Source organism: Mya arenaria, chromosome 10 (genome assembly GCF_026914265.1).
Source record: "Mya arenaria isolate MELC-2E11 chromosome 10, ASM2691426v1".
NCBI lineage: Eukaryota > Metazoa > Mollusca > Bivalvia > Myida > Myidae > Mya > Mya arenaria.
The window spans coordinates 50,267,126-50,339,214 of NC_069131.1; the positions used below are offsets into that span (position 1 = coordinate 50,267,126).

Consider the following 72,089-nt stretch of genomic DNA (forward strand, 5'->3'; position numbering starts at 1 on the left):
GGGTCAAACCGCCGGTAATGAAGTTGACTGAAAATAGTGTTAGATGACGCTACGATACGGATTTAATTCGTCCCCGTTCAATAAGTAAGTTGTTAAATTATAAACAATTTTGGCTTTTTGCTTTATCACAAGGTAGGTGTTCTACAACTAAAGATTGTAAAAAGTTAATGAAACCATTCTAGTCTTTGACCTAACTCTAAATGCAAGACTGTGTAACAATAATTTACAGTTGAACACCGTTTACTCGAACTCGCTTGGCTCGAATTCCTCATTGGCTCGAACTGGATTTATAGGACCAAATTCTTTAATCTGAAGGTAAGCATTCACGCTTGGCTCCATTTTTTTGAGGCTCGATATATTTCACCGGTCCCTTGGAGTTCGAGAACACGAGGTTTCACTGTAGTGAACGTGAATTTCGCAAAACATGGCTTGTTTGAGATCACACTATAATATAAAAGTAGTCTAGATATATAGGTGAATCCTACACGGTATCCGACATATAAATATTCATAATAAGTCAAATGACAAATGTTTATAGCCATCTGTCATTCATTTTGAAATAATTTATCTCCATCTTTGTTAATAATTATAAGGTTATTTCATATATTGTTTATGACCATTACCCGTGCCTGACCTGGACAGAAGTTTTAATTTTTCATAAACATTCATTCACAACTATTGATAAATTGCATAAGCTGATCTGAAATTTAAAATATGTCTATATGACTTTGTTGATGTGAATATTTTTTTTATTTCGAACTTTTATTTCATACTATTCGAAAAGGTTTTATAGTTGATTACTTCAATGACTTAGTTTATGAGCTACAATTTCGTATAGACACTACAGGGGCACACGTCTACGTCTACATATGATGAAAGACTAACATACACTGGGGGTCATCTCATCAAACAATCGTACGAGACAAGGGGGCGTTTCAATAAAGATCTTAGTCGGCTTTAATCGAAAATTGAATTTATCTTAGTGTCGCATTTTTGTGTTAATTGATCTTGAGCCAGTATTAAAAATGAACACACAGTTGAGGAAATATCGTAAGGTTACGAATGCTATTGGGTAAGTATCAAAAGTTTAATTGCACGTTTTACTCGAAAGAGGTCATGGGTTAAGTTCCAAAATATATTTGTATCACTTGACCTCTACATTCGGACATCAGCCATGCTGTAAAAAAACATGTTTGCAGTGAACGTTTGCTGTTTGGTCCCCGATTGCAGAGTATGCGCTGCGTTGTTACAGGGATTCAAAACAAAACATTTTGATAACGTGAGGTAAACGCTCGCCCTACTAAGCGCATTGCAGTTCTCAGAAATGTTGACTCGCGCGTGTGTCTCAGCTATAAAATGCATTAGCTTAAGCATAATACTGGTATTTTACACATACAAGTAGTAATTAGTTAACTATATTGAACCGTTATAGTTTGAACGCCCAGTGAGTTACACTCATTTGTAAACATCAGACTGGTCGAAGGTTTTCCTTCAATAACTGTTTTATTCCGTATCCTAACAGCTTGAAATAAAAAAGAAAAGAGAAAGAAACATGGCGATTGTAGAGCCGAATGTTCGTCATGATATTTTAGAAATAGAAATAGAGTAAAAAAATTCTAATTTTTAATGTTTTGCCGCCATCTTGCAGCTCAGATTTAAAATTTTCACTTTAACCGTTGCATATTCAGAATACGTGTACTCCCTAAAAAGGTTAAAAACTTAAAAGTTGCATTAACATGCAGACTTTTCCCGTTCACTTCTGGCCTGACTCAAGTTTCCGGAAATAATACTTCAAGCCCCTAGAAGCAGTGCCCTAGTTAAATCGAGTTTGCTAATTAGTAAGAGAGGCCCTTTCAAGTAATGACAAAATATGCTTTTGTGCGAGAGTTTCGCCTTAAAGTAACGATTGAGTCTGCTTATTGCAGAGGGTGTCCCTTGTGTGAGAGGGTCCCTTATGAATGACGAAAAAGTATGCTAATGTTTGACAGGGTCCCTTTGGAATTACGAAAAAGTATGCTTATGTGTGAGAGGGTCCCTTTAGAATTACGAAAATGTATGCTAATTTGTGAGGGGGTCCCTTTAAATTTACGAAAATGTATGCTTATGTGTTAGAGGGTCCCTTTATAATTACAAAAATGTATGCTTATGTGTGATAGGATCCCTTTAGAATTACGAAATTGTATGCTTATGTGTGAGAGGGTCCCTTTAGAATTACGAAAATGTATGCTGATGTGTGAGAGGGTCCCTTTAGAATTACGAAATGTATGCTTATGTGTGAGAGGGTCCCTTTAGAATTACGAAAATGCATGCTTATGTGTGAGAGGGTCCCTTTAGAATTACGAAAATGTATGCTTATATATGAGAGGGTCCCTTAAGAGTAAAAAACGATAATGCCTATGTATAAGGGGTCCATTTATAGTTATTAAAGAGTATGCTTTTGTGTAGGAAGGTCCCTTTAAAGTAAAGATAAAGTATGCTAATGTGTTATAGAGTTTTCAGTGGTTTGCGAGACGGAATGATTACCATCAATTGATTAATAAATTAATATGAATAATATTTATAAGTATATCATCATGATTGTTAATTGATGATGAATGCCTCTATGTCTGACAGTGCACACAATATCATGTTCGTGTTTAACGATTTAGTCATCATTAATGCTAACTTTTTTGACGTATGCTCGACGTGGCACAAAATTTCTTACTTTGTAGAACCAATTAATGACTAAATGTTTATTTTGCAGTTGTTTCCGTTACTAAATGGTAATCTGGCGCGTGTAGACTGCTAAATGTTTTTTTTTTCTTTTTCATTTAAATGATCAAATTAAAATCTGTTCGGCAATCTTACTGGCGGAGAGCTGAGACTGAACGCTAATTTGTTGTGGACCTATCGGCCTCGGGCAACAAATGAGATGTCATCCCCTTCACGATGGGACAACAGGTTTGACTGTAGCACAAGCAACCATGAAATAACATTATAATATATCTCGCTTTTACATATTCTTTTGCGTTTTAATTTATACCTGTTTATGCTGCTTGCGTTTCTGTCATACTAAGTAGGTTCGTTGTGAGGGCTGTTTTGATGCTGAACTAATCGGGAAAAAGTTAGAACCTTTATGTTCAGAACGAACATATTATTATTATTATTATTATTTTTATTATTATTATTATTATTATTATTATTATTATTATTATTATTATTATTATTATTATTATTATTATGTATTGTAAATTAATAATTATATCACTGGGACGTACCTATAAAAGACGACGTGTCCGTGCCAGATCATAGCCAAATTTCCCTCAGTTACCTCGTCCGTCAATGCCATCCAAAACAGACTGGCTGTTGATTTAAAACGTTTTTCAATTTGTTTTCAAGCTTTATATCTGTAACCTTGTAATGAATACATAAGCCAACATTGCATGCATATGTGTAGTTTGGCAACATTTAAACGAATACACTATTTAGAAGCATAAGGTTACTGGAAACATACACTAAATAAGTAAACCACAGCGTTAAAAAACAACGACATACTATACTTACATCAACACATATTTGGAAATAAATTTGCAATTCATAATCAAGCGACAACAATATGTTATTGGACAAAGATATTTGCATTTTTGTTCTGTGCGTACGTACGTCTTTATTGTCTCATTCGATGCTTCAGAAAGTCATTTTCGACGTTCACGTGCACAAGATGGCTGTTGTTATGACGACAATATTATTGGCGGATGTGGTATTACATCTGAATCTTTTGTAATAAAGATCAACAAACAATAATGAGTTACCACGATCCAACGTGTATTAGTTATGCATACAAAATTGAAATCGAAACTACAGAAACAGGAACTGCAGAAAAGATAGTAACTGTTAATTTTTTCGAGGCATACGAGACATGCCATCGACAATCTCAGACATACAAGAAATGAAACACACAGATCACATACATGTGTTGAACGACCGTTACTAAAATGATATCAGACATATGTTGTGTAAAGCCTTTTCCAGTTTCAAATTAGTACGAGTTTAAGAAAACAATTTTAGAAGTATTTTTAAAAAGCAAAATGATTTTGGGCAAATTAATTGAGTTTGAGTTATAATTTTGTCCATATGTGCATCAAAGCATATCAACAATCAGAACGACTGATTTAAATAAAAGAATGCACGGGAATGGTGAGGAAGGAGTGTCCAAGGAAACGCGAACAGGACATGTGACCATATAACCAAGAATACTTAAGTTATAATTCTAACAGGAATTTTGTGTCCAAGATCACCGCGACCGTGACCTTAAACATACTGACCTCACAACCAATATGTAACTTGCTGATCATGACCAACATCCCTGTCCGGTTTGCGTACCGTTGGACCAGGCATTATATTAAAAAAAAACGGACAAGCTTTAGTTTATCGAAAGAACAACGAGCAAATGGACCGACGGACAGATATGTGCAAAGCAATAAACCCCCATTTCTTTGAGGACGAGTTGAGGGTGGCATAATGGATCAGATCTGCAGCAGGATTGAAACCCGGTTCAACGGATTATTAGACCAGGCGGCTTGATATATGAACCACTAAACAACGGCAGCACGTAAGTGGTGTTGCGTATGTTTTATAACTTACTACGTTTTTTTTACAAAAATGAGGAGTGAATCGAAAATTGTTAATCTAGCAGCTAAAGTTCGCAACATTCAAAATGATGCAAATTGATATTGTTGTCGGATTATTAACTAAAACATACCAAATAACACAGCTAACATATGGGTTGTGTTAAACATTTAGTGATATGTAAGTGGTGTTTGCAGGTCTATGTCTGTCGTTCAGTGTCGCTTGGTCCCTACATTATGCATCTATTCACAATTTATATTTGTTTTGACTAGTAGGCGCTTGTCCCTGTAGTTTTCGTTTTGGTATTGACACTTCGTTATGGAATAGTATGTTACAGAGAAGCGTTTACAAGAAATATTGCAACAAAATATTTATTTTTTTCCTTTGTGAATTGACAAACATAAGTACACACTTACTTATTGAAGATTTCAGTTTTGAATAATGTTTCGTACAAAAATAATAGAAGCAGGCGAAATCGAGCTATGAAGTCATCATTCTATATAAGCATATAGTAAACAAAAATACTTTCGACTGACTAAGACATTTCAGTCTCATATTGATTAAGCAGCAATGGTAGGTGCCATGTTAGTTAATCTTTATTAATTCTACAACGATTGTGAAAGAAGTTATATTAACTTCAAATGCTAGGTCAATCTCGTCTGAACGATAATGCGCGAGATTGTAGTCTTGTTGTATTCAGCTTTGTATTTGTTTTTAGGGTATTAATCTGTTTATAATATAAGTCTGTATCAGCAATGGATGTCTATCAATAACCTGCAATTAAACAACATCGTGTCGCTATAAGACACACGAACAATGTTTGTCCCTATGAATAGGTAAGAATAACCTTAATGTCAATAATAGTTCGCGTTCGTAATTGAATGATGTCTTACCAAATTTATTTTGATCGAAATATGTATTACCTTTGATTTTTTAATGCCTAATAAATTTAAGTATATGTTGTAATGCCATAGAAATATAAGTGTATGTTTTTTTTATTGGCAATTATTGGAATTCTACAGAACTACTTAAATTGTTATATTTTATATTTTATAAAATACAATAGTTGGGTCATTAGGTCATATAACTAACTCGGTCATTTTCCGGAGAGAATATGTAACAATGACGTAGAAAGGAGGTGAATTTATTTAATAAACACGCTAATAAGTATGATACATTCATTGTTAAGACATGATTATATTCAACAACAAGGCATATTTGTTTGTGTCATCAAAAACGAACACGGGCATAACTTGTGCACTCCAATAATGCTTGGTGTCTTGTTGGTAGGTTGTTTTAGTAAGTACGTGCTGGAAGCTATGTGGAACTTTACAAAACCAAATATGTTGATTAAATTCTGATTATATTGTTCACAGTATTAAACAACTGAAAACAGTGTTAAACCTTGACTTGGGGTATACGGTCAAACAAAATGACAACACTCTTGTTTTTATTTCCGAGGGGGGACTAAAATATTTAAGCGTCATCATAAGTTATTAAAATCTTAATATAAAGATTACTAATTTCATTCAATTTAATTAACAATTTCACCGGAGTCTAGACTCGCAGCCATGTCTTACGCAGATATTCTCTTTTAAAATCAACCTTGATTACCACAGAGTATTCGCAAAAAAATACTGGTGACCAAACCATCTTTATGTCATGCGTTAATTGCGTTCTGATATTATTGCAATTCGAATTGGCGGATTTGGTGAATATCAAGTAGCTGGTAACATCAGTAAAGTGTGTTGACTACTATACAGTAAATCAGAAGTATCATGCAGCAACGATGTTTATTTCAACAAAACAAACTTTTTCAAACATCGACATTCTATTCATCCAACAACAGCAACCTCCCGTTCACTCAAACCCCTGAAAAACGTAAAATGATACATGTATGGAAGGCACCTTTTTATGTTTTTGTTTCCAATTTTCATGTAAAAATGTTGAAAGGGAAATAAAAGGTAATAAATAGAAGATTACAGTTTTTGTCAGCGTTAGATCGTTATATATTTCATCGAGTGAACACCATGAAAAAGTTATAGTTTACGAGTCGAATAGAGTTCATTAAAGTATGCACGTGTCGCACTAAATACACTATTGCATGCCTAAAAAGGATATAGAATGACAGCTTATTGAAGTTTTCTTCAGAACAGCGTGCCAAATTTGTAGGCGCATGTAACTTCATTTCGAAGATGACGTCGTTAAAACTGTGTCCCAGCCCCTGCGCGCGCTAATGTTTGATTTTGAGTAAGAGTGGGCTAAAACGTCTGAACAGTGAAAAATATCATACAGTGATTTAACTGTTTGGAACAGTGAATATCGTTTTTATTTAACTAATAAATTACCGGTTTTAATATAAAAATAGAGGATAAATGTTCGATTCGGTGTGAGATCGTTATCTCTTCCACCAAGTTCGCAGTAACATTTTAATCTTTCTCGCATTTTTGCCAAAAACAGATTACTGATTAGGAGCAACTAGAACCGATACAACCCTGGAGATATACCGACGGACTTCTATCTTATATCTGCAGTAATTGTCTTTAATAGAAAAAATCAAAATTTAAGCATAACCCAATGTTGTATTATTGTTACAAAATCAAATGCATATATAGTTATACAACATCAGTCAAATTTTAAAATATCTCATTATGAAGTACAGTAAAAATGCGATCGCTCGAGGTCGCCGGGGACCGAGCCTAACCCTCGAGGGAACCGATGTTTCGAACAACCCGATTTTTAATTCTCCAGTCTGTTATGAAATATCTTTCAGTGTATTTTAAATTTGAAGTCGTCTGTTTACTAAGACACCGATTATTTGTTGCGTTGTGGAAATCGCTCATATGTTCAAAGGCTGTCGTATACTTTATGTATACTAAATATAAAATGTAAAAGAAAAATCAATAAAAGAATAAAGAGAAATTTTATTTTTTACAAAATTGCCATATTGCAAAGCAAAGTGACAAGAAGGAAATCTTTTCAGAGAAACGATGTTGGATCGATATGGTTGTGTTTATTCATATTTTTATTTCTCATTTACATTTCTCACAATTAACTTCTCGTCATTATCTTATGAAATGCCCATATCAACTAATATCGGTCATGCGTTAACAGTGTTAAACAGTTTTTCACACCTTATCAAATTGCCTTTCAACTGTCATTGCAATTTTTACAACTTGCGAAAATTTTAATACCTAGCAATTGTTTGTTTATTTTGGAACCAGCGTTCGGGAAAAAGGGTGAAATTATGACCTCGGGGGAGCCATAAGGTTTTGTGCATGCTTTGTGTATTTGGGACCGAGTATATTGCTCGACTCCTCGACAAAATTAGGTTTCGATGCAGCGTAGGTATATTTTATATGGAAATAGAAGGAAAAAAGTTCGGGACCAAGCTCCGACCTCGAGGGAACACCGGTTCTCGAACGACCGCTTGTTCGAACGACCGCAGTTTTACTGTAATTCAAATGCAAAGTTCCCTACTCTTAAAATACTCACGGCATTTCACACACGGGTATAGTTTTAAAACTGCATTCAACATCGGCCCATGTATAGTCATAACCATAATGAAAAAGGGCACAATCTTGGTTGTTGTGTGCATGGTCTGAGGGTTGAAAATCTGAAATACATTTATATAAAATTGACAAATGCGTTGTCATATTGATTTTATTTTTTAATAAGTTTTATTTTGCTGGCTATTAAATATCATTTGGACGATAGATAAAATTGAAAGGTTTTAACAGTATATTTGATAAAAATATTGCTACTATCAAGTTAAAATTCGATCACGTGTGTCCATTTTTATGGAAAGTCTACATAACGTCATGCATGTGTGTGTTCAAAGTGCCTAGCAGATATCCAGGTAACATTTTAACGTGTATGATCTACGTCATAACGATTTAATAACGTTCATACAAATTGTGTTATTATTTATCACATTTAAACGGTAAATAAGTGTACAAAATCATTAGCAAAGCAGTTCTCTACAGAATGTAGAATACATAGTAGACGGTGTTTCGATGGCTAATAACGTGCGTCCCGCTCTTCAACACCACAAATATTTTGCTATGCGGCACAAAGTAGAGCGAAGTAGAGCGTTTTATAGCAGAACGTATACTGGCAATAATCATGCGTGCTTGCGACCAAGCAGAATTATTCATTTTTCATATTTAAAATATAGACTGTTTTACTAACACAATATCGCCATATAACATATATAGATGGTCACTTTTACTGAAATAGAAAAAGTGCGCAATTATTTACGACTGATCAATTATGCCCTATTTGCTCTGTCTATACGAGTATATTATTGTCAGTGAAAGAAGAACTGTAACATTTTGTTTGTATATCTTTTTTCAACTTGAAATGAAATAAAATTTTATCTTTAAAATATGAATATCAAGTGCTTTTTTAACAAATAATGTTATGCAAAATAAAACATTATTCTGCAGTCAATGCTCTTTAACAATGAATTATTACTTCGTTGATCATTATTAGCAGTGGTTAATGAAATCATCACTCAATTCATTTATTGGTTATTATGTTAAGGGGAATGTTATAGTTTTTAAAGGTTTTCATTGTAATTAACAAAGTTCCTGCACTCGATATAACTGACCTTTAGCGGACATATCCATTTCATTTGGCTGAAAAAAATTTGAATTGGTCGCCCTACATTTATCCGATAAAAATTATAAATGTTTATTCTTCAAAACAAATAATAGGTATATATAAGTAATGTATGTGCAACATATTCCTGAAGTTTCATGTTGATATCGTTTAAAGAATTTGTTACTTTAATATGATAACCCCTCAAAAGCAAACTACGCTTGGAACATAAAAACAATTCCAATAAAAGCCTTATACGCAATTTTAACATTTTGGAAGCAGGGTGCAGATAAAACCTAAGACGAACATCTCTTCATTAATTTGATTGGTGGTTATCATTCTAGCGTATTGAAATAATAAATAATATTGTCAAAATTGCTGAAAGTACTCACGTTGCCAGCAACGCAGTTATAATAGGAAGTTTCCTTCGAGTTAAAACGTTATTAAGGACTAATTAACGATCAGTACCAATATTGGTCTAAGATAATTTGTGGAAAGTTTAATTGAGTTGTCGTCCACTGATAATAACATAGTTTCTTTTTTCTTCTGTTTTCAATAAAAGGAATGTAATTTAACAATATAGTAATTGGTTGAAATAATACGCCATTTTTGTTAATTATTCTGAATTGTTTTAGCAAAACTGAATGTTTTTTTGATAGGAAGATAATTATAAGGGCTCTAAACCGAGCGAAGCTCGGCAGAACCCTATTACGGTCACACATAGCACTACTTTCGTTCAAAAGTTGCACATACTATCAGCCTGAAAAAAAGACGTAAGAATACTTTTGGTAAACTCAAAAACACAAATAAAACATATTTCTATAGATTGTCTGAGATATATACTTTGTTTTCACTTTTTTATTAAAGATATTCATACGCATTGTTTACCATTCTATACGAAGGTCACACTTGACAGTTTGTAGTTGTCATTTTAGGCTTTACAATTTCAATACTATTTAGATGTTTGACAGTTGTTGATCGGATAGAAATTGCGAATAATTAATTCCTGTTGGATTACCGATTTAATTACGATCAGCCAGGTACAGTATGATTATTTTGTAAAAATATAAAACCACTTTTCAGTAAATCATACAATGAAGATATCAATTTCATAAACTTATGACATGCGGTTGACCAGTTCAGAAATCGCTATGGCTGAGCGAGATATTGTCACTGAAAAGATGGATGGGGTGTACCGTCTGTGAACCTCAACAATGGATGAGTGAGATGTTTTGACTGAGATCAAAGGATGGGAACACCTTTCAATTACCAACACGCTGGTTGAGAGATTGAAACTAAAAAGATATACAGGAATTGTGTGACAGGTAAACTCTTATGCCATGCAACACCACTTTTATGTAAATTAAGAAGTTGGGCGGGGAGGGTGCGGGAGGGGTATCCCCTCCTGCCAAGTGAAACCATGGCGGAGCGCAAGATTATGACTGAAAAGATCAATGGACGGTTGCGGTCCGACACCATGTGAATGATAAAGATTGTATGTAACATTAAAATATTTAATATGTAAAAATATACGACCAAAAGTGGATTATTTGTCTATAATATGTATCATAGAATACACAGTGACAAACACATTTTTTATAGTTCTCAGACCAAGAGATCACCCAAGGGACCGAATCGCCCCAATCAGATAGCTCGACTGGCCACAACTGCAGTCCAAATACCAGGTAACTGAAATGCAGCACCACTTTTTTGTGACAGATGTTATTAAATTAAGAAGTTGGAAGGGGTGGGTGCGGGAGGGGTTTCCCCTCCTGCCAAAAAACCCATGGCGGAGCGCAAGATTATGACTGAAAAGATAAATGGACGGTTGCGGTCCAACACCATGGCTTTGTGAGCTATTGTGACTGTAAAGATGAATGGTTTTGCTTTGATCCACAGATTGTGTGAAAGATTGCAAATAAATAGTGCCGAGTGAGCCCTCGTGCCAAGCAAAACTATGGGAGATTAGAGATTGTGACTGAATATGTTGAGAGGAAGGCTGACACCATAAGAGTGCAAGATTGTGATTGAAAGACAAATCGGCAAATGCGGGTTGATGGTGTTGCTGTGGGCCACAGATCGTGTGAAATATTGTAACTAAATAGTCAGTCCAGGGTGTGGAGAAGGCGAACCATCCTGCCAACCAACCTCCATGACTGAGTGAGAGTTGCCATACCCTTACAATGAAACAACATGACTTTGTGAGAGAGTCATCAATGTTACAAAAATACACTTACTTTACAGGTGCACCTGTATGTTATCAAGCTGTGCAATTCTTTATTCATACATTCTGTTCTATATATATTTTAAAACTTTAAAATGGAGGTGCACCTCTTACATAAATACAACTGCACCTCTATATTTAAGATGGAGGTGCACATCTTTAATATACAACTGCACCTCTATTTTTAGACCGTCATGCCTTTTCTTAGACCTGCACCTTAACAAATTAGGTGCAACTCCATTTTTTCATTTTACATCGCCGTTTTGTAATTTTTCACCCAAATGGTAAGTCAAACTGTACTGGCTTGTTCACACTCAATTTTATGGTCAAGTTTGTTATAAAATTGCCATTGTGTCAAAATTTCTGCTTGTTAATAAGTAAAAAAGTCTAAATGAGATGCCTAAAGAAGTTTGTGTTGTTGACAGTAAATACTGTAAACACTCTCTGCGATTCACTCAAATCTGCATGCGATAATGCACCAGTCTGGGGAATAGTGGGGACTTTGACATTTGGTCCAGCCAACCGTGGCTAAAATCCACGCCCTGTGGGGACGAACAGATGGTAAGATCCCTGCCAAATGCCCCTGCACCCCAGGGACCCTAGGAAAGGCCCATTACCCGTTATATTTAAAGCGAAGACAACACCACCGCCTTCACCCGGCACTGAGGGCCATTTTCCCGTCTATCCTCTGTATACCCCCGGACCTGTGGGGGGGCGTGGTTACAATTGACCCCAGCTTTTCGATAAATCTTAAGCGTAACGGACTTAAAAAGCTTGAACATGTTATAAAGTATTTCCATAAATTGGGGCAAAGAAACATGACATACAAAATAAAAAAGTCATGTACATACAGTGTACTAATGCTCAATAGCAATATGTTTGGTCATAAAGAAGTTGTGTTACTATAGTTTAGATTTCAGTGTAAATCACTTGTAAATGGGATATGTAAGATAAGCACAAATTACAGACTTTTTTGTATTTCAGAATGCATCCACGCCACCTGGTTTTTGACATTACTGCTGTGGACAGATTTTCAGCAATGCAGGTATTGCCATGTTATGTATTACTGGAGGCAATAAGTTTGGAAATAAACCAGACTTTTGTCAAGGTTTCCCTGAGATAAATTGCCAGTATGTTTCTTGCTCTTTGATATTAACATTCGCTTGTTATGACATCATGATCAGTGTTTATTTCAATAGCTCATTGATGAACTGTTTCTTTCCGAATTGAATTTCTTTCATGCCGTTTTTGTTGCGGCTTTGAGATAATATCATTTTCTAATAAAACTGCTGACCTTCATTGGTCTTTGGACTGTATTGTGCATCTATTAGCACATTTTGTTTGCTCTTTTAAGCAAACATTGCATTAATTGCAAACAAGTATCACAACTTACTACACATGATGCAGAATTATGTTTCATTTAGTGTGCATATGATTTTTAGCTTATGAACATGAAAAACATCTACTTAAACAATCACAGCAACACAATGAGATCCCTATCTAAAGAAATATTGCTACTTTTCATTAATTCATACTGTCAATCATTCATGAATATATTCATTTACTTGAAGTTAATACATTGAAAAAAATTACATCTCAACTCTGATGGCAAAAGCAATAAAATGCGAGCAGGGGGAATGAGATAAGTACCTTTTCCCTTTATGCATTAAAGAAAAAACCTAAATACACTCAAAATGCCTTAAAGGGTACAACAGATTGGCACCAAAAATATTATTTTCTGTAGCGAATCTCGGTACAATTGTTTCATAAAATTTGATCAAAACGTTCAATCTGTGAGAGTGCAGCTTTAATAAATTAAAACACTAATTTATTTTTTATTTAATATAGCCATCCTGGTTGCTGAAGCCACAGAGGTATTTTCAAGGACAAGAACCAATGCTGATCAAAACATGGTCTAGTGATGGAATTCCATACCCGTTCTTGGCAAGGATTCTTTAGAAAGGAATATTGTCTGCAAGTAAGAAAAAATTCTAAGAAAGTCTGGTTTAAAGGCTTTCAAAATGCATCTGGGTACTCGATTAGTAAAGATTAACCTTTGAGTTGTTAAAAAAATTATTGCAAATCGTCCAAAAGACTATAATATTTAATATTTTTTGTTATAATTTTTTTGGAATTAATGAACTTTTCTGCACATTTATCGCATTAATGCACCAGTCAGTTGTAACCTTGGACCCTCCAGGTCCAGTGGTAAACCGGGGATAGCCGGGGAAAAGGGCTGTGTTTTTACCATTCAGGTGTCACTGCAGTGCCGGGTGAAAGCGGTGGTTTTGCCTTGGTGCAAAATATAGCAGCGCGGGGGCATTTGGTGGGTATTTTAACATCATTTCTTCCCTGCAGGGCGGGGATTTTACCCTGGGTTGGCTGGACTGAAAGTCAAAGTCCCCGCTATTCCCCGGGCTTGAGTGGTGTTTACAATTGACTGGAGCATAATTCCTACATAAAAGGTTATGTATGTCTCAAATGAGTGTTTACATGCATTTTTCATACTTTTACAGTAGAAGAAGATAGTCTTATTCTGTGTCAAACATTGATTTTGTGTCTTGCTTTCAGAATATGATGTGCCAATAAGCGCCAGTTTGCTGCGGCTTTTCGCCCATGGCAGTGGTCCTGCAATCTAGATCCAGAAGTTGCAGCTATGAATCTAATATTTCAGAATGAAGATGTAAGTTAACTTTTTAGTACTTGTTTGTGTGTAAATGATTCCAAAGAGTGAGATTTATACTAATCAGGTGTAAATAAGCAACTTATAGACACTGGTTAAGAGCTGTAATCTTAATTTTAAGGCAAATCTAGAATTCAAAACAGATACCTTAAGCAATTTTTTTAAACTTAGCATAATTATGCTATCACTGCATTTTCTACATCATGTAGCCATCTCATACATAATAACACTAGCAGTTGTCATGAATCTTTCAGTTTTGGTGTTTTTTTACCATTTTCTTTGCTGCGCCATTTGTCCCTGGAAGCATTTCAGTTTGGCTCTATGTCATTTTTTTATATAAACGCTCAGCTGATAAAGTGGAAAAATGTTATTTTGCTTTGAAAAAATCTTAATAGAGTAGGCAGGCCATTTTTATGGTGCTGTCTTATATATATATAAACTTTACTTGGTCAGATTAATCCAATGCATGAGGAAATAATGGCTCTTTAAAAGTTTGCGGCTTACCGATTGATGGAAATGGCTATTTCTGCTTTTTATGAAAACACCACTGGTGCTTATACTCATTCTAAAAGTGTTTAATATATCATTGCCAAACTTACAGTATGTGTTGCATACAGCCTGAAATTGAACTATAGGAGTTTTGAAGTCTGTTTTTGCAAAAATATTATATGAAAATACTGTTTTGAAGAGATACATTGTAAGCTTGGTTAGTGTCTATATGAAACATATAGTTAGAATAACTGTGGTCTTAGGCCATATTTACATATTTTTAACAACGGTGACTTCATTTGTTAGTGTGATTCACCAGTAACGTTTTATCCAGGATACCAGAGTGGCATCAGGATTTGATCACTTCAGTACTGTATTCACCAGTAACATTTCATCCAGGATACCAGAGTTGGCATATGGGACGATCACTTCAGTACCCTATACCAGAGTGCATTATGTATCTTGGATCAATGACTTCAGTACTGTAATCATCATGAACAATTGAAATAAGAGACAAGAATTGCATATATGTATCAAATGCAGAGAAATGTGTCAATTTTCTTGGAGTATTCCCCTATCAATAGATCAATACATCATAGTTTATTACAGTTGTCTTGTCGGTAGGCTGCTAAACTCTTGCTGGGGGGAGGGGGCAATTTACTATGTCTAAAATACAGTGCCATTGTTAAAATTAAAACAAAGCCTAATATGTTCTGAACAATTAAGTGTATTGGCAAAGTATATACCTTTTGTAGTTTTAAACTGAATGAGCTTATGAATGAGCTAATGTAAGCATAATTATAGTATATTTTTGTTCTGATAATGTTGTGAACAGTTAAATTGCTTTATTGTGCATATATTACAAGTTTACAACATAAATATATATGTATCAATAACAAGAACTAATGTTTTGTTGAATAATCTATGTGCTTGTTTTTAGCTCACCTGAGCACAAAGTGCTCAAGGTGAGCTATTGTGATCGCCCTGTGGCCGTCATTCGTCGTAGTCGTCCGTTGTCGTCCGTCGTCAACAATTTGACTGTTAACACTTTAGAGGTCACAGTTTGGGCAATATCTTAATTAAACATGGTCAGAATGTTACTCTCAATAAAATCTTGACGAGTTCGATATTGGGTCAGCTGGGGTTAAAAACTAGGTCACCCAGTCAAATTAAAGGAAAAGCTTGTTAACACTATAGAAGTCACATTTATGACTGTATCTTCAGGAAAATTGGTCAGAATGTTAATATTGATAATCTCTAGGTCAAGCTCGAATCTGGGTCAAGTGTGGTCAAAAACTCGGTCACCTGGTCAAATTAAAGGAAAAGCTTGTTAATACTCTAGGCCCCAATTTCTCGAAACTTCTTAAGCTTAACAGGCTTAAGTAGCTTTTAATATTTCAATTTCTCAAAATACATACTTGAATGGAATTTTGATAAATGAAAAATGGTTTAATTTAACTAACATAATGGTTTAATTTGACTAACATATAGATAATTCCTATCTAAAGTATAAAAACTCTTAAAGAAGTAAATATTATTCAAATTATTGAAAACCAAAAATAGTGAGTTTAGCTTTATCCGGTTATAAGGGACTTAAGAAGTTTCGAGAAATTGAGGCATGAGGTCTCATTTACGACTGTATCTTCCTGAAAGTTGGTCAGAATGATTATATTGATTAGCTCTAGGCCAAGTTCGATCTTGGTCATGTGCAGTCAAAAACTAGGTCACCAGGTCAAGTAATAGAAAAAGCATGTTAACAATCTAGAGGCCACATTTATGACCATATGTTCATGGAACTTGATCAGATTGTTATTCTTGATGATCTGTATTGGATTAGATGAGTGATACAGGGCCTTCAGGGCCCTCTTGTTTTTTTAACTGTTATAGGTGTATAATTCAGTTTAAAGACTCATACTTTAAATAATTAAATATTTTCATACTTTCTGCATACATCGTTATATTCAATGATGGAATGGTGCTAACAACATCAACTACAGTGAATTTATATTCATTTCAAACTGCTGAGGTGGTCAAACCATTATTCCAGGTTATTTGCAGAACCTTAAAAATCTAAAATATACACAATGCTGTTTTACATATTAAAATAGTTTAGTACAGGTTAATTTTCAGATAACAGTAATAATTAGTTTTAAGTAAACTCAATCTGTTTTGTTTACCTTCTTATGTTTAAAGTAGGAATCATTTATTTGTACTGTAAATGTTTGTATGATATTCAGTATTAGGTAAATTAATATACTTGTGTTTGTTATTATGAGTTTTTTCAAACATTAAAATATTAAATTTGCTTTGCATTGCCTTAACCTTACTTGTTATGCACCTTAATAATCCAATTGGTGTAGTCAAAGTCATAGTATGTCATATAAAATAAATTTTGCCTTTGACACTTGTTTACTTAAGAAAAAATGTACTGCATTAGCAGTTTCTGCTGTTGATAACATACCTAGAGCTCGTCCAAGGCAGTGCCTTATTTCATATTAGTACATGAATATAGAAATTAATTCACATTTCTGTGAAATTATTTCAAACAATGTACGCAAATCAAATAAAATACAGGGGAATTTACTCAGTGAATTCAATAAAGATGTGCCAAAAATATGATAAGGCTTGCTACAAAATTTATGCAAAAAGCTACAAAAACAAGCTCAGTAGCAAAATGTTTAAACATAAACACGGTTTAGTGGCACTGCGCAAACGCCAAAGACATAGAACACAATATCACAGACAAAAAAAACATAGAAGAACAGCGCAAAACTCCACAAGCAGCACAGTGCATACATACTATATATATATAAAAAAAAATAGGTATGTGTATCAAGAATTATTAGGTACCGCCTTAGAACGGTCAGTAAATTTTGTTTATCTTACTCGAATCGATTTCCTACGTCATAGGACATAATATTGGAATTAAAAACTGACTGATTCGAAAAGGTATTAGATGGATTCCATCTGTACTGTATCCGCGTTCCTTGCCAGCATACGTTCAGCCAACATGCTAACTGTCGCCTTGTGTATCCATCGTGTCTGCTTCCCGGCATGCGCATTCGATCCATTTTTGCGCGAAATCAAACAGCGAACGATGTTTGCCAAAGTCAGACTTAATTTGGCTTAAAAACATGTCAAAGCAATGGCTAAAACTCTATTTAACAAGCTATCTAAGAATCTGAAAGGCAAAAAAAGCATTTTCATCAAGCAAAGCGTGCGAATGCTGATATTTCTTTTATGATGACCTTGTTTAGTTGATATGTTTATTCTTCATGATCACAAACAATGGAAAAAAAAACCATACATCTTTTAAAGTATGATTCATTTTTAGGAGGTTGACAGTTTTTACAAAGGAAGATTAAATTAATGTTTTGTGGTTAATTTCTCGTTTGCATACAAACACAAATGTCCTTAAAAATACTTGTTTTTCGATGATATATTTCAAAGGTATTGAAAAATAAGTTGCTTCAATTCACTTCTAGATTACAACAACATGATATTGGCCTCGGTAGACCGTATTGACCTAAATTGGTGTAAAATTAATTTACAAATTAATTAATTAATTATATCGCTTCAACGTACCAAGGAATATTGCCGCCATGTCCGTGTCAGACCACACCCAGTGTCCCTCCGTTAACTCATCCGTCAATCCCATCCAGAAATAAGAGGCTGTTAAGTTGGAATTCAATCATCAGTCATTTTGTAGCTTTGCGTGAGTGTTTGACAACTTTTTAACGATACTATGGAAACTGTATGTACAGGCCCAGTAGCCAAATAGTTAACGTTGGCCCTGTTTAGAGGCACACGGTTGTGGATTGCATAAACGAAAGAAGCACAATGTCACGAAACAACAACATACCACACATACATCAAGTTGTATTGATCAATACATATCTATTATTCAAAATAAAGCGACATTTCAAAGACATCCTTTTTTGGATGAGAGTATGCGCATTTACGTTCTGATATTACGTACTTTTAAATTGTCTCATTCGATCCTTCAGAAAGTCATTCTCGGCAGAGTTGTTAACGTGCACAAGATGACTGTTATGTTGACGGCAGTATTCCTGTATGATATAAATTTAAACCATATGTAGTGGAAATAAAAGAGAAACTATCGATTAGCATAACTCAGCTGCTATCAATGTATGAGTTACATAATTCATACAATCTATATGATAGAGACAGGTCAGACCAAAAGGTAATTGTAACAATTGTAACCTTGTTAAAGGCAAAAAGAACAATTAATCGAAAAAAAAAATGATATTATCAAAATATGTTAAGGTTATCGGCTTATCATCGTGAAACGGTCAGAGAAAAAACAGGAGTCCGCTGGAAATTTAAAATTAACTTCACATTTGTCAAACCATTTTAAATACGTCTTAACTTACGACCAGTACTTACCTCAGCCGTAGTAAAAACCATTGGGTTATCAATACGCCCAAACCAGTAGCAAGAACCCTCGTTTGCCAGCCATCCGTTCGGGCATAGTGTGTACGTTTTGCCTGGAATAATGACTCAAACATGAAATATACTGATTATAAATAGCGTTTCATTTAACATTAGATGAAGACGTATATTTGCATTTTCATTTATAAATGACTGGAAGAAAAATACCTCAGTGGCACTAAATCGACCAAAAGTTTGAACATAGCTGTATCGTTTAATTGAAGGTGTTTATTGACAGTAATGACAGTAACGGTGAAACACTGTTGACGAACGCCTCCGTAGCATCGGCTGACGTAAGCGATATTCTATCTTAAATTACAAATTAGGGAACCGCCATAATTCAAAATTGAGAAGGTTGGATCAAAACACAAACATAAAACAATCACGTTTCCTATTTTTCTACAGAATTAAGCATTCAAAAAGCATTTTCCATTCAAACACAGAAGTGGTCCACGAATAAGACTACTTTAAGACGCTGAAATGCCCAAAATAAGAATGTCCTGTTGTTAAATTGATTGCTTTGATCTAAGGTAATTGTGATTTCACAAATCACTAATCCCTCAATATATCTTTATAAATATTACCTAGAAGCCACAGGACGAAGTTAATTGGATAATTTTGAACATAAAAACGGACTTAAAACAAATCAATAATAGAATATTTATTGGTACAATTTGCTGAACTATATTACACACCAAAACATTTTGGGAATGACCATTGTTCAATTCATGCTTGAACCCGAATTATCTTTGCTGTAATATCCTGTATTCTATGATAAAACTAAATGCGCATGTTTATACATCTTTTAGACAAACCGGAACTAATTATAAGATATCCTTTACATTCTGCAATAAAGAATTTAAGACTCAACACCCTCACCCGCCACGGGTACATTTATATCTTAAGTAAGCACACAACATACCACAACCTTTCGAAATAAAGACGAAGACATTTAAAAACGTTTTATTATGAAGCATTCCCTAGTATTTGGCATTGAACATTTGTGTATTGATACATTTAAACTATTATGTCGTATCAGGTAATTTGAAACAATATTTGGATGCAGATCACCTACCTTGTACACTTTGCACTCCAATGATACATGCGAGCATGAGTAATTGCAACATAGCTGGTGCTTATTGCGCGCCAGTTTACGAGCAATGTCTTGAATCAAGCGTTAAACGACCGTTACTGATAAAACAAGTCGGACAAGTGGTTAATGCTCCAAATAAGGACTAATTTAACGCGATAAGGAGATACACATCATGTCGAATTGAATCTATATGTGGTGTCATTTGCGTATTAATTGTCATGTAATGGCCGACCACAAAGCAGTAGTGAGTTGGGAAGGTTAACAAGTAAACGGTTTTAAAAGTTCATGTTTTATTTAGTTTTGAGGAATGTTTTTGGGAGTAAAACATTCTTGATTGCATGTTTCCGGGTAGTTAGCAGTTGAACAAATTTTGCAAAAGAAGATTTTATCATGTTTTCTTTCAAAAAGCATTCACATTCTTTCTGAAAAGTATATAGACATTATTTCTTTGTTTTTGTGTCAAAATACCCCAGACTACCTAATAAACAATGTCTTGAGAGTTCTTGGTGATATATTTTCAAAAAAGAAAGTTATTAAAAAAAATGAAAATAGTGGATAAAATTCATTTTCTGGTTACAAAAAATGCAAATATCTTTTTTAAAGAAGCTGCAGTTACCAGAAAGCCCAAAGACAATGTTGATTAGGTAGTTCTGATAAATTTGACTCTTAAACATATTCATTTTGTATTCAGACATTTCAGGGAGAATGAAAATGCTGTTTGATTGGAAATCTGATAAAATATTCTTTAGTAAAAATGCTCAACTCCTCATTACAGCTTCACATATTGCAACGCTATATGAATTTTGCTTGCTAAATATTGAACCTCAAAACTCATGAAACTTAATGAAATATTTATTATTTTAAACATTTAAAAATTTGGTAATTCAAACGACGTTTGCATTGTGGTCGGCCCTTATGGATTCGAAAGAGAAAAACACACGTCAAAATATTATAAATTAACTCCAATAATATCTATCCAAACCATATAACGATTCAATTTAAGTTCATTGATTGTAAGTGTTTATGTTTAACAATAATGATAATGCTAGCAAGATATCTGAGTGCGTGCTGTGTGTGTTAATCGCCAATACATGTTCATCGCGCATTTGGGGAGAAGCAGGTGACTGAACCAATACAATGTACAAAAAGGAACAGATAATTTGTTCATAACGCATTTAAATGCAGAAATCAGACCGAGACGTTGAAAGTATTATCATATAAATGCACTTTATAAATGCAAATACTTAAAGAGCTAAATTGAACGTCTAAACATTTATAATACTCTATTTTGAAGACCAATTGATATTAATAAAACCTTCATTCTTTGCAAATTGCACATATTTTCGAGTAATGGGGAGTTGAGCATCATTTACTGAATAATTTATTTTCAGCAATGTGCTAAAATGTCGTTTGCATTGCTTTGTGAATGTCTTTTGACAATATTTGGCTTCCTGGTGATTGTTTCTAGATAATTTAAAATGAATAAAAAGTGTTATACAGTGACCAAATATTAAATCTTATAACAAGATTTAAACTCAGAGCCAATCTTAACACGACATCAAGACCTGGTAAAATGGATTTTGTCAAACATTTTAGTACCTGAAACAAATCATAATAACAAAATTTTATTCTTTCAAATGTATGTACAACGTGAACATATTGAGGTTTCGTATAAAGACACTGTAATGAAAATGCTGTGAGGAACTTTTGAAGCTTTTAAATGATAAAATATTAGTATATTTAAAGCATAACATAAATGTTGAACAAATGCGTTAAAATGCTTTTTGCGCCAAAATCGGATGAAATATTTATCCTTTCGTACAGTTTGTATTAATCTCAAAAGACCCGTCTATGTAGGTAAAAGACTGTTTTATCTTTGCTATATATTAAACCTTAACATGAACTAAAATGTTTCGTCTTGCTGATTATTTTGTTTGATTTTTAAAGGGACTGTACACCAGATTGGCACCAAAAATAGTTTTTTTTCTGTAACCAATCTCAGGACAATTATTTTTTTTTTTACTCTTTGATATCGTTATTGTAAAAAAATACTAAAATGTAAAAAAATCGAGTCGGAGACCGGGTTCGAACCAGAGTCCCCAAAATTGCAGACCAATGTTGTAACCATTGTGCTACAAAGGCTTTCGCTAAACGGTTGGAATATTAAAGCTATATACCTAACTTGGTAATATCACGTGCTAACATCGACTAGCCAATCACGCATAAGAAATAAATTCTACTAGGTAGACATACCTAGTATTTTTTTAATGGAAAAATACGAAAAAACTGCGAAAAATAAATTAATTGTAAGCTATGTGGTACTTCAGTTAGTAAGTTTCAATACATTGCACATCGTTACCAAGTTTATGTAAGTTTTTGACAATTTTATTTTTTTGTTTCGCTATTACATCATACGGAGTACAGCCCCTTTAAGTTTTAAAAAATACAATATAATGTTTAATGTGCTCCCAATTTGCCTCATGCCTTTCAATCGCGTTTAAGTTTCAGGTTTATTCTATACAATTAACGAACTTGAAGAATAACACTAAAAACCGGTTTACATCTCGCCACATAACACCACATCTAGAGCGTGCATCCTGCCATATAATATATATTATACATATATATATATATATAATAGATTCATGTTTTTTTATACTTTGCAACACATTTAGCTGTGTGAATTCCATATTTCATCCATGTTCTATTTGGATATACCATGTACAGTCACAATATCTATATATTTATATTCCCACAAATTAGCCTTATGATATGCCATACAGCCATTCGCTACCCAAGGAATTACATATACAGTGCTATGTTGACATCTTCAAAGTGAAAGAATGGAATATTTGGCGATATTTTATGTAAAGCCTATGTAGACTACAGTGACAGCCAAATAGTTAAAGATGCACTCCTTCTCCCGAATAAGATGTGTCACATATCGAAAACTGAAGATCTTATATATGATACCGCGTTTAATTTGAAGAAAGGTGCAGAAAACACGATATTTCTGCATTACTATAAGATCGTTTAAGGACCAACCAGTCATTTAATAATTGTGCGTTTTCAGCTATTAAATATGTGGTTACAATATTGTTTTCAGTAAACTATTTTCCATAAATTCATTATTTAGTAAGAACTTAAAGTTTCATCATTCATTATTATACGTTTTATTATACATGAGTATTAATTCATTTTAGATACGATTGTCACTTAAAAAATAAACCCTAATTAGATGCACATGGCAAGGGATCGAATTTTTCTCATTTCGAGTTTATATGTTTGATGCTGGTGCTTATAGTTCTTTAAGGCGATAATCATGAGAACCCTGTATTTTACATGCAGATAATTGATGTCCTTTCTTTTACTGGTTGATCGCTCATACTCATTTTCGATAGCAAAATCCAATCATTTTATACTCATATAACAGAGAAAGGCCTAATGACCGGCATTATAGTATATGTTAACTCAGACATGTTTGTTTTAACATGTTTAGTCATGACTTCGATCTTTACGATATAGAATGTCTTTGGTAAGAACTACGTTTTAAGAGTAAGCTTCTCTTGTTTGGTAATTTTCGGTTGCTTTTGCAATTCTTAATCTTAAAAAAAAAAAATCGGGCATACAATATATGGTGGTTAATTTGCATTTTCAACCTGGCCATAAACACATCCTCTTTGTATCATAAGAACAAATATTTACTTCAAAACAATGTATGTCTCGCGCGATGAATGAGCTTACCTATTTCAACGAATATTCGGAGTCATCCATTGATTCATAACAGCATCCGGATTAAGTTTGCAAATCCGGAATTTTTGCAAACTTATTTTTTTTATTTTTCACCCAATGTTTTTTATTTTTGTATTTTTAAAATGTGTTAGGTAATACTAATAAGAGATATTTTTTGTTTCCTGAAATTTAATTTAGAAATATGTTTTTTTGGCATTTAAAGTCAACTTTTCCAATGGGAGTCCCATTGGAAAATGGCCTTCCCATTGGAAAAATGGTTTTTCCAATTGGAAAATCAGCCCAACATTTTTTGTTGGAAAATTCTCCCACATTTTCAAAAAAGGAATTAGTGATTAATAACAATCATTATCATTAATGGTTATAATGTTATCTAGAAAAAGTGAGTTTATAGTACTTTTTATCATTTTTTGTAAAAAAAAATAATCCCGTCGACCATTTTTTCCAATTGGATATTTCCCACAATTCAATATGGGAAAAGTCAGGAAATTGGAAAACTCCAATTGGAATATTGTCCCATTGGAATCTTCCAATTGGTAACATTGGCAATGGGCTTAATCCAATTGGAGGTTCTGGCAATAAATTTTAATGGGAAAATATTTCAACTTTCCTAAATCTCTTAAAAGAACACCTATTTATTTATTTAGGAATATATTTGAAGTTTTGTTTTATTGTTTACCTGTGTCCTGACATTGTATCCATCCAATTCCAAGCTAATACTTCTGTGCTGATATCTTAGCGATAAGATTTAAGCATCTTTTAATGAATTTGAATGCAATAAATCATATCAAAAATTACCTGAAGTATTCTTACTCAACCAGTGACACAAATTCCATTTTTTAAATATCTTTACACTAGTTTCATCTCCTCAGACGCCATTTTTAATCGATTAAGTTGTGGTTACAAACGACTAAGAACTTATTCATTTTTTCAAAGCTATAATCACTTTTACGCTTGAAAATGTTATTTCGGTTGTCAGTACCTTTACACAGAAAATGTACCATTTTCTTGATTTTTAATGAAGATGTAATTAATTGATGGAAATCCATATGAAATGTTTTACCTAAGATAATAGTTTATTTCATACACACTGTTCTGCAGGGGAGCAGGACCTTTCAACCCCAAGAGGCTTTTTAACCCTTCTAAAAAAGAACACTTTTCAGTTTTCAACCCTTAGACTTTTAAACCCCTATTTCAAAGACTTTTCAACCCCTACCTGTTTGGACTTTTTAACTCCTATAACAAAGACTTTTCAACCCCTAGTTGAATTATTTTAATAACCATATTAAAGACTTTTTAACTCCTAAACCAAAGACTTTCCAACCCCTATTATTTGGTTTTGAGCTGGTCCAAGCTAAACACCATTAAAAATTCTGCAAGGCATTTTAGAATGTTAACATGCATCATGTGCCAATGCCTTCCTCAAACAGTAAAACTAGTATATGTTTTAGAAAAAAATATCGAACTGTACAAACATGTAAGGCTGGTGAATTTTACATTACAAAATAAACGCTATTGGTAATTAATGCCATGTTGTCACTTTACTACATACCCGGTAGTAGTATATAAGCCAGTCATCCTACAAGATAGCAGTGAAGCAAAAATACACATATGATGATTACTTGTAAATCATCTTGTATATGTGGAAAAAATGAACTTGTTATCTAGCTGATTGTAAAAACACTTTGTCATTCTTAAAGGGACTCGTACCTCATTGGCACCAAATAATCATTTTCCAGGTAATGTGTCTGAAATAATTAGTTAACTCTTTGATACTGAAATTGCAGAACAAAATACAATGAAAGTATGAAAATAAAGTCTTGTTTTAATCAGGGGTGAACCTACGCTTTTTACGTCATGGACAAATAAATAGCATAACCACTCAGCAAAAGGGACTCATACATAATTTATGGATATTTTGATCATGCATACCTTGGAAGCAACACCTTTTATTTCGTATTTAAAACAAATTTGCTAAAGAACCACATTTTACAAACTACGAGCTATAACTCATACCTGGTTGAGCATTTTTGATGTAGAAATGAGGCACCCAAAATGCCAACAAGTACATATATGCATGCATAAATATTGAAGCAATGGTTAACATCGTCGCTTAAGTATATCCCTCACGCATCAAAATTAATTTTGCAATTGCACTAGTGGCCAGAAGGAGGGGGGGGGGTGACCCCCCCCCAACCACAACGTACCGATGTCGTCCAAGTTAACTTTTCGTTTCGAGGCAGGTGATACAGGGTAATCCAGAAGAACTGGAAAAAAGGTTGTGAAATTGCGTAAATTTGTTTATTTTTTGTTTAGTGACACTGTTATTCAAAATCAATACATACACATATATAACAAACATCAATTGTGACTGATAAACCTTTAACTACATACTAAATAATGCATTTATTGAAAATATTTATTACTGATAACAAGATTGTAACCGTGTTTTTAATAGCAGAAAGCGCAAAAAATATTAAATGATTGGTAAATGCTAAAAGATTTATTGTGGTCTACTATAGTCTCATAAGGTAGAAATACCGTGTGTAATGCTCATTTCTTTCAAATTTAACTCGATATCCTTCATAAGAACTATTGTTTTCGACATTTATTCATTCTTTTAGGAATATTGAAACAACATTATTAATTGTGGTAAACCTTATCTGGCAGTACTTAAGAGTGCATCTTTGACTTTATTACTCGAGTGAATGCACCTTCAAACCGGTTTAACACCAACATGTCACAGTAATCAATACCATCTGTGTTAAGATGTCGGGAATGTGTTAGACGAATGATTTTGTTTTATGGAGCTTTGAAGAGCGATGAATGGCACTAAAGTGGTGCCAAATGGATATCTCAAACACCCATTGGTAAGTCATTTATTTTTTTCCATTTAATTTTTTGTCTTGATTTTTAAATATATAAACAGTCAATAAGTAGGACATCTCGTAAAGAACGTTCACTTGAAACAGTCCTCTTCTTATCCACACTTCGACAGGGAGTGGGGCTACTCTGCCTAAATAGCCGTCAACGAGTATTTTAAGAAATATCAAAATAATAAAAAATGGTGTCCCAGTGGTTGCACCAGTCAATTGTAACCATGCCCCCCCCCCATAGTCCACCTAAATGACCGTCAATGGGTCTTTTGACGATTTTAAGACTATGGCAGTTACAGGGATATACATGAAATGTCAAAATAATAAAAAAAGTATCCCTAATCGCTTATTATTGTAGCTCCCCCCCCCCCGCCCCCCAGTCTAAAATTATAGACGTGTAATACATTCTTCCAATCCTTACTGGTTGACGGTACATTTCCTAACAGGGCACAAATCCTGAACACCGGCTAAAACACGCGTTTGTTTACCGTGATCGATTATTCGATGATCTAGATCAATACAGAGGCTTGCCTTGGTCACACTTGCGAAGTTTCATCTTGTTTTGTTAAGGATTTTTCTAAAAAATGCCATTTATTTAATATAGCATACTTTTTAATTATAATTGTATGACCATGTATTTTCGCTTTTCAAGTGTTCGGTATTTGTGCCCTCCATAGCGTATTTTGAAGGGTGATTTACTATCCATAAAATTGAACGATTTTCGACATAATATTGACGAGATCGTGAATCTGTACGTTGACAGCTGTTTTCACATGAACCAAAGATGTTTCATACGAAAGTTTAACTTACTACAACATAAACTCTCCAAGATAATTGTAAAACACATCAGAAAGTGTTCGGATTTGTGACCTTAGCCAGTAACGTCTAAACGGGTTTGTGCAAAAACCGGGGGTGTTTTGAAAAATATTGAAATTGTATTAAGTGAAGTATTTTATGGTTTAAATTGATCATAAAGATTTATATTCATACTTTACCATGTAAGTGAAAAGTTATTTTGCATTAAAACACATTATTTACGTTTCCAATAAAACAAAAGTTGACTGACACAGACAACAATTATGCCAAGCGGAACAACTCGACCCAATCGTAATAACTCGGCCACCACTGACAAGCTTCTAGATAGACCTCGTAAATACAATCGTAACAACTCAGCCATGGCCGAAATGTTCCAATTGTTTAAAAATTGTGCCCTGAAGCCTTGCAGGTGCCCTTCATGTATATATCGCTATGTTTTGACAGCAAGAAATGAAAAATAAACGTCAAACTCATAATTATTCATAGGATATGACATTTTTATGTATGTTTTATGATCTAACTTTGCCAGAACCCTCTTAAAAACTGATTTACAGATAGTGTTTACTTTTGGACATGTTGTTAAAATACAACATGTACATTTTAATATTGATTATTTAACAATCTGTTTCCAGACTGCTTTTATAAACATGTTTGTTGAATAATTTATAACAGTTTGTAATAATCTTGTAGGTTCATATTTGGCTTCATTTGATCTTAACTACCTTTGTTCTATTATTAAATCCTTCCTGCTTTATCTTCCTGTAATCCCTTCAAAATTCAAAGAATGATTGTTTATCAATTGACACATATTGCTTTTATACATACCTTAAGGGAACGCCTTAAAATATGTCCACACAAACCTAAGTCCACAACGGATCGCTAAGGAGCTGAAAAGTCCTTACTCCGGATTACTCCCCAAAGTTAAAATAGATTCCATTCAGCAGTGGGAATTTCCCTGTGTGTCAGTCTTTTTAGGGGTCAAAGGTTTTGTCCGCACACCGATCTTGGCAGAGGAAGAGTTTGAGCTGGTGCAGCTAGGCGGAGACCTAATTGTGACTTTGATTGTTTCCACATCTTTTAATAGAGTTGGTTCTACTGTAGAAATAGTTTTAAACTCTTCGCAGGCAATCATAAGATGATTTCGTTCCCCACAGAGGATGCACGTTTGGAACTTAGACACACAATCACCCTTTCTGTGAAATATTTTACTCATGCACATAGGACATTGAAAATCTTTTGGGATATATCCTTTCTTTCTGTATTGATGATGATTGTTTTTAAGGTTTGAGTAGTATGCATTCAAAAAAGGTATTAATTCATCGTTTAATTCAAGGCAATATGATTGTAGAAGTTCGAAGTTGTTAACCAGTCTATTAATTTCTTCAGCTGCAGCGACATCCTGATCATTTCCATAATATTCAACTGGATCAGTTTGTAAACATTCCACCTTTAATGAGAGTTCCATGGTATCTCTTTTGTATTGTTCATTTTCAGCAACGAGATTTGCTATTTGCTCACCTTGTTGTTTGAGTTTTGCCTGGTCATTCTCACATTTCTCTTTGAGAGATTCAATTACCTTGTTGAAGTTGTCAGCCATGGAATTTGCTTTTGAAATCTCATCATTGATCTCATTTCGACAACAGCGTAATTCTGCTTTATATTGAAGATGTAGAAAGAGTGATTTTGGAAACAGAAATGCCAGATCTTCACTGTTAATTTCATAAAATGGTAGTTCCTGGAAGTTCTTCTTCAGAATAAAAGCGGTCATGCGATCTTGGTCTCTGGTTCTTTTATACTGGAGCTGAAGACAAGATATTTGTTGCTGACGGAAGTAACATCGCCTGGCAAAGTGTCCATACCTCCTGCAGTGGAAGCACTGTGCATTCTTGGCATGGCAAAGCATCACAGGATGGGATAGTCCACATCGTTTGCAAATAGATATTGGTGCCATTAGTTTTGGGGAATCACTCAATGGCAGGTAAAAATAAAATATGTCCACACAAACCTAAGTCCACAACGGATCGCTAAGGAGCTGAAAAGTCCTTACTCCGGATTACTTCCACCAATCTTTTATGAGGAGAATTCTCTGTCACAACGTCTAGTTACTCAAGAGGTTGTCTCCTCATAAAAGATTGGTGGAAGTAATCCGGAGTAAGGACTTTTCAGCTCCTTAGCGATCCGTTGTGGACTTAGGTTTGTGTGGACATATTTTATTTTTACCTGCCATTGAGTGATTCCCCAAAACTAATGGCACCAATATCTATTTGCAAACGATGTGGACTATCCCATCCTGTGATGCTTTGCCATGCCAAGAATGCACAGTGCTTCCACTGCAGGAGGTATGGACACTTTGCCAGGCGATGTTACTTCCGTCAGCAACAAATATCTTGTCTTCAGCTCCAGTATAAAAGAACCAGAGACCAAGATCGCATGACCGCTTTTATTCTGAAGAAGAACTTCCAGGAACTACCATTTTATGAAATTAACAGTGAAGATCTGGCATTTCTGTTTCCAAAATCACTCTTTCTACATCTTCAATATAAAGCAGAATTACGCTGTTGTCGAAATGAGATCAATGATGAGATTTCAAAAGCAAATTCCATGGCTGACAACTTCAACAAGGTAATTGAATCTCTCAAAGAGAAATGTGAGAATGACCAGGCAAAACTCAAACAACAAGGTGAGCAAATAGCAAATCTCGTTGCTGAAAATGAACAATACAAAAGAGATACCATGGAACTCTCATTAAAGGTGGAATGTTTACAAACTGATCCAGTTGAATATTATGGAAATGATCAGGATGTCGCTGCAGCTGAAGAAATTAATAGACTGGTTAACAACTTCGAACTTCTACAATCATATTGCCTTGAATTAAACGATGAATTTATACCTTTTTTGAATGCATACTACTCAAACCTTAAAAACAATCATCATCAATACAGAAAGAAAGGATATATCCCAAAAGATTTTCAATGTCCTATGTGCATGAGTAAAATATTTCACAGAAAGGGTGATTGTGTGTCTAAGTTCCAAACGTGCATCCTCTGTGGGGAACGAAATCATCTTATGATTGCCTGCGAAGAGTTTAAAACTATTTCTACAGTAGAACCAACTCTATTAAAAGATGTGGAAACAATCAAAGTCACAATTAGGTCTCCGCCTAGCTGCACCAGCTCAAACTCTTCCTCTGCCAAGATCGGTGTGCGGACAAAACCTTTGACCCCTAAAGAGACTGACACACAGGGAAATTCCCACTGCTGAATGGAATCTATTTTAACTTTGGGGCCCAAAGTAAAAGTAGTTCGGGGGAACTTTTATGATCTAACTTTGCCAGAACCCTCTTAAAAACTGATTTACAGATAGTGTTTACTTTTGGACATGTTGTTAAAATACAACATGTACATTTTATTATTGATTATTTAACAATCTGTTTCCAGACTGCTTTTATAAACATGTTTGTTGAATAATTTATAACAGTTTGTAATAATCTTGTAGGTTCATATTTGGCTTCATTTGATCTTAACTACCTTTGTTCTATTATTAAATCCTTCCTGCTTTATCTTCCTGTAATCCCTTCAAAATTCAAAGAATGATTGTTTATCAATTGACACATATTGCTTTTATACATACCTTAAGGGAACGCCTTAAAATATGTTGTTACAATAATATGCTCTTTGGTATTCCATGTTTGTTCTAAAGCTTTCTTGTTAAAATTGTTACTTGCTTTCATCAGTCTAGAGTTGACAGCCGTATGGTTAGGACCTCCTAAGAGAACCATTTTTAAGTAATATCTGTGGACTATCCATTGTATGTTGTAGTTAATGTTGGTTATCCAGCTTGTGAATAAAACTTGAGAAACGGTGTACAAGGACTTCCTTGAATTAGCATTAGCGTTCCAAGACTCCCACACAGACCCTTGAGGAGACAACCTCTTGAGTAACTAGACGTTGTGACAGAGAATTCTCCTCATAAAATATGGAACTGATATAAAATTACATAATCTGGTAATATTTCTTGTTTTATGATATTTTTGAGATGTTAAATGCTTTAACCCAGAATCCCGATCGGAATAACTACCCACTTTTGATACTAAACAATTTGTATGTGAAGGATTTGCCATATCAAAAAAGATACAAAAATCCGCAAACGTACAATTCTTTGATCTACTAAGATTTAGCTTGTGAATGTCATTTTACAGCGAAATCAACAAGTTAAAAAAATACTCATGACCTGTTCCTTATCAATATGAAATATCTTTAAACTTTTAGGAACATTATGCAAAAAACAACAACAGTATGTTTTACCTTCGGTATAAGAAAATAACTATTTTCTAATAAAACTACTGTTGAAAAATGTAAGCTAATGAAATGGAAAATAAAAAGATGCTTCCAAACATGCCATATTTTCTTGAGACCATTCAGGGGGATTAATGTTCAAAAGTCTGAAAATTCAGGGGGATTTTGGTAGTATTCAGGGGTTTTTTTTAGCAGGTCTAATTTGACAAAATTTCAAAGTATTTTAAGACGCAAGTACAAAAAAACAAATTGCCATAATTTTGAAAGACTCCCGAGGGGATTATGTCCAGAATTTAAGGGGATTTGGGCCACATACCAGAGAATTTTCATCATCGCCATGTAGCATTACGGGCATGACACACGTGCCAATTTACCTTGTCTACCCCTTTTTCCAGCACTTCATCTATATTTTAATGAGACACAGCCATATTGCATAATAAAAGCACTCACTTGCAAAATAGAATACTTCACAGAAAAATATGTTTCAGAGACAATTTAATGGGCTTACCTTCCTCTAAAATTGGATACAAAATCTGCTCATTATGATCATAAATGATGACTTTCAGACTAATAGAGAGAATGGAATGATTTATCAATATTTTTCATTTCAATTCCCAAATAGTCAGATTTGTTTGCTTCTGATAAAAAGCAAATGCATAATTTATTGTTTAAGTTCATAAACATATCATCTTTTGGCATTCATCAAAAAATAAAAAACATCACCACCATAATATTAAAATAAATAAAAGTCATTTCATCCGAATTGTCTACTTTCAGTTTCTCTTCTGGAAGTTCTGTTATTTTCCGATATTTGAGATGAAGGTCATGTCATGTATGTAAACATATTAGTGGGTCATAACAAAGAACAGCATTGTCTATTAGTTATTTTAATCCTTTTCTTTACCAAATAATGTACTGTCACCTTTAAATCATAAATCATTTTGATGACAATGACACATGTTTAAACACTTTAATTTGTTACATCCTCTCTGATTGGATAAAACCTATAGTTTTAACCAATGAAAATCGTCCTTTTATCTGACCAGTCTAATTGACATTTCTTATGCAAATTCTGACAGTTTCAATCAAAACAAGGCATGAAATGTGCCCTGCTGACTTATTAAGTGTCACCCAATTGGTGTTGTTAAAACACACCATCAGTTGATAATCCAATTAAGACAAGAAGGGCATTATAACTGCAAACAGGCATATATACCCTTCCCTAAATTTGCCACCAACTTCCACCAAATGCCACCCAAATCCATGGCAAATGGGTGGCACTTGGTGGAAAATGGGTGGCACTTGGTGGAATATCAAGAATTCCACCAACTGCCATGAAATTTCCACCCAACTGGAGGTGGCAGTTGGTGTAAAATTGAACTCAGTTTTTTTTTCATGTGGCACTTGGTGAAAAAGTTGGACTTAGTTAATTTTTCATATGGCAGTTGGTGAAAAAATGAACTTAGTTAATTTTTTGGGTGGCATTTGGTGAAAAAAGACTTAGAAAATCTCAAGAGTTCTGTAAAATGGAACCATTACTTATCATCATGGAATAATAATAGCATTTACGACAGTTGCTGTTCATGCTGCTGTTTTAGCATCATTACATATGCTACTATTTAAAACTAACTGGTAATGTTGCTGGTTATATTGATGATGATTACGATGTTGGTGGTTCTATTGATGATGATTATGATGTTGGTGGTTCTATTGATGATGGAATATGATGTTGGTGGTTCTATTGATGATGATTATGATGGTGGTGGTGGTGGTGGTGATTATGATGATTGTGGTGGTGGTAATTATGATGATTGTGGTGGTGGTGATTATGATGATTGTGGTGGTGGTGGTGGTTGATTTTGACAATTGTGGTGTTGTTGGTAGTTCATTGTGGTGTTGGTGAATATGATTGTGGTGGTATTGGTGATTATGATGATTGTGGTGGTGGTGATAGTGATCATGATGATTGTGCTGGTGGTGACAACAACAACAACATGTTGTTATTGATGATGATGATGATGATGATGATGATGATGTTGATGATAACAACAACAAAAATGTGATGATGATTATCATGATCATGATAATGATGAGTTAAACTAAGTTTTCTGTGTACATGTGCTCTGTTGCTATTTCCCCAAAGGTACAGGGATCCCATTAATGTTTGATTTAAACTCGGAATGACCTCTCTGCTGGAATATCTCCTCAAAATATTTGAATCTTCTGACAGTTACTAGCATTAATTTTGTGGAACTTTGAATAGTGAGAAAAAAAATTGTGCAGTTTTGTTTAATAAAATGGATTGATTATAAGGTAACTGCTTTTTTTATCATATTAACAACCAAAAAAGATCATGACTTATCATTTTATTTTATTTTTACACATATTAGGCTCTTTGTCTTTGTTTAATGTTTGACTAAGAGATAAGCTTTATGCATGTACTGTCAAGTATGTTTCACTTTATTCCAAAATAATTGACAAATACTCAGTCAAGCAATGTACTAAGTTTAAAAATTATCATTCAATTTGTACAATGAAGTTGAAGATGTATAAAGAAATGTTATACACATTTTTTTTCCAGACAAACCCCCCCATAACGATGACAATGTACTTGGACAAGATTCTAAGACCTTTTTGGTAAATATTTGAATATTACAATAACTTAAATGAAGACTGACCTCATAGTTTTATCATATTTTATTAGCTTATACTTATTTAAAAGTGCTAAGTGCTATGAAGGGTGGGATAAACAATATTAACCCTTTGCATGCTGGGTAAATTGTCGTCTGGTCAAAAATGTCGTCTGCTTTATTCTAAATTTCTTTCAATTTACTTAAAACTTTGGGGATATATTGACTGAGTGGCAAACAGCTTGGAACCTGACCAGGCGCCGAGTTACTCGGTGTCTGGTCTGGTTCCAAGCTGTTTGAAAAGCCTTTAAAATCGCCATCAGCAGCCTAAGGGTTAAATGCCAGTCAAGAAAAGATGTAGAAGATGTATATGATCTAAAGGGTGTGTGTGTTTTTAAGAAAAAGCGTTGAGGTATTGACAAAGCCTTGGTGTTATTCATGTTGTTGGCTGCATGATTTTGAAAAAATAAAGATATTAAAGTGAATCTTGGTGTACACATGTTTCCAAAGACATTTGTAGAACAAATTGTAGAACAAATAACATTCTTCTGTGAGGCAAACCCTGTTATATTGAACAGATTTATTAAAATGATCGCTTTTTTCAGAAAGAAATATGAATAGAGGACTTCTATAGCAGAAGAAGTATAGCCAAACTTGCAGAAAACAACAACCGAATGACTGCATCACTAAAGAAAAGAAACAGGTTATTGACATTTCAATATTCAAAATACCAAAACCGGTAATTAAATTAACTTTTTACCTGTATTGTCATTGCTAATACAACAGACGAGTGCTCTTGTAAAACATATTTGCAATGATTCAATGTATGAGGCTGAATTCTATATTTAGTTAGGCCATCCTTAAAAAATTGTATGTTTGCTGTAACGCTACCCATCATTTTTACAGTGAGTAGGTAGGTAGGGATTTTTTTTTTCCCATTGTGTGCCTTAAATTACTCAGTAAATAAGTTTCTTATCATTTCAGATTGCTTGACACTTCATTTTGGACAGACCTCATCCATTAATCCATTATCATGTAGTACAGTGTGATGACTATCATCAGACATGTCTCATTCCATCATCCTCATTTGGACAGATCCCATGGACACAGACTTAGATACTTCATCAGTGTGTCTACATAGTTGTACAACAAACTCTTAGGATTACAATATAAATAGTTACAGAACATTATAATAATAAATTTGGTATTTATAATGAACATCCAAAATAAGTTTCCTGTTAATAAAGTCTAATGCATTACATCATTTTTGTTTATTGGCTTTGTTTGAGTAACATTTTTAGAAACCTACTCACAATGTTCCTGGGCAATCTCAGTCATCCTGAGTTGTTTACCAGTTCTATAAAGTTCCCATAATCCTATCAGTAACTGAGAACAGCAAGAGGGACCAAAATGCTGTAGAAATCATGTACAAATCATGACCCATGAATGTGTTGTAAACCTGGATTTTGGGCTGACCTATGATATACCATGTTAAAGTAAAGCTTACATCATTTTGATTGCTCACGATTAGTCAGGCTAGACAAACCAAGCGAGACAGTAGCAGTCAGTTGGGCCTAAAGGAATTTACAGCCTAGGGCCGGACCCCTGCTACCTTGCAGACACCCTAATCTCTTGAAATTGTCATATAAGACACTTATTTTATCGTAAGTATCTGGACTGAATTGTGTAGGATTTTCCAGATTCGAGGACACCTCCACCGACGCAATTCAGTTAAAGCGGAAAAGACATCAAACCAGGACTCGTTTGTGCTGAATTTTCTAATGGAGTTTCGAGCATGGAATATGGTTTCAGGCCCCTTTTTCTCGATAACTGTAACCGCAAAGGTTACACGCTCGCCTTCGTCGGCCATTTTGTCGATAAAAACAAAAGTCAACCGCATGACGTAATATAAATGAGCCGAAGGAAAATAATGAGCGGAAAGAAAATATAATGAGCAGAAAGATTATTTTCCGTACGCTCGGAGATGCGAAAAAAAAATTTTTCGTCCTCGAGGGCCTAAAAAAAAGTTGAGTCGCGGTAATTTCGTGAGTCGGTCGCGTTACAGCAAACATTCAATTTTTTAAGGATGGCCTTATGGTATATCATTTTGTTGTTATACTTGGTATTAATCTGGCTAGGCCCAAAGCTGAAGAAACTTATTTAAGAGTATGTTTTTAATGTTGTCATTTTATTTATGCATCTAATTTTAAAATATATTTTGAATAATGATAGCTAAAATGAAACCTCCAAACTAAATAATACTAAAACTGTTTTCAGGATTTCTCCAAATGTAGAAATGCAGACAGCTCTTCACCATCAACTGTGATCCTTTGTAATTTTGTGTACATATGAAACTAAATGACTGCAAAGAATTGTGTTTTTTGTTGTTCTTAGGTTGTTGTATGCATAAATCCCATGATTTTATTTCCACCAAGTGCCACGTAATGTCCACCAAGTGCCACATTGGCATGGCATTTGGTGAAAAAAAGATCAAAGAAACTGAACGTGGCATTTGATGGAAAATTGTTCCAATACTCCACCAACTGCCACGTTGGGGTGGCATTTGGTGAAAAATTTGCCACCAACTGCCACGTGGCATTTGGTGGAAAACGTTCTAATACTCCACCAACTGCCACATTGGGGTGGCATTTGGTGAAAAAATTTGCCACGTGGCATTTGGTGGAAAACGTTCCAATAATCCACCAAGTGCCACGTTGGGGTGGCATTTGGTGAAAAAATTTGCCACGTAGCATTTGGTGGAAAACGTTCCAATACTCCACCAACTGCCACGTTGGGGTGGCATTTGGTGGAAAATGGTGAAAAATTAGATCAAAGTCCCATTTTATTCTGTTTTTCATCGTTTTACACCAAGTGCCACCCGTTCCAATACTCCACCAACTGCCACCCATTTTCCACGACCAATTCGTGGCAAATTTAGGGAAGGGTAATTAAACCCTGTGATAATTTTGCGTAATTTTAAACACACTTTTTTTAATTTCGGGGGATTTTCATCCCCCTCCGGGAGACCGGGGGATGGGTCGAAATTCCGGGGGATTTTTCCCCCTCCGGGGGATATGGCATGTATGTCAGCTTCTGGGTTGCTTTGAAGTTGAACTGCTCACATGAACCCACAAAAGATGTGTAGGTATGTGCTTAACAATAAAGGATAAAACATTAAAATGAAGCATTTCAAGTGGAGGTTTTCATTAGGGTAGTGCTACCTTAAACACACACTTTACAATTATTATTTTCTCTTTTTTAATCTATTTTCTTTAACCAATGGACTATACAAACAGTAGGGTCAGTCCCAGTATACAGGACAATTATTCAATAAAATGTTTATCCTTTTGATATCATAATTGGTAAAAAAATATCAAAATGTAAAGAAAAAATAACAGAGACCGGGTTCAAACTGTGGTCGCCAAAATTGCAGTCCAGTGTTGTATCCACTGCTATGAAAGTTTACATTTGTTTATTTGATTTAATATATACCTAGCTTGGTAACATTAAGTGATAACATCGACTAGCCAATCACACATAAAAATTAATTATACTAGGTATACCCACCTAGTAATCTTTTTTAATGGAAAAAAAATGTGAAAAATCAATTAATTGTAAACTATGTGGTACTTCAGTTAGTTAGTTTCAATGCATTGTACACATTGATACCAAATTCATGTCAGTTTTCGACAATTTTCTCTTTTTTCGCTATTTCATCATACGGTGTATAGCCCCTGAATAACGTTTCACTCTGTTTCATTGAGTATATTTCTTAAAAATCCTTTCTTTGTTCTAATCTGCTAAAAGGTCAAAAAGGTCACAGTCATGTGAGCATCTTTGAGGCCTCTCAGTTATTATAACCAATGCACCAGTCAATTGTAACGGTTACTAACCACCCCCCCCCCCCCCCGGTCTGGGGGTATACTGGGAATAGTCGGGAAATGGGCCGTGTTTTTACTTTCTATGTGGCCACGCAGGGCCGGGTGACCGCAGTGGTTTTGTCTTTGAACCAAATTTAGCCAAGATTGGGCCTTATATAGAGTCTCTGGTGTGCAGGGGCATTTGGCCGGGGTTTTACCATCAGTTCGTTCCCGCAGGGGAGGGGATTAGACCCAGGGTTGGCTGGACCTGGGGGCGCCAGGGTTACAATTGACTGGTGCACAACATATAAGATATTTATAAAATAAATAAAAGTACAGTTAATCAATATATTTTAATTTTAATGTGGTAAATTAACAAAGAATTAGATAGATGCTTTATGCAAAATCTCACAAAGATGTAAAAAAATACAAAGGAGTTCAGGTTTGCTAGTTTGTAAAAATATTTCATGGAATCATGGTAAATTGTTATATTATATGTCCAATGACAGCCCATATATTTTTTAACTACTTGAACCTTTCTTGTTATAATTCTTATAATTTTTTTTTTAGTTGATGTGTGATGCTGATAATACAGAGACAGCTAGAGTGACAGAGTTTGATGAATAAACTTAAATTAAAAAACAGTGAGTACAATAATCTATTTTAACATGTCTTGTGTGTAAAGTGTGATTCCGAAGCAGTAAATATATATATATATGTATCTTTAAGTTTTGAATCACAAATTTAGATCAAAGATCTATTATCACACAAAACTTAAAGGATATATATGAAAAGTCATGTGAATTGTGCAAGTCATATAATATAAAATTTATATTGATCAAGTCAAGCCATGCCATGTAAAAAAAACTGACATCATATCAAAGATTGTATGAATCATTCTCAGAGCTATTGAAAATATTTAATTGGTTGTAAGCGGACCATGCACGGTAATTTTGAGTAACCCCACCAGCCAATACAATATGGCTAAAAAGGCTTTGATAATATTTTTTATCTAATGTTTATCTTTCCTAAAATATTTATATTTATAAATCTATTTACCAGTATAAATCTGTATTTATTAATGCATTTATTTGCTCACTAATATATACAATACACTTATCGTTGTATATTGTCTAGCTAATACATGTATACAAATATGCATAATATGCATAATTATGGGGGGGGGGGGGTCATAATTACCTATGGTGTACTGTTTTGTTCTTACGAAGATATGATTTTGACTAAAATCCTTACTGAAAAGGCAGTGCAGACTGGCCTGTTTAAATAATTAATTAAATCTTAATGGGTTTAAATGTATTTTATTTTATTTTTAAAGATATTTTAGAGTTTAAAAGGAAGAGAGTCTGTTTTAAAGACTAAATAATTATATAGTCAGGATAAAAAATAATTATTTTTCAAAATCAAGTTCAAATAATTTTCCATTATTTGGCAAATGGAAAAAAGCTTTATATATTAAGAATGTTTTACTCGATAGAAAGTAGGCCCAGTATCTTTTGCATTGCAACACTAAGAAAGTAAATATTTATTTTTTGTCTTTTACCAATTCCATCAAAGTCTGTGAGTGGCTCATGATGCTTAGGCCTGCCAATTTAATGGTTTTCGAAATCATAAATTGAGACAACTTATAACTTTTGTATAAAATCTTCAAAGCTTTCAATAACTTAACATGTCATCCACCTTATTGTCTCAATTTAAAAATAGTTTTCACTCAACAACTTACTTATTAATCAGGATAATAAGTTGATAATGACTATCACTATCATTCTGTAAGATAATGTACTGGTACATAAATTTAATCCACAATATATCAGATGAGTGTGATAGTATATGCTCTTAATAGTTGTAGCCCGGAATTATACGTAGGAAACAATAGAGTCATTGGACTGTTACACGAATTTCAATAGCTCGAAATTCGCCTTTTATTTGTACCAGCATGGGAAAACCCTGTTATGTTAATACATATAGCCCGGAAGTAACAAATAAAAGGTGAATTTCGAGCTATTGAAATTCATGTAACAGTCCAATGACTCTATTGTTTCCGAAGTAATGTGTGTATATTACAACGGTTTAATTTTGTTTGTACCGGAGGATTAGGTCGGAAAAACTAGAATAGCTATAATTCCGGGCTACAACTATTCCGGGCTATATGTATTAATATATATATATATATATATATATATATATATATATATATATATATATATATAAATTCACGAACTCAATGTGGGATTTTCATTAAGTTTTGGTTAAACCATCTTTGTAACAAATTACAGTTACTTCCAAATTACATCTTATTCTACATAATACAAACTGGAGGACAGTTCTTTTTATTTGGTAATGTTAAGAGACTTGAAGACAAAAAAAAATGTTTAAATTCAGAAAACCTTACACAAAGTAGAAACCTTCTATTAATGTCATTATCTTGAAAAAATGAACATGCCTTTTAGCAATTGTATCAATCTGTGAAAATCTACATTTTGCCTTCGACATGTTATACAATTTAAGGATATTTACATGGAAATTAAGTTCAATTCTAAATTGACAGTCATGTATTTCTTCCAAAATTTTCATAGTATAAGGAACATGAATTTTTTATGAATTTAAGTGCATAACTGCAGATAATGATCATTATCTTAAATCAATTACAAGCCAATTCATAGTCATGCATATAGCCGCCTTTTCAAAATATGATAGTGATTGTCTCAAGTGACCAGTCTTTCTCTGTGGGGGGTGGGGGCTGTCAGTCATAAGGAAACCTTTAAAAGGCATATTCATTCAGCCAATCAGATGTCAGGTTCAGTGAAAGGGGCGATGCCAGGTCAAGTAAAAGGGGTGGAGCTAAAATAAATACTGACATTCAATGAAGATAGATCCCCCCCGTCCGCCCGGTTAGCTCAATCGGTAGAGCGTTGGACTCTGAATCGGACAACCCGGGTTCGATTCCCGGGTGGGCCAGGTCACTTCTGTTGTGATTGGTTATGAAATCCTTTCTTCGACCATTCGCACTGTACCACTGCCCATGGCATGTACAGAAGTTGTCAGTTCCTTGCAGAGGTGAAAGCACCTAGTACTGGTTCTGCCCAGGATAGGTGTGCGGTGGTCGAACTGTCACTCTGGGACCCTTCAATGTGCTCACGCCGGGACCCGGAGTATAAACTACTAACACCACCAGATAATCCCCCTTTGGCCTCACAAATATGTTTCAGTCACACTAGGGGGTGTGACAGGGTCAAGCCATAATGGAGCCATAGGCAAGCAGACTTTTATTAACCCAACAACAACAACAGGTGTAATTCTTACCAACTGAGGAGGTTTTATTATTGCTCATTTTTTTATACAAATTAAATATCTAACAATGACAAATATAAAATATGATCATTCAAGCATAATATTGACACCAAACATGACACATCTTGCAAATGGTCTTGAATAAAATTCCTACACTTTTTATAATGATAATACATGGGACCAATATCAAAACCATTATCCTGTTAAATAGGACAATGGATTTGATATTGGTAATTCGCAGACAATACAATGTAATTAAGTAAAAATAAATACACAGTATGCACATCTGGCTTCAAACAAAAATTGTTGCTTAGGCCAAAAAAAAATATTCATAGTTTCCAGTTAAATATCAAAAAAGGTAGGCATACGGTAACTGTTTTTTTTTTTAGGACCATGTTTCTTTGGCAAACTGACCTATATCAGGGAATTATTAAGGTCTTTACTAAAAAAGCACATATTGATCAAAACACCAAAAACAAAAAAGGATCAGAAGGATAAAAATAGGGTCAGTTGGGCGGAAACAAAGATTTTCGAATCCTTATTTTGTCAATGATGTCATGTCAGTGATCAAAATGATAACACAATTTAAGCCCTGCATTCTGGAATGTGGGGCTAAATTCTTGATTGTGTTATAGTAGGGCCAAAAATAAAATGATTTGGTTAGGGTTACATCCTTTTTAAAAACAGAAAGAGTAAAAAGTATAAAGGATTACATTTTTAAAATACATAATATATATGCGTTTTCACTTTAAAATACATGCATTGTTACAGTCTTGTTTTCAGTAAGTAACTTTTCCTTAAATGCATTCTTTGGAAAGTAATTTAAGGTTTATTATTCAAAATATATGTTAGTCAACTTGTGTATGTATTGATTTCCAACTTTTTTATTTTTTGTTTAAACTTTATGTATTAGAATTTCTTTGTGTAAATACCTGCTTATGTGATAAAAGACTGCTGACTAAAGATTAGATTTCAGATTTTGATATTTCCATTCCAAATTTAATGTTTTACAGCTTAAACTGCTACTAACAGTAGCAATAAAAAATGCATAAAACATCAATTTTGGATGGAAGTGTCACCGTGTGACTTTCTCTTCCAAATTCTGTTAGAAAATTTATTGTTCTTTTTTTGGTTACATCTTATTTTTCTATGATATTTACTTTCATAATTTCCTAAAGAGACTTTTGTCAGTCATTCTAATTGCAATTGAGTGTTTTGACATTTCTGATAAGATTTTACTGCTTCCTCTTCTTAATTATTATCAGTTAATTATCTCAGATCATAATCATAAACCTTACTCTTTGAGACTTTGACACTTCTCAATTATCTCAGACTTAATCTAATTGTAAATTTTATTTTTGACAATAATTATTTTTGAGTGACACTTTCTAAAATCTTCGATCATTATCTTTTTATCACTTCATTCTGATTGGTAACTTCTACTCTTTAAGGTAGTATATAAGTATGTACATTTTTTCATTTAGAAAAAAAAAAGGAGAAGAGAAATATATACATTAGATATACATATAGACTAGGAACTTTGTACTTCTTCTTTTACTAAGGAAATATCTTTGAACTACTTTTTTTGTGACTATATAATTAATTCACTTACTTTCATAACTTAATATATCACATGGACTATTGAATGTTTCTTGTTAAATAAGTATTTGGATTTATCTTTGTTAACTATTCAACTTAAATGTGGAATTAATAAAGAACCAACTTTTAAACATCTTAATTGGACTTGAGTTGTTAATCAAAGTGAACCATTAAACGTGATCTGAACTTAAACGGTAACTCGCAGTTGTGCCAGCTAATTCCCCAAATTAATGGCCAACTGCACGTGCCCCTTAGACAGTGTGGCTCGGGCTCGGTGACCACCCCTACTATACCGGAGTGTATATACTGGCCCGTTCCCGACGCTGCACGACTTAACTGGGGTGCGCGGTACCAGAAGTATGAAAAGCTGCAATCTGATATTTTGTCAGCAGTCTTTTATCGCTGGTTTGCGGATATTTACGCAAAAATTAGCTTGTTCGAAGACAAAATTTTTAAAAAAAGTTGTCAAAACGTTCAATCTGTGAGGTTGCAGCTTTAATATAAGACTAACGTAAATATTAAAAACACATGAGGCCCCTTTAATATTAACATGTCAATATCAAAAAGAAGATGAAAACTATGAGAAAGTGTTTTATAATTAAAAATAAATTGCTTAAAGCAAATATCTGAAATTAATAATTGTCATGCAAAGCAGCCTGTAATGAATATGAATATTAGATTTTGGCCTTGAACACCTTTTTAAGAAGAGTGTTTTGAAGTAAGGATTATCATAATGCTGAACTTAATATTGTACTGTAGCTTTGTAGCAAATCCTTATGATTAAAGTCACTGTGTCTTCCTTATGCTATGATAAAGATCTCCATAGTAACATTTCTAAACCTAATAAATTAAGTGAAAAAGGGTGTTTATTGGGGGTAATAAAACACATCTTGATAATGGCCAATTAGTTTTAATCTTTCAAGTGTTGGGAGGATGGGAGGGGGGTCTTAACTTTTTGAACTGCCAATATTTTCCTGGTTATTTTGTCCACCATGTCAAAATGATCTGGGTTGTTTTGTCAACCCTGTCTAAATGGGTTGGACGTGTTTTGTCCCCTTAGTCAAAAATGACATGGGATGTTTTGTCCTACATTTTTATAAAGGAGTTCAGAATAAATAACACATTAGTTTTCGTGCTTATGTAAAATAAATGCAAATGACTTTCATTATAAGTTTAAAAAATACTCTTAACGCTGCATTCTCACAGATTTACCATTTTTACAACTTTTTTTATTTTTGTCTTGGATTTTAAGAGCAAATTTTTGCGTAAATATCTGCAACCCATTGATGTAAGATTGTTGATAAAAAAACAGATCTTAGATTTTCATATTTTCGAAAATGTTAGAGCTTAAAACCTTACTAACGGTTTAAGAAAAATGCATAAAACATCAATTTATGAACTTAAATATAAAAATCCGCGATCTAATTTTTTGTCAGCAGTCTTATTAACTGGTTTCCATGGATTGTAGCAAAAATTGGCTTGTTCCAAGACAAAAATTAAAAAGTTGTCGAAATGTTTCATCTGTGATAGTGCAGCTTTAATTATGGTAGCTTTTCAGTCATTTGCCTATATATGTCTATTTGATTCAGTAAATACTTCATAATATTAAAGCTAGGCTTATTAGGATATGCTTATTTTTCATTGGGTTCTATTTTTAGCACATTTAGCCTCATTACAAGAATATATTAATTATTATTAAAGCTGCATGCACTCTCACAAATTTACCGTTTTTACAACTTTTTTTATTTTTTTTGTCTTGGAAAGAGCAAATTTTTGGGTTTAATAGTATCTGCAAACCAATGATAAAAGACTGCTGACATAGATCATATCGCAGATTTGCATATTTTCGTTTGAAAGCCAATGTTTTGTGGGTTAAACTATTACTAACAGTTAAAGAAAAATGCATGATCTAATTTTTTGTCAGCAGTTTTATATCACTGGTTTTCATGGATTCTTGAAAAAAAAAAAATACTTCCCTGTTGGCCAATTGAGAACAAAATCAAGAGGTTTTGGGTTTTGCTGTTTATATGTTCTGGAATTTTTCAAAAGCATTTATTTATAGGACTTATGAATTTTATGTACAGCATTCTGTATATTGTCAAGTGTCCTTTTTTTTTAAATTATATACAACATGTATAAATTTAATGTTTCAGGAAATAACCACCATCTCTCTCAGAGGTCATCTTTCTCATTATTGTGGGGAAACCTCAAAGGGCATCAGGAAAACCTTCATCAACCTCTTTGTGCCCAGTGGCTTGTGCAACAGTGTTTCAGAAGTATAAATACCTTTTTAATTTGTGTATATCATTTGTATAATGACTTGTTTTTATATATTAAATATATATATATGATTTATTATATATATATAGATGGTTAATCTTATGACTTCCTGATAGTATTTAAGTTGTGAAATATTAAATAATCTAATCATAAAAAATGCTTGGAAATGACAATAAAAAAAAGATATTTGTCGAATAGGAAGTTTCACCTGTCCTGTTTATATTACAAATCATTTTAAATCAGACAGAAAATTCAATATACTTGTTGTATCTCACTGTTTATTTGTCTTCACATTTTGTATTGTCACATCAAGCCTGTTTGAACATCCTAGAGAAGATAAGTGTATAGAAGCGGATATGATATAATAAATATGCATATAAATGTGCTTGGGATTATTTTCAGATTATCATTAAAATGGGGATAATGGATGACTGGCCACACATATGGGGCTATGGACAAGCTTCAGAGCAGGCTGCCAGGTGGTGGTGTTAGTAGTTTATACTCCGGGTCCCGGCGTGAGCACATTGTAGGGTCCCAGAGTGACAGTTCAACCACCGCACACCTATCCTGGGCAGAACCAGTACTAGGTGCCTTCACCTCTGCAAGGAATTGACAGCTTCTGTACATGCCAGGTGCAGTGGTACAGTGCGAATGGTCGTAGAAAGGATTTCATAACCAATCACAACAGAGGTGACCTGGTCCGCCCGGGAATCGAACCCGGGATGTCCAATTCAGAGTCCAACGCTCTACCGATTGAGCTGACCGAGCGGACATATTAGCTACATTAGATGACAAGCCATCTATGCTGGACATTCTTCACAATAAAATGTGATGTCACAGGAGCTGTCTATCTCAACAGCTCACACTGTCCGTATTTGACTAAAGGAATGAATGAAGTCACTGCAGAAGTTAGATTGAGGAATGTCCATGTCACTACCCATCATTTGGAAGGAGTTGGATAAAAAAAGTGTGGCCTATGTATTGAAACAGGTCCGATTTCCAGTTACGGACAGTCTTGATTTGTCTGATTACATTTTTGACCAACATGATGGCCTAAAAGAACACTTACTGGTACCTGGTAAAATCATGGCCCAGTTGTTCCAAGAGGCAGGCGAGTGGGAAGTTACTAGACTCCATTTCTTTATGGGTTGATCTGAGGTTCCAGTTCAGTTAAAGTACTGATAGAACACCCAGTGTTTGCCATAATACAGCAACATTTGATTTGTAACTATGTATTTGTTTGAATTGTTGAAACAGTACTGTTTACTAAATAATGTGTATGTATATGAAGAATAATATTATAAATAATTTGTAAGAACCTTTTGATATTAAGTAAAATGTCGATAAGTCTAAATATGTATCTGCGAATCATTTTTGTATATCTGTAAAGATTACATTGCCTATATTCCTCGATTTATATTTTTCTTTTAGCAAGTCAATAACTTTTCTTAAGTTCTATCTTCAAAATTGTCGGGACAGGGATAATAGCCCTTAATTTACCGAAATATGTAACATTCAATGCAAAATTTCTAATTGGCTACATTTAGGCAGTTCAGATGCAGGAACAAACATCACTTGGGTCCTTAATAATAGCTTTCCATCTGACATTGAAGATCCAATAAAAGGAATTTGTCATGTGACTGTTTATTAACTCTCAATTTATTGAAAGTGAAATTACTTACATGATTTGTAAGAACTAAATTATAATGATATCAAATGATTGTTTAAATTAAATAAAATAGATGATTACATACATGAACTATTTTTATTTCTTGTTTGTCAATATGAAGAGTAATGCAATGGCTTTTGAATTTCATAAAAAAGGATGGAAAAATGTATGTTTATTGTTTAAGCAATTAATTAAGTAATAAAAGTTTTTTTTTCTTTTTTTCAAATTGTGCTATCTTATAATACAGATCGTTATTTGTTTAATTTTGGTACAAATGAAGTATATAAGGTATGTCTAATGTTACAAATAGCAAAAATTCAAATGCAAATCATGGTGACTTGACTAAATGTGAATGCTAATTGAATCAAAATAGTTAATAAATAATAATGTTCATTTGAAACAATTGAGAGTATAAGTTTGGTTTGTATATGCCATATATTCCCGGGGGGGGAGGGAGGGGGGGAATGAAAAAATGAAAAGTATATTACTATGCGCAGTGCTATAATGATTAATAAGTAAATGTTTTTAGCTCACCTGTCACATAGTGACAAGGTATATCCTCATAAACCGCTTAGCCAATTTCTTCCAAACTTTACAGGAATGTTCCTTGGGTGGTCCCCTTTGAAAATTGTTCAAAGAATTGAATTCCATGCAGAACTCTGGTTGCCATGGCAACGGAAAGGAAAAACTTTTAAAATCTTATTTTTCAAAACCACAAGGCCTAGAGCCTTAATATTTGGTATATAGCATCATCTAGTGGTCCTCTACCAAAATTGTTAAAACTCCCCCTGGGGTCAAAAATGGCCCTGCCCCGGGGGTCACTTGTTTTACATAGACTTATATAGGGAAAATCTTCTTCTCAAAAACCACAAGGCCTAGAACCTTGAAAATTGGTATGTGTCATCATGTAGTGGTCCTCTACAAAATTTGTTCATATTATTCTCCTGGGGTCAAAAATGGCCCCGCCCCAGGGGTCACTAGTTTCATTACATAGTGTTATATAGTAAATCTTTAAAAATCCTCTCCGAAACTGTAAGGCCCAGGGCTTAGATATTTGGTATACAGCATCATCTAGTGGACCTCTACCAGATTTGTTCAAATTATTGCCACAGGGTCAAAATTGACCCCGCCTAGGGGGTCCTTGTTTTTACGTAGTGTTATATAGTAAATCTTTAAAAATATTCTTCTCCAGAACCGTAAGGCCAGGAGATTAGATATTTGGTATACAACATCATCTTGTGGACCTCTATCAAAGTTGTTCAAATTATTGCCACAGGGTCAAAATTGGCCCCGCCCTGAAAGTTATTTGTTTTTATATAGTCTTATATAATAAAACTTTAAAAATCCTCTTCTCCAAAATATTAGACCTAGAGCTTTCATATTTGGTATATAGTGTTACCTAGTGGACCTACACCAAAGGTATTCAAATTATTGTCCCGGGGTCAAATTGGCCTTGCTCAGGGGTCATTTGTTTTTACATTGTCTTGTCACTGAACATCTTTTCCTCTGAAAGTAAAGGTCAGAATGACCCCATACTTGATATGTAGCATCCTTACATGGTCCTTTCTCAACTTTGTTCAAATGGTTTTGTTTGGCCCCTTTTAGGGGTCACCAGAGCAAAAAATAGAAAAACCTTTAAACAACTTGATCTTATTAACTGCTTGATGGATCTTCAAGTCTGAAGCATCCTAGCATGGGCCTCTGTCAGGTCTTTTCAAATAATTTTGTCTGGCCCACCAGAGCTAAAATTAGTAAAAAAACTTAACATTTTCTTCGCATGAACCCCTTGATAGATCTTCAGCAAATTTGGTTTGAGGTGTCCTTGCATGGACCTCTCTTAAATTTGTTCACATAATTTTGTTTGGCCCGGTTGCCATGGCAACCTAAAGGAAAATGTCAACAATTGGTTATAATCATCTTCTTCTCCTAAACCGCTTTGACAATTTTGATGAAACTTCATAGGAATGATCCTTGGTTGGTGCTTTTTCAAAATTGTTCAAAGAAATTAATTCCATTTAGAACTCTGGTTGACATGGCAACCTAAAGGAAAAGTGTCAACAATTGGTTACAATCATCTTCTCCTAAACCGCTTGGACAATTTTGATGAAACTTCATAGGAATGATCCTTGGTTGGTGCTTTTTCAAAATTGTTAAAAAAAATTAATTCCTTGCAGAACTCTGGTTGCCATGGCAACCTGAAGGAAATTATAGGCTGTCGTGTCCGCGCTGTGACTTTCTCTTATATGGACAGATTTTAAAATGAAAATGCCATATGTTTTCAACATACCAAGACAATGTGTCGTGTGCAAGACCCATGTCCCTACCTCTAAGGTGAAAGATACACTAAGTGTTTATTCACAATGGAATGCTGAATATGAGGACATAAAGAGTGTTGGCTGTCATTTAGTATGATTGTTTTTTTTTTTGCTCAGAGGCAATTTAATATAACTTGCAATATGTATTTGACACATAAAGGCAAGATAAACTTTTTATACGCCCGAAGGGTCGTATTATGTTATGGCCTCCATCGTCTGTCCGTCTGTCTGTCCGTCTGTCCGTCCGTTAGCAATTCCGTGTCCGGGCCATAACTTGGTAACTGATAAAGCGATTTTCAAATAACTTTATACAAATCATCACTACATTAAAAGGATGTGTCGCGCGCAATTTCCAGGTCCATACCTTAAAGACTAGAATCACCATGGAGGTGCGTTAGCAATTCCGTGTCCGGGCCACAACTTTGTCACTAATAAAGTCATTTTCAAATAACTTTATACAAAGCATCATTACATTAAAAGGATGTGTCGCGCGCAATTTCCAGGTCCATACCTCAAACACTAGAATCACCATGGGGGGGGGCGTTAGCAATTCTGTGTCCGGGCCACATCTTTGTTACTAATAAAGTGATTTTCAAATAACTTTATACAAATCATCACTACATTAAAAGGATGTGTCACATGCAATTTCCAGGTCCATACCTCAAAGTCTAGAATCACCATGGGGGGACGTTAGCAATTCCATGTCCAGGCCATAACTCAAAGACTAGAATCACCAATGGGGGGCGTTAGCAATTCTGTGTCCTGGCCATAAATCAAAGACTAGAATCACCAATGGGGGGCGTTAGCAATTCTGTGTCCTGGCCACATCTTTGTTACTCGTCTGTTAGCAATTCCGTGTCCAAAAGGATGTGTCACGCGCAATTACCAGGTCCATACCTCAAAGACTAGAATCACCATGGGGGGGGGCGTTAGCAATTCTGTTTCCGGGCCACATCTTTGTTACTCGTCCATTAGCAATTCCGTGTCCGGGCCATAACTTGGTAACTAATAAAGCGATTTTCAAATAGCTTTATACAAATCATCACTACATTAAAAGGATGTGTCGCGCGCAATTTCCAGGTCCATACCTCAAAGACTAGAATCACCATGGGGGGCGTTAGCAATTCTGTGTCTGGGCCACATCATTGTTACTAATAAAGTGATTTTCAAATAACTTTATACAAATCATCACTACATTAAAAGGATGTCACATGCAATTTCCAGGTCCATACCTCAAAGTCTAGAACCACCATGGGGGGGACGTTAGCAATTCCATGTCCAGGCCATAACTCAAAGACTAGAATCACCATGGGGGGGGGCGTTAGCAATTCTGTGTCCGGGCCACATCTTTGTAACTCGTCCGTTAGCAATTCCGTGTCCGGGCCATAACTTGGTAACTAATAAAGCGATTTTCAAATAACTTTATACAAATCATCACTACATTAAAAGGATGTGTTGCGCGCAATTTCCAGGTCCATACCTCAAAGACTAGAATCACCATGGGGGGGCATAAGCAATTCTGTGTCCGGGCCACATCTTTGTTACTCGTCCGTTAGCAATTCCGTGTCCGGGCCATAACTTGGTAACTAATGAAGCGATTTTCAAATAACTTTATACAAATCATCACTACATTAAAAGGACCTCAAGCCGGATCTTCTTCGGGCGTATAATGCTCCGTTTCGCGGTGCTCTTGTTATGTACTTGTTCATAGATCAATGTCACATTGGGGGGCATTTGTCACATACTTTGACAGCTCTTGTTCAATATTCTTTGAGAAACAAGCTATATTAATAACAAAGGTTAAACTCTTTTACTCAGGTGAGCGATTTAGGGCCATCATGGCCCTCTTGTTTTATGTATTATTTATTTATCATATGCATTGACAATTGATTATAATTTCATAATATATTATTTATTCTTTTATTGTATGTATTCTAGATCATTAAATAAATATAAGTAAATATGCATTCAAATTTCTGTATTTAGTCTTAAATAATAAATGTTGATATTGTTAAGACCAAAATCCGCTGGACTTTAGATCAATATTCCCTGGAATTCAGACTAAAATCCACTGCAAAGCCTCTCAAAAGTATGGCATGCATGTATTTGTGTCTGTCTTTTACCTTAAAGGTTGTACCCACCAGGAATACTTTTTGTATCCTCTCAAAATTCAGACTAGGAAACTGACTTGAGGTTGAATATATAAGATTATGTTTTTCATCATCTTCAGACAAATAGAAAATAGCTATCAGCTAAAATCTTATTCAACAATAAATGTTTTAGAATGCTAAATATTAGCAGTACACAGGGTATAAATCTTGTGAAACACATAGCAATAACGTGCTAAATAATGCACGTGAATCTAGGTAACTTGTAGTAGTAGAAGTCAAGTATCATCTTGGTTTATTACAGCAGAACCAGTGATTACGAACTTCGTAATCACAGCCCCAGAAACAGAAGCGTTTTTATTAAATCTCCCAGGTTGCGGAAACATGGCACATCGCAGGTGCGGATCCAGGAATTGATGTTAGAGGGGTAGTAACTTAGGGGCGCAACTTTTGACATGTGCTCCTCCCTCAGAACCGAAAGTATATGGCATAAACTGTTTTACGGGAATTTGGGGTTACTCCCTCATGTATGTAGTCGGAAATGGTGCATTATGAGCTTATTTTATTACCTTTGTTTCTCCGATATTGATGAAAACAGTAAACTTCGATTATTTTAGAGGTGGCGCACGCCGGGCGCTTAAACCGCTAGCGCTTCGACCAAATTCCCTGAGCTACACAGTCGGTCCAAGGCCAATTCCCCGCTATTTTGGCGCGAACACAAAACCACCGACTGTCCCCCCGGCCCTGGGGTGGGGGGGATGCTTACCATTGACTGGTGCATTACTTTAGCGACAGCGATAGGTTTTCATATTACTTTTTCCCTGTTTGAATGTAATATCTTAATTGTCTGTTAATATGTTCACTGATAAAACTTTTGCGGCCTGGCACATTGCATCTCATTAGTCATGGCAGTATTCTTCAAGTTCAGGCTTCTTTTTTTCAAAATTCAAAATGTTTATTTTTTAAACCATTCATTGATTTATCAACACCATATTCACACATTCTCATTTACAAGAGGTTTGATAGTGATAAATCAAATGTGTAACGCATGGCACCATCACTCTGGTGAACGAGAATAATTTCATATAGCACAATGTACATGAAATAATGACAGTATGGCGAGTCGTTCCTTCACTATTGTTACCCATAAATACCATAAATTAAGCCTTTTCATACAATAGATCTCCATCACCTCTCCGACTCCTTTATACAATTTGTGTAAATATATGAACATAATCATGTGGTCTTTAATAAAGATAGAAGTGTAAAAAAGTTTATATCTTCGACTTCAAAGAACTTCATTAATGCTAATTCTTGACCAAATTTTAGTTGCCTTTAACCTTGAAAATAATCGGTTAAATGGCAAGATGTTTGTAATCAAGCTTAACGACAGCGTGTTTGTGACATTGATGAAAGATGAATTTTTTTTGTTTGTCTTTTTTTCAATCGGATAAAAAATTGTACTAGTATCTGATACAGGGTTAATGAAGCAATACGATGGTTAGACGTCATGCTAACCATTGTATAGTATAGCAGCGATGAGGAATATGGATAAGTCGACAGTTGACAGGTAAGGACATTGTAAGAAGTGTCATTTTGCTAATTTTTGCTTTAAATATGGCAATATTTTTCTTTATTCCCATTTCCTACATGTTCCCATTACAAATCTTACCTGTCCTTCCAATTGGAAATTTCCCATTTTAAAACTGAACTTTATTCTCCAATTGGAATGTTCCCATTAACCAAATATTCCAATTGGAATTTTCCAATGTTCATACTTTCCCACTTTGAATGTGGGAATCCTCCAATTGGAAAGATTCACTCATGGGAAGGATTCGCAAACAAATGCCTTAAATGAATCTATCGGTTCTTCATTTTTAATGAATATATTATTTTTCATGTAGTGAGTGTAAAATATTCTTAATTAAACAGTCATTTTCAATTTTAAAAATTATGTTCCAAATTCTCCCACAATTTTAATAGAGCCAGTTTTCCAATTGGAAAAGCTTGAAAAAGCCATTTTCCAATGGGAAGGCCATTTTCCAATGGGACTCCCATTGGAAAAGTTGACTTTAAATGCCAAAAAAACATATTTCTAAATTAAATTTCAGGAAACAAAAAATATCTCTTATTAGTATTACCTAACACATTTTAAAAATACAAAAATAAAAAACATTAGGTGAAAAATAAAAAAAATAAGTTTGCAAAAATTCCGGATTTGCAAACTTAATCCGGATGCTGTTTCATATGTGATCTCCGATATTGTCTTAGAACGTTTTCCACCTAAACTGGAACATAATCTGTTTTAACCTTTAGACTTTGCCCAGCCACACTTCTCTCCTTTCGTTTCTATCTTAACGTAACTAAGTTTTCTTTCGACCACTCTTTAATATAGTAGTTTATGAATTTAATAAAGCAGTATTTTTTGCATTATATTATTTCTTCGCACAAACCACTATATATCAAAAGCAGCTTTAAATAATGACAGAAGCGAAACGTTGTATAAGCTTAACTCTTTCTTCCCAAGTATGTCTGAGATGCAAACGAAGGTTCTTATGTTTAATTTGTTAATATGTTTATTAATTGTTTATCCATCCAAATGCATAGTGTTTTTATATTCCACCATCTGACTTAACTTTGTCATTTTAGGACTTTTAATGGGTACAATGGCGGTAATAAACCTTAGTCAGCTAGTTTCAATGTACAATATTCTGAAAAAGTAACGATGCATTTCACATTTTTATTTGGTTTGGTTTAAACTACAAGCATGAACTGAAAACAAAAAGATGGGTAAGTTTGATTTAAAGAACGCAGGAAAACACATACTACTAGTCTCCCTTTCATGGTTTCCTTACATCGCTTCATAAGGTGAATTTTTCAACGGTCCTTTCAGATGATGGCTTTTCACGCCACACTTCATGTGAATTTACGTTCATATTTTAATGCTTGTATGTTGGGTATGTATTTTCTATCGTAGTATTGATGTCAATTATGAAATCAATCAAAATACTTCCAGGAAACAAGGCAGAGTCGTTGAAATATTTCATGAGTATTTATGTTCAAATTTTAATGCTTGTATGTTGTGTATGTAGATTATATCGTAGTATTGATGTCAATTATGAAATCAATCAAAGGCAGAGTCGGTCGAAAACCAACAATCACAAAACCCGCCCGTGGTCCGGAGGTATTTAACTTAAATGCATGCAAAGTGATACCGTTTATAGGAATGAAATATGATATAAGTAAGTTTGCTGATGGCCACTTAAAATTGCATTTCGATATGATAAGTTGGTTAAGACGTGTCCACAATTGTTTTCGAAATGCTAATTTGACAGATTCAACATATCAGCATGGTTTGACAACTGGACGAATCACTTCGGTGGAACGTCTTTATTATCACCCTTCAATGTTAAGATCAGCATTGGACCACATTGACCATATCATCTTTTCATTTTACATTTCTTCGAGTCCGCTTGTGAAATGAACCTTTTTTGGGCCCACAAATGTGTCCATCCGTACTTAGCTGAGACGGTGTGTCACGCGCAAAACTCATGCATGTACCACGTCAAGGGGCTGATTATGCTAAGAGGTCAGTCAAACTATGGTTTTAGTGCCAATAATCGGGGATTATGTTCAAACGTTTGGCTACTGAGCTTGTTTCTGTAGTTTTTCAAATACATATTGAAAATGTGGTAACTGTATATGTCAAATCTAATCTGATATCAACAATGTTTAAACAACAGACCTACACGTGTAGTGTTCGTTATACGCAGATTCAACATAGTAAACCACAATAAGATATATATCACTTGTTGATATTTGGACATTTTATCAATACATTAATAACATCACATGGCAATATAAATCCATATAATTCAACCAATCATGTAACAACGAATCATTCAAAGCCTTTTATTAACGATATTGATAACATTTTAATAGTTTGGAAATGGTCTCCATGCGGTTATTGAGAGCCACTCGGAAGCTCCATGCACATAAAGCGTATACAACCCTTATACACCTTGAAAAATATTTAGCAGTATGAATTTGGTGATATTTTATACAAAGCTTTCCCGAAGTTTGAACTCATGACATATTCATTGCATGAACAATAACCTGGATTTGAATGATCTGGATAGCAATAAACAATAGAATGTCATATACCCACATGTTCTTGTTGATATTAAATCATTTATAATATTGATATCGACATGTTTTGAAATTTGTTTTATCTTAACCTGAATAAAAAAACCTAGTGAATTTCTCTAAAATCTATTTAAACCCATTTCCAAGATTGCTTTCAATATTATGATATCATTATGATGAAATTGATGATGATCATCAGCAACACAACTTTCACCACAGCAACAGCAACAACAACCATCATTAATATCATCACAACGACCACCACTACGACCACCACTACGACCACCACACCACAACGACCACCACTACGATCACCACTACGACCACCACTACGATCACCATTACGACCACCCCACCACTACGACCACCACTACCATCAGAAAAAGAGTTTCCTAACCTTTTACTTTATTGATCCTAACTTCATGCGTTTGATGTCAATATTAGGTTACCACCCGTCACACGCTAATATGTATCCACTTAATGCAGTTTTACAGATTTTTTTTATTATTTATCGAAATACGTAAGATCTTTCCCATTTTGAAGCAACATATAGAAGACCGAAACTGATTTAATGAAATGCATGATCATGTGTATTACCATAATTGTAAATACATTGAATGATTGAAAAAAGAGACATAAAATTATATGTTATTTGCATTACTTTATACCGATTAGATTTTGCTAGGAGAATGTTAAAAGTATTAAACATGTTAGCGATTTACAATGCAAAAACTTCAATTAAAATAAGTATGTATGATAACGCTTAAAATAAACGCCCATTCCCAAATTGGATATTTGATAATAATTTTATGTTTCAATAAACACGATGGATAACTGATCATATTATTCATAAAACTTTTTTTTTTAAACACGTGGCGGGTTCCGTGCTCCTTGTCAGTGCTGTGCGTAAACTGGGGAAGGTCAGGATTGTCATCGACTGCAAACGAAGGGGCATTAGCCGTGTAATCCAGAATAAATAAATAACGATACGGGGTAGCGTGGGCTCAAGGTTAAGGTGCAAATAATTACTCCTGTCAGTGTTGTGTGTAAATTGTTCAGGGGACTGTCAGCAATGCTTTTTTTAATTTTAAGCTTTATATCATGTAAGAGTATTGATTTATTCATCATATGTTATCGAAGCGTACAGTTGTGAAAATCATTTGTTCATGTTGATGATAGGCAAATTGAAGACCGTTATCGATTTTCTTAAGCAATTATAGTAGGAACGACAGTCGAACCGAAAAATACTTCGTTTAATTTGTTATAAATCGTCATACTTTTCCATTTTTAACTTTATAAAAAGTATTTTTCTGACTCTGGTTGATTGAAGTCACAAAACAACTCAAATCTTAACCTTCATTGAACTGTTTGATTTGTCAAGACATGTTTTACCATATTAACTGCTTTCCAAACCTCATTAAGTCAGTCTTAACAGATAGTGAGTATAACGTTTAAGTGTTTGTTTAAATCTGCCACCCACAAACATGATCGTTGGATGAGAGGCATAGGGTAAGACGAAGGGAAGTATTAAGAGGTTTATCAAGTGACATTGTGGCATTTGATTGTGCGTCTTCGCGAAAAAAGCTTGGATACGAGTGATTATTCAAGTTTATAATGTGATAAGTTTCATAGAAGCACAACTTCACTGATATTTAAATAGTGGAAAAATCGTGAATACTAACCTACAAAAATAAAACACTTCCTGAACATCAAAATATTTACACAGAATTAAAACTGCACAACGGCTCTCCGAAACGCGTCAACCTCAATTAATTTCCTTATCAAAAAAGATAAATCGGAAAACTTGGAGGTGTGGGTTCGGTTTGTTATCTTAATACATGGTAATGTATTGATTTTGCATTGCAATAAGGAAAAACAACAACACTCGAAAACTTGTCTTAGCAAGTCATAATAAGATCTGATGCGGTTCGGACGACTCCCCTTCCCCCTGAATTATAAGTATCAATCATAACGAATAATGACTTGAAATTTTAGCAGTTGTACTAATATATTTATCCATTTTAGCAAGGAGTGCATTACATGAACAATCAAAACATGTAAAATGTGAATAAAACAATATCAGATGAAAGCATAAATCCATGAGAAACACAACAGCACCAAGGATAACACACAAAAATATCCTGGATAAAACTTATTTCTATTCCGATCCTTACTGTTAGTGTTAAGTCTAGGAGGTGCAAGCTTATATTGAAAAGTCAGATCGAGCAAGATAATAATTATATCACTTTAAATTGGTATCACAGTAAGATATTGGTGTACTGTGTTTGGCATGTTATAGAGTTAAGAAAAGAAATTTAGGACTTAAAATTCTGGGGAAAATATTTACAAGAATTCTTAATTCTTCAAAGAGTTATTTATACTATATTATTGACATTTGTTTAATACAAATTCACATAAGCATAATATTAACTATTTGGGTGATACTTGCAGGCATTTTGTCCAGAAAACGACAACCTAATTAACATAATTACTTAAGTCAAAAACAATTAACTTTGAGAGTTGTCCCTTTTATTCATGTACAAACAAATTATTTTTGTCCTGAGAAATGAAATGTTAAATTTGGAATTATTTCCAACCGAATGTCAATGTTCATCTTCATATTTGTACAAATATTGTGCATTTGAACATTCTAGCTGACACTTTGGTCGCCATTTTGAATATCTCGTTTCCATTAAAGGTGGTGTGAGGCCATCGATCCAACTGTTGTATATGACGGTCAGCCTTCCAACATATGAACACACATATTCTATATACAACCGTGTTCGTACAGTTGTTTTCGTCTGTAATTTGTTTGGTATGAAAACAACTGTTCGAACATTTAGCTTCAAGATCAAGAAAACCTTTGACAAACGAGATACCCATTTTTCTAATATACGGTAAGTTGTTAATTTCCAAATATATCTTTATTTAAACTTATGTAACATTTCTATGAATTTTAAATAATTTATTTTTCAACTTTTCAAGTTCAAAGTGAAATGTTTTGATTTTATCAAGGGGAAGTAAAAAAAATCGGTTTTAAAAGTAGTTCTGAAAGATAATATTATCACTATTATTTTGCAGTGCAAAATATCAAATTGATATTTTCACTGTTGTTATTTCACTGATAAAACTCCGTATTTCATCAAAAAGCATGACAGAAATATGTAAAACATAGAAACAGACCATATACACAAAATGAAATAAGGAAGTATAATCTTCAATTGGATTTCAAATGCATCATGAAAATTGCCCGGCGTTATCAGTTAAATTCGGTAGACGATCAGAACGTTTCATAAATTGTAAGAGGTTATCGATAGGTTAAGTAATTGAGACAATTTAGATATTGTTTTATCTTAGATTTGTCGAGTTCAAGAGGTGGTAAACACAGTACATCTCACTTCAAAGTAATATCGCTTTGGCCTTGAATTCGCGTCTCGTCTCGTCCCTGATTTCTTGTTATCAAGGTCCTTAACAGTGTACTATGTAATCTTGTTTACATGGGGGGAACATACTGTACAATTGAAATGCATTTTTACGATCACAATGTGTAAATCGGTGTGGATAGCTAACAATTAAAAATGCCAAATTATTCTCAAAAGCGTCGTCCATCATTTTAAGACTTCGAATAACAGATAACGAATTTGTTTTACCTTAATTACATTTAGCTCCGACCCCACACGTTTATTCGTATGTTTCAGCATTTTGCATTATACATCAAGTATATTGACTACTCTTCCGATGCTAGTTGAGGAACAAGTTGGGTGTTAGATCGTAGTTTACTCAAACTGTTTGCGGCGTGAGTGTGCTTTCAGGCCGCAAATATAGCATCATGAATGTCTGCGTCGTCATCAAACGCTCAACTCAACTCAACTCAACTTATCTTTATTTCCACCGAAATCGATGATATGCATTATATGTACAAACAACTTAAATAACTGCTAATTACAATACAATACAATGTTTAAATACTTATGTATGCATGGTTAAACATGAACATTTGATTTAGATATGATATAATGTTTAATAGTCTACACATATTATATACCATGATATATATGAAAAGACAGTCCATATTCTTTACAACAACATTGCATTATGTACTAATGCAATGATGAATGTATGTGTATGCACACCTTAAAAATACATGGCGTACACTGAGATAATTCGGCACTGACAGTTCGGCGCCAAGGAGGGCCAGATAGAACGAGTCTTTGTCCATTGATAGAAGTACACTGGCTAGATCCACGTCGATCGCTGCGACGTCAGAAATAAAACGCCATCTCGAACGTTCATGCTTATAGCACGAGTACACTTTATGCGTCTCTATATTGTCTGTTTCCTCGTTGCAATGTTCACAGCGACGAATGCTATCTGTAGGCACTTTGCACCATAGTCTTGCAATACTGGTTTGAATGTGCCGGTAATAACTGGAGTCGAACACTTGATACACAATTGCATGTGTAACGCTAGGGTGTAAAATCCTAAAGCGTCTAAAGTCATCGTCGGATAAAGTTCGTTCTGACCACTGTATAGTAGCTACAGACAGTACACGGCTTTTTACAATGCCTTTACACTGCTGTTTGGAAGGCATGCGTTCAGGGTGTAATAACGAATCATTCACGAAGCTTTGTAACCCATAAGCACATAATAGTTTACATATATCTGGCACATAACCTAAATTAACAGTTCGGTCACATACAAATTGGAAGTAACGTCTTATAAATATGTTTCTGGTTGTACATTTTGTATCAAGACTAAGAATAGCATGCAAGAATAACAATTTTCTGATGATAACAAATGTATATAACTTATTTAATCCTAACATAGATTCACACATGTCCGATCTGGTTTGGATGTGAAATCCTTGAATCTTCTTAACAATAAAGTGTTGAAGTTTGTTAAGAGAAATGATATCACTTGATGTTACATTATTCCATAGTTCGCTACAGTACAATACAATCGGTATAATTATTTTAAGGTACAAATTTGCTGATACTAAAGGATTAAGGCCATATGGATGGACTCCTTGAGCTGTCATAGCGAAGAATGCGTTTTTGGCCTTTTGGCATCGTTCCTCTATTCTTAATTTACATTTCATATTAGAGACTTGTTTGACACCCAGGTGGTTAGCACAGTTCGTTTGAGGAATTATATTGTCACCGTACATAATGGCCACGTTTGGTGGATTACGTTTCTTGCTGAACACTACTATCTCTGATTTCTTCACGTTCATATCAATGTTCCAAGTTTTGCAATATCGGTACACGATATCCATCATGCGCTGTAGGCTTAGGGGAGATAAGGCTAGCATAGCAATGTCGTCTGCATATGATGGATTACCGGCCTTGGTGGACAGAACTGTGCACCCAAGATCACTATCTTCAAGGTCCCTCAAAAGCTTGTCGACGTATATCAGGTAATAGAATGTGGAAAGCACACCACCTTGGCGAACAGATTTGCGTACATCTATTTGTTTTGACTTATCACCGTTGAATTTTACGATGCACTTTAAACCCTGATATGACGATCTTAGTGTTCGCAAAGCTTTACCCACAACACCAAATTGTCCAAGCTTTACAAATAGTCCATCGTGCCACACTGAGTCGAATGCAGATTTCTGGTCCAGCATACTAACGTACACATTACTGTTTTGCTCAATTTGATGAAAGACGGTCTCTTGTAGATTAAACTCTGCAGTTACATAACTTAAACCTTTACGAAAGCCTTGCGGTAGTTAATTTGTTCTATAGTTTATTTCATACTGAAACACGCCGGAATCCTAACCGATAGACGAATGCGTTTACCTCGTATATAACAAACTCATTTTCAAACAAGAAATATATGCGGTTTGACAGCAACTTTACGTCGAATAAAGTTAGTTTTGGCACAAACTATATGCGTCACGCGTATATTAGTTGGCAAACTGTAATAAGGAGAACAGTCGTATCCATAGACTTGAGGTCTGTTTCAGCACGTTTCAATTTAATAGTTGGTTTAAAAATGTGTCGAATTGCCACTTCCCATCACTCGTGCACATTGTAAAAAATACCTTGCAAATATACGGTCTAACACTGAGTGGAAACATCGACAGTAATATGTTTCCTTCATTTCTGCTTTAAATCAGGACAATATATGCAAAACGTTTACTACTCGTCGCGTGTATTCTTTCTTTCTTTTACGACATTAATAAGACGTCTCGTCATTAACGATTGCACAAGGCATATAAGTGGAAGCTTACCTTTCTACAAGCAATACAAACCGATTCTAAAAAATATATACAAAAAAATGTTGCAGTGAAGGTGAGGGGGGGGGGTTAAGAACAACTGCGGGAGTGGTAACAGTAACGACGGAAGCAGTGACGGAAGCTCAATAGAAATAACAACAGCGACGGGATAAGAAGATATTAAAGGTTTGAGGTAGCAATAAAATATGGGGAGTAGCACTGACGAACTGCATTTAACAACCACGACGGGCGTATAACAACGGTGATGGAAATGGTAACACTCATATATTTCTTCTTTGCAGTTCGAAAAAGAAAGAAAGAAGCTTACATGAACAAAAAATGCAAAGCGTTATATGTACAACGTTCAGAATTGTCCATGTTTTACAAGTATTTATGAACAAAAACAGGTTATTTAATTTCAATATAATTCAATATTATTACATTCTCTTTGAACTAAACGTGATATTTTTGTGTAATCAGTTTCATTGATCATGAACAGCCGAGCATAATTTTAAGACTTCTTTTCAAACCATTTCTTGTTGGAATAATAAATCTTCTCCTCAAAAAAGATGTAGAGAATACTAGATTAGTGCCGTGAATGAAGGAAGTTTAACTGGCAAGGCGGAGGAATTAATGGGGTGAACCGAAAATGGGCCCCGAAAATAGTTCTTAAAACTGGTCAATTTTATTACTCACATTTAGAGTAAAAGTAATTTAATTTAAATACGTAAATATAAATTCAAAACATCAAATATTTTGGACGTGCATAAATATGGATCAGTCAACACACATTTTATTGTTAACAATTCTTTACATACTACACCTACTACACCGGACATGGTTCAAACAATCACCACATATTTAATGGATTCTATTCATAAGAGACGGTATATGACTTCACAATTTAAATCCTAGTTTCATTAAAAAGCAGTAGGTTTATGTTTTAATTTTAACAGGTTATCATCTTAGTATGCATACTGATAATGAACAAAATAAAAACGATAGACCATACTTAAATGTTTTGTTTTAAATTATTTCGAGTACTTCATTTCCGCAATGCTTATAGCGCAGAATAATACATTTCTTTGAGACAGTCGGGTATAAAACTTACGTGAACTAAGATGATATTTCTTGCTATATGTCATCGGAATTGCCCGCTCGCTAACTAAAACATCGCTCGATATTTCGGTATGTGTATAAAAGGACGACTTGAGACAAACCCTATGTTTACTGTTCACGTTAAAGGATATACACTTTGTGATCATTACCTTAATAATTTCCTTACCGTGTGTTATGCATCCATTATCTTGCCGACGTTTCGCAAGTAGAAGCATATGTGAAGATTAGGTTATCAAGTTCGCTATTCAGATATTCAGAGATCTCGAGATATCAAAAAAATAAGCAAAAATTTAAAATGTAAACAAGTATGCTGCGCCAACCAAATTTATAGATTATAGCTAGAGATAACTCTGACGCATTCAACTGGTCAAATTGATAGTTTTATCTTCAGCTTATCATGTGCACAAGTTTACTCGTACCCTTAGACATTTTTATGCGTATTTTGACACTGCCGTCCCATGCTTGCACTTAGACAAGCTATTAACAATGCATCTTCTTTAGATAAAGATGATGTGAGAATTTAAATTGATTGCCAAAAGGTCGCAGGCTAATTTCAATATAAAGTAATTTATTCTATTGATATCAACATGTTTTGTAATATCTAAGCCTGAATCAACTTAAAGGATAGAAAATTTCTCTTTCATCATCATCATCATCATCAGCATCAGCATCATCATCATCATCATCATCATCATCATCATCATCATCATCACCACCACCACCATCATCATCATTATCATCGTCGTCGTCGTCGTCATCATCATCATCATCATCATCATCATCATCATCATCAGCATCAGCATCATCAGCATCATCAGCATCATCATAATCATCATCATCATCATCATCATCATCATCATCATATATTCTTAATAAAAAAACATTGGTATGTTCAGCAAAGCTAAACGCTGCTGCTGTTATTCCCAAATGGATGCAATGTGTTTCCATATTTTATCCCACGCTAGCAACTTAAGTGGTTTCCGGTGAAAGTGTAAGTCATAACTCATTTACCGATCAAAGTTTTGTACGTAGGGCACTTTGATCAATTTTGGGTGGATTGCAAGGTATGAATTAAAACTTCATCCTTTGCAAATTGTAACATATTTTGGAGTAATGGGGAGTTGAACAACATTTACTGAAGAAATTATTTTCACAAAGGTGCTAAAATACCGTTTGCATTCTTTCGTGAATGTCTTTTGACAACATTTGACTTCCTGATGATATATATTTAGATAACAAAAACATTGAATAAATAGTGATATTTACACCTCAACTTCCATTCCTTAAATGAACTGCCTTTCGGCAATTGCCTTTATCAATCGATGAACGCAACACTTTCGAATATGTTCGGATCGCAATTTATAGCATAACAATATACATGAAAACTATTGATCTTATTATTTGTATTGTGCCATCAGGTCCTGTAAAATATAACTCAACATTTGAGAAAGGGTTAATTTATGATATTTTAAATGTATTGTTGCAATAAGTGTTTCAATTTTACGTTTAAAAGTGATTTTAAGTGGTTGATCTTTTCCCGCGTTATTGTGACGTCATTTGAAAAAAAACGTTTCCGGTTACGGTCGGGTCGTTCTATTTACAGAATGGGTAAGGAAGGATTACTGAAAGGTTTTCTTAAATGAAATGTAATAATTTTATAAACAATTATTGAATGAAATAATGAATTACTGGTGTAAAAATATGTAACAAATTGCGGGGTTGATGTCATTATCGGGGATATGAACGCAATGGGGCTGGTCAAAGTACGCGTGGAATCCTTCGGACTCCACACACTTTGACCAGCCAATTGCGTTCATACCCCGATAATGACATCAACCCCGCAATTCATTCCTTAATTAAACATTGACAAAATAGTGCTTGGTACAAATCTAAAAAAGAGCTAAACGCCACAAGACATCATAAGATTGGTACATTTTGGCACCTGAAAACGATCATAATCACAATACGATTATTTTCTCAAATTTGTGTACAACGTGAACATATTGATGTATATAATAAAAACACTCTTATGCAGAGGCGCCAATGAATTTTAAAATCTATCAGAAGATAATATATTGGTATATATTCAATAAAAAATAAATTTTGAAAATATGTGTTAAAGTGCATTTGCTTTTGTGCCGAAATTTGAAAGAATATCTAGGTTTTCGTACAATTTGCTTACACCTTAAAGGGCCTGTCGATGTCTGAAAAAACAACTCATGTATTATGCTTGCTAAATATTTAATTTATAAAATGTTAAATGTGTTTCCAATTTTGCCTCATGCTTTTCAATCGCGCGCAAATTTCAAGTTTATCGTATACAATCTACGTTGATACGGTTATTTATAAAAACACTGAATACGTGTTCATATCTAGCCACTCAACACACATGTAGAACGTGCATCATGTCATAAAAGCGATCCATCCGTGCACTACACGTATTTATAATAGACACGTGCTGAATATACTTAGCAAACATTTAGCAGTGTGAATTCCATATTTCTTCCATTTCTTTCGGGGATATATTATGTACAGTCACAACATCCATGTATTTATATTCACACACATTAGCCTTATGATTTACCACAAAGCCACTTGTTGGAACAAGTCTATACCCAAGGGTTTTCATACACATTGCTATGTACACATCTTCAAGGTGAAAAAATGGGACATTTGGTGATATTTTATACAAAGCCTTTGCAACGCTTGAGCTCATTACATATCCTGTGCCTGAACAAAATCCTGGATAGAATCTATCCGGATAGGAATAAACAGAAGCATACCACTTTGAATGCTTATCACGTATTGGATCAGCAATTATGTGGCAATCCCCAATTATTGCGTCATTTTGTCCCAAGTCGTTGCTACTATTCAGCATCAACATCAAAGACTTTATATTCAAAAACACATCATCGTCTGTTTTCATTATGAATTGCACGCTTGGACATTTTTCGGTAACCCACTTCAAACCCAATATTGTTTTGTATGTTAAGTTTCTATAGCTATCCTTAAAATTTTCCTTGATGATGTCATGGTAGATTTCATTTTCTTTTAGTACGGCATCCCGTAGATGTTTGTCTTCAGTTTCTCCAAGTACAAATGCATAACGTACTTCCGATGTGTTATTGTTCGACAATGATAACCATGTCTTTCGTATTGCAGTTCTTCTGTCAATATTGGAGTGCTCTGTAAATACAAATATGAATATTCTTGCTGTTTCCCCTCGATCCTCATTGCAAATGTTTGGATTATCAATAACATATTTAAACTCGTGGAGAAAGCATTTGTGACAGTTACCTTTCCTTTTATTTTTGCTTGAATATTTGATGTTCCCAAAATCATCTATAGTTATTCGACTTTCAATGAAGTGTAAATCAATGTTGGTGCTCCGAAAAGCCATGTCTGTACCGTGTACGTCATTTCCATTGAGTTTAAAATTTAAACTGTCTAAGTTTGAGTAGCGCAAAACAAGAATTGTGGAGACTCCAACAATGAACATAACAACGAAAGCAGTTCGGGTGGTTGTCAGATGCGTGCATTCAGGCATTGCCAATCATAATCATCTGCAACAATTAATGGAAATTTGAACTTCACAGTATCAAAATTTTGTTATTGTTTGATAGTGTTTTCCTTGTTTCTCTGTATATTCACCCTGATATAGAAACGGTAGCAAGTGGGTCTTTTATCGGACAAATAGATTAGTTTTTTAACTTTGTTAATACAGCCTATTTGATTAACCCACTACCAATACACGTTCACTGAAGTCCTTGTGTATTTTTGGACTACTTGGGTTGTAAGTGCAGTTCCTTTTACTTATACACAAATCAACTACTTTACGAAATGAAATGAACTATTAGCAAACGTGTTACCAATAAATAATACGTTGATTCTAGTTACACAGTGAGTCTCTCCTGTCGCATGAACCGGAAAGGTCAGCGACTCGCTCATAAAACCCTTCCACGTGATTATCACGTTTTCTGTTCTAAATATTGGTATGGAAAGTGAATAACTTTATTCAAATAAACTTTATCAGCAGAAAACAAAATGTTCAAATAAACGTTTGACTTAATGGAAAATATTCAATTAAGCATTCATTTAAATCTTATTCATCAAGTCTTAAAACATTATAATGAGATCTGTAACTCGAATATAGGGCAGATGTATTGAATATTAATTTTATGAAACATGATGAATTTAATTTCAAAATAATTAATTATCCTTCTTTAGATGGAGTATTTCCTAGATCATCATCATATGGTGATTTTTATACAGTGTTGATAAGATTCGCTCGAATATGCACATATTTAAAATATGTCAGCTCCCGAAGTAAACTTATGACGGAAAAACTTCTTTAACAGGCTCTCAGATACAACAGCATCCAGATTAGGTTTTCAAATCCGGATTTTTTGCAAACGTATTTCCATTGCTTTTCGACCAATGTTGTTGTTTTTTGTGTGTTTTTTTTTTAAATATTGAAATGTAATACAAATAAAATGTATTTTTTTATTAATGATATATGATCTAGAAACATGAAGATTTGATATTTAAAGTCAATTTTTCCGATGAGGAGCCCATTTGAATATGGTCTTCCCATTGGAAAATCGCTTTTTCAAGCTTTTCCAATTGGATACATGGCACCATTAAAATTGTGTGTGAAATAAAATATATTCTGTAAGATTTTAATATTTTACATTAACTAGATATAAAATGATATATTCATTGAAAATGAAGAACCGATAAATAAAGTTAAGGCATTTTTATTCGAATTCTTCCTGTCATACCAGCCGATCAATACTTGACTGACCAATCAGTGTCAAGATACGACGGCGCTTAACAGTTGCGCGTTTGTATTGTTTAAAACTGAATAAAACAAGTGCACAAAATTACAAATATGCTTAACCTTTGAAGTTGCTTTATTTATGCATTTTTCGTACTTGCTTGGAACAAAAATGACCTTTAGTAAAATAATTTCACTCTCTAAATGTACTAACTGTTTAATCTAACCATACATAGTTAAATGTACGTAAGTCTTATAATTGGAAATTGTATAACTAGTACATGGAATCAATAAGAATGTATAATTTTCACGATATTTTTTATTCCAATTATATTCCCATGTTTGTCTCTCTCTTGTGCGTATCGCTTTAAATCCGATTCATTTATTATTTATAAATATCTTCTTTAACGTTTGTTAAGAGCTTCTTTAAGGGAAAGGACAACATGGTTTGCAAAAAATGAATCAGAAGTTCAGCGAAACCAAGACTTAACTTTAAGACTTTTTTCTAAAAACAATGTTTTTGTAGAATTTCTAAAGAATAATATAGTCACATTTTGTTTACCTAAGTTTGAGGTTTCATTTAGAGACTGTCTTCCTATGGTTAAAAACGCTAAATGCTCTTTGGAAGGACAATCATTTAACGTTTTCATGTATCTTAAATATGTTATTCTTGCTGTTATTATTATTTGTCACCACGTTCCACGCTATTTTGGTCTAATTGCCAACTTCCATATGTTCTTATCGTTTTCTTCTGCGTTCTTGTCAGGGGGTCCTTTCACGTCACGTGACACGGTAGACGAAGCCTAATCGCTTTCGGCGTTGTGTAAATTCTCCTGTTAAAATGCCGTATAAAATCACCAATGAATATGTTTTAACTGTACACTTATCATACGTTTTTGTTTTGTCTTGAGCATTTAAGTGAGTTAAACATGATAAGGCTTAAAAACTACGAGTGACCCGACCCTAAATACATACACGCGGCGGATGTGCGTTCATAATAACATTCCGTTATAAACGGAAGTACGTTAATAGTACGTATGTTAACTTGGTTGGTAATATGCAAATTAGCAAAGCCCGAGCTCTGTCAGTGGACCCCTTCAGGGTCGAGAATGCTTTTTCCTAAAGGGATCTGTTGGTGTTTGTTCAACGTCGCACGTTATAAATGGTGGCAGCGGTCGGATGATGGCAACTGCCGGAACGGAGTTGCCTTACCCATAAGAATCCCAGACTAGACCAAGATTCGGGACAAGTCTTCTCGGAGGTGAAAGTAATGTAACGATCGATGATAAATTTTGTGATTTTTCACTTATCTTTTTAAAATTATGGAATAAATTATCAACAAAAATTGTGGGGCTGATTTGAAATTGGTAAAACCAAATTCCAAATGGAAGGGCCATTTGTCCATTTGATTCACATTGGAAAGTTTTTTTTTAAAAACATATTTCTTAATAAAATATGTGCAATCAAGAAAATTAATACGTTTTATTAGTAATATAGAACCCATTTCAATGATATTAAGCAAAGAAAATAAGTTTGCAAATATTCCGGATTTGCAAACTTAATCCGGATGCTGTTATTACAAAATTCAAGGAAAAAGTTCGCCAAATTTGTTAATGGTCATTATAAAATTATATCTATGTACAACAGTAGTCTTAAATGCCTGATTGTTAGCAGCATTGCTCATCACGAGATCCAGGTTTATTCTGTAATTACGCTAAATTATGCCGGTGCAATTAAGAAACAGAAAACTGTACTTACACAACTCCTCTATCAATTAAGTCCTTTACAGCGGAACATAAATGTGAAATGAAGTGTGTATTTATCACTATGGCGCATTGACCACATTGAAGAGTATGCCGTTCTTACATGTTACCTGATAACAGTACGTTTTTTTTCGGTTTCGTCTTAGGTCAAGATAAAAACTTCTGTAGCTATCAATTAGATATCCAACGTACAGTTCAACTTGTTTTGTTTTTCCACTGTCCACGAGCAAAATTATTTGCTGGCGTCCTCTTATCCTCTTATAGTTTCGGTATTTAAAATGGTATTAAATGCTGAAAACTGCTGTTTATATTTAACACAAAAGGGCGAAGATGGCCCTAAAACGCTCACATAAGCAAAGGGCACAACTCTGTGATAAAGCATCAATAAAAATGTTGCAATTTAAACATATCTTTACTGATGACGATGCCTTGTTTCATATTTGTAAGCGGTCATGCAATGAAGCTAGCTGTAAAGTTTTTGAATTTGGCCTGGTAGTTTCAGATATGTTTGCAAAGAAACACAGTAAGTCGGCCATTTTGTTGTTGTAGATCGATCGCAATTGTGACCCCTTGTTGTCTTTTTGTAAAGGGTCACCCATGGAAGTTTCCTGTAAAGTTCCATTGAATTTGGAGCGGCAGGTTCAGAGGAGATGTTTTTTAAGCAAAACAGGAAGTCAGCCATTTTGTTGTTGTTGTTGTAGTTTTTGTTGATCAATCGTGACCCCTTGTTGTATTTATGTAGAGGGTCACACTAGGAAGCTTCCTGTAAAGTTTCATTGAATTTAGACCGGTAGTTTCAGAGGAGATGTTTTTTAGAGCAAAACAGGAAGTCGGCAATTTTGTTATTGTTGTTGTTGATCAATCGTGACCGCTTGTAGCATTTTTGTAGAGGGTCACCCAAGGAAGCTTCCTATAAGGTTTTATTTAATTTGGAGTGGTAGTTTCAGAGGAGATGTTTTTTAACCAAAACAGGAAGTCAGCCATTTTGTTGGTGTTGCTATTGTTGTTGATTATGATCAATCGTGACCTCTTGTTGTATTTTTGTAAAGGGTCTCCCAAGGAAGCTTCCTGTAAAGTTCCATTGAATTTGGACTGGTAGTTCAAAGGAGATGTTTTTTTAAAGCAAAACGGTAAGTCAGCTATTTTGTTGTTGTTGCTGTTAATGTTGTTGCTGATCAAACGTAACCCCTTGTTCACTTTTTGTAGAGGGTCACCCAAGGAAGCTTCCCGTAAAGTTTCATTGAATTTGGAGTGGTAGGATCAGAGGAGATGTTTTTTTTAAAGCAAAACAGGAAGTCGGCCATTTTGTTGTGTTGCTGTTGTTATTGTTGTTGATCAATCGCGACACCTTGTTGTATTTTTGAAGAGAGTCATCCAAGGAAGCTCCCTGTAAAGTTTATTTGAATTTGGAGTGGTATTTCAGAGTAGATGGGTTTTTTTAAGCAAAACAGGATGTCGGCCATTTTGTTGTTGTTGCTGTTGATGTTGTTGTTGATCAATCGTGACCCCTTGTTGTGTTTATGTAGAAGGTCACCCAAGGAAGCTTTCTGTAAAGTTTCTTTGAATTTCAAATCATATCTGATCCAATATGTGTCAGACTGAAACGGATGTTTATACGTGTATTGATATCGGGTGTGTAGGTGAGCGAATCGAAGAATCATTTATTTCAACACGACTTAGATAAACAATAGAAACCTTGCGATCATGTCTTTTTATGCACGTTGATGGGTCAAGAAATTGTTATCAGCTCTGTTCTTCTGCATTGAAAGGCTTGTTATGCGCGTATGCAGTAGTTGAATAGCAAATAAAAAACAACCATTCGGGTATCTGCAATACTCTATCTCTGACACTGTACGTGCGATCCAGAACGGTTGCATTTCATAACAATGATAAACGGGGATCGAAGAGGAACATTATACAAGAAAGGCGGTTCGAAAAGGTAAATCGGAGGACAAATTATTGAGTAAATGTGCAATGGAATAATAGTCAATTAGGCTGGATGTTTTTCAGAACCGACTGTGTACGTCTAGATGAAGATATTATTGCTACAAAATCTGTTATCAATAATTATACAACATGCCGAAACTGTTACGGAAGCTACCCACATAAAGATCAATAGCAATCGGGTCAATGAGTGTCCAGTTTCACAATATAAACATGACGGTAAAGTTGGAAGGTAGTTGGTAGTTGGTAGTTGGGGATTCGAATAATCAACTACTTACCAGTTGCCAGTTGGGGATTCGAATATTCAACTACCTGCTAGTTGCCAGTTGGGGATTCGATAAACACTGTTTTAATTCACTTTTATTGGTATATTCGCCAGTCGGATATTCGACCATTTCCAGTCGATTATTCGCGAATGTTCAACTGCAAACCAGTCAGTAGTTGGGGATTCAGTTTATG

General features: G+C 34.3%; 2 protein-coding genes and 2 long non-coding RNA genes across 4 annotated transcripts; 2 read left to right on the forward strand and 2 right to left on the reverse strand.

The window, feature by feature from the left end:
- Nucleotides 1-6,382: 6,382 nt before the first annotated feature.
- Nucleotides 6,383-20,250, reverse strand: LOC128206714 (C-type lectin domain family 10 member A-like). Its single transcript, XM_052909360.1, has 6 exons — nt 20,134-20,250; nt 19,014-19,114; nt 18,586-18,676; nt 18,192-18,278; nt 8,104-8,224; nt 6,383-6,480 (listed from the first exon to the last, which is right to left on the reverse strand). Exons 1-6 carry the CDS (start codon nt 20,183-20,185, stop codon nt 6,444-6,446), a joined length of 489 nt encoding a protein of 162 aa, XP_052765320.1. The 5' UTR covers nt 20,186-20,250; the 3' UTR covers nt 6,383-6,443.
- A 6,274-nt stretch (nt 20,251-26,524) lies between these two features.
- Nucleotides 26,525-46,087, forward strand: LOC128206466 (uncharacterized). Its single transcript, XR_008256479.1, has 4 exons — nt 26,525-26,771; nt 38,949-39,022; nt 45,440-45,562; nt 45,969-46,087. It is a non-coding gene; the product is annotated as an uncharacterized LOC128206466 (long non-coding RNA).
- LOC128206467 (uncharacterized) lies at nt 34,470-36,861 on the forward strand. The gene is made up of 3 exons (XR_008256480.1): nt 34,470-34,525; nt 35,124-35,221; nt 36,796-36,861. It is a non-coding gene; the product is annotated as an uncharacterized LOC128206467 (long non-coding RNA).
- Nucleotides 46,088-65,370: 19,283 nt separating the features above from the next.
- LOC128204783 (beta-1,3-galactosyltransferase 1-like) lies at nt 65,371-66,693 on the reverse strand. Its single transcript, XM_052906188.1, has one exon. It carries the CDS (start codon nt 66,691-66,693, stop codon nt 65,626-65,628), a length of 1,068 nt encoding a protein of 355 aa, XP_052762148.1. The 3' UTR covers nt 65,371-65,625.
- Between the last annotated feature and the right edge of the window lie 5,396 nt (nt 66,694-72,089).

Coding starts and splice junctions, on each gene's coding strand:
- LOC128206714 (XM_052909360.1), bottom strand. CDS start 20,185: ATGTTGCAATTACTCATGCTCGCATGTATCATTGGAGTGCAAAGTGTA. Junction 18,677..19,013: donor TGGTTTTTACTACGGCTGAG/GTAAGTACTGGT, acceptor TATATCATACAG/GAATACTGCCGTCAACATAA. Junction 6,481..8,103: donor ATACCCGTGTGTGAAATGCC/GTGAGTATTTTA, acceptor TACGTTTTTCAG/GGGTTTGAGTGAACGGGAGG.
- LOC128204783 (XM_052906188.1), bottom strand. CDS start 66,693: ATGCCTGAATGCACGCATCTGACAACCACCCGAACTGCTTTCGTTGTT.